This window comes from Onychomys torridus, chromosome 22 (assembly GCF_903995425.1).
Source record: "Onychomys torridus chromosome 22, mOncTor1.1, whole genome shotgun sequence".
NCBI lineage: Eukaryota > Metazoa > Chordata > Mammalia > Rodentia > Cricetidae > Onychomys > Onychomys torridus.
The window spans coordinates 13,733,104-13,805,192 of record NC_050464.1 but is presented as its reverse complement, the minus strand read 5'-3'; the positions used below and the strand labels follow the sequence as shown (position 1 = coordinate 13,805,192).

General features: G+C 37.7%; 1 protein-coding gene and 1 pseudogene across 1 annotated transcript; both read left to right on the top strand.

Moving 5' to 3' along the window:
• The first annotated feature begins 14,111 nt into the window (after positions 1–14,111).
• On the top strand, positions 14,112–59,440 carry LOC118572619 (cytochrome P450 3A13-like). The gene is made up of 13 exons (XM_036172345.1): positions 14,112–14,182; positions 15,769–15,862; positions 16,252–16,307; positions 24,412–24,511; positions 33,964–34,077; positions 34,371–34,459; positions 35,061–35,209; positions 47,102–47,229; positions 48,464–48,530; positions 50,934–51,094; positions 53,116–53,342; positions 54,699–54,861; positions 59,345–59,440. Exons 1-13 carry the CDS (start codon positions 14,112–14,114, stop codon positions 59,438–59,440), a joined length of 1,515 nt encoding a protein of 504 aa, XP_036028238.1.
• LOC118572561 lies at positions 30,430–31,030 on the top strand (annotated as a pseudogene).
• Positions 59,441–72,089: the final 12,649 nt, after the last annotated feature.

Here is a 72,089-nt window from a genome sequence, read left to right as displayed (position 1 = left end):
GGTCCCAAGAAGCAGGAGAAAGTGATTCTCCCTCAGGCAAAAATATGGGGGTAATAAGCCAACGTTTGGAAGTTTTGGAAATGAACTTTATGATCTTTCTCTCTTGGAAAAAAAAAAAAAACTTGGTAAAATCTATCTCTGAAAAGCCTTAATCTTTCTCTCTCAAAGTAAAAGCTCTCTAAAAAATTAATCTCTCTCTCTCTCTCTCTCTCTCTCTCTCTCCCTAAAAAGCCTTTCAGAACTTTCTCTCTGAGCTTCTCTTTCTATAAAGGACAAAAATAAGAATCCCCTGGAGATATTAGTAAGGGATTTCACCTGTGGCTCACTCTAAGGGAAAACAATAAACCTCTTAGTACCTCTCTAAGTTCTTTCATTCTTTCAAGACATAAAAATCCTCTCCGCAGTGAGGGAGCCAGGGCTTGAGTTCCCCAAAACCTCTCTCCTAAGCTCTGTCTCTTCAAGCTACTAAATGACAGTGGTCAGAGTCCCCTGAGATAATTCTTGGGAGAGTGCAGGCTTTGAGCTGTGAAGAGCCAAGAGAGATCCCTCCCTGAGAGGAGGGGCTGCTGGTAGAGGAAAAGCAAAAAGGCTGGTCAAGGCATCAGGGGCTTTGTTTCTGAGTGAGCTTCTATCAGAATGTACAGGTCCCTTCTAATAACCCTAACACAAAGATCCCCTAAAGGGATATAAACCCTCTCTGTTAAGCATTGTAGCTTCACTTCTAACCAACAACTGAGAAGCAACTAGCCAGTACCTCCAAGTTTGAGTGTATTCTGGGGAAACTAGGATTCCTGCAGTTGTTAAGGCTTCCTCCAGCTTGGAGCAGAGGCAGACAGATCCTTCCATGATGGGAGGGTCTTGTGCAGAGAGTAATAAAGCAGAATTGCATCTGCTCTGCCAAGTCAGGAACATTGTCTGGAGAAAGAGCCCAGCCAGGGCAGAATGGAGAACTATCCAGGAGTAAAGCTCTTCTCTATCAGAGAAAGCACCTTTCTGGGAAAGCTTTCCGACTCCTGGTGAAATGAGGGTGTGAAGCCCTAAAGGGTTATTGCCTCTGGCAATAAACTCTGTCCAAGAGCACACAGACAAGGAACCTCAACTCCCTGGGGAACTAGGCCAAGTAAATGAAAGGCCCGATTAGGATAAATATACCTGTCCTATTGTGAGTTTAGGGATAATAAAAATCCCCCTTGATTAAAAAAAAAAAAAGCCAAAACTTGATTCTCAAGACAGAAATGGAGAAGAGACAAATTCCTTACTGAGAGGTGCAAGACCTGGAGAAAGCTGCTAGAATTTGAGGCAGATTGGGGAGGGGGCAGGGGCTATGTCCTGAAGCAGCTAGCAGAAAAACAGAGCCACAGCCTGAGGTATCTGAATCTCTGTATCTGGGAGTGGGGGCAAGGAACAAGCAAAATGAGATAAAGAGCTATCAGTGAGAGACTCTCTGAAGGAGCTGTGGGAAAGCTCTGTTTTAAATGCTTTTGTTTTTCACTGATTGGCTAAGGAAAATTTACAATGACCAGAAGAAATTTTGGTATCAGGAGTGCACACCTCAGTGCCTGCTAAGGAGGCAGGTGTGATTCTGATCTGGGTCCAGTATAAGATGAAAGTGAAATACCTTTTAAGTCCAGCTCAGGGAGAACAGAAATCTTCAAATGTCTCATAGTTGAAAGCGCAAAACGCTTGGTTCAAATCTCCCATGCTGAAGGTAGAAACATAACTTTTTAATACAAAAACAATACAGTAGTAGGGAACCAGAAGTCGACTCTCAGACTCAAAAAGAACTCTGGGAAAAGATAGCTTGTAACAGTGTGCTGATATAAGAGAAATGCATTCAGGAAAGGTCGTTTTTCCACTAAAGATGGTGATATTGCCTGGGAAAAATATTTTTCAGTTCAAAATGATGCTCCTTGAAAACTTAAAATACAGTTTTTAATAGATTAGGAAGGAGCAAAATAGTCTAAGAGTTTGTTGAATGTCAGCTCCAATGAAAAATTGAAAGGATATGAAGCTCAGAGCTTTGTGGTTTTTTGGGTCCTTTGAGAAAATACCTTATTTTCCCTAATAGCTGTGCAGGGGGGTTGTTACAGTAGTTTGGATGATGAGAAGTTACTTATAAAAGCAATCAAGCCACTTTAAAATTCTTAAGAAAGCAAAGGAAAGAAGTCTATACACTGAACATTGTTTTAGATGTGCAGAAACTTATGGGCAAATAAAAAGGTTCTTTGCCTATTGAACAAACAGCCTATAATGAATGATTCCTTTGTAACTCTAATAGGAAGATATGGAAACAGACACTCAAAAATACATAACTGCGTTATAGATGGGGATCAAACTTCAAAAAGCTAGCTGTCTTACAAAATAAAGTTGCTTCATTGGAAAGTTCCCTATAAGAAAGCAATGCTAAGCCTTTTCCAAGACCACAGGCAGACTCTGCAGTCTCCACACCTGGCCCCCACACCCATTTGCCCAAGACCCCATCAACTTCCTGAGACTCAGAGACAAGCCACCAGCTCCAATCAGCCACAGAACTCCCATCTGGACCAGAGGTGAGTGCCTGGGGTTATAGTCAGAGCAGCAACCGCAGCTAGGTCCCACCCCTGGGCACCATCCTGGGAGGACCTGCCCAACTTGGCCCCAGTTTCTGGCCAATCAGTGGGTCCTGTGGGAAGGCTCCCCTTTTCTGAGACCACAAGCAGACCCTGCAGTCTCCACACCCTGCCCCCACACCCATTTGCCCTAGACCCCAGGCACTTCCTGAGACTCAGAGGCCAGCCCCCAGCTCTGACCCACCCCGGAAATACCATCTGGACCAGAGACACCCTCCAGTGGACACTACAACCTCAACGCCTTGCCCCCACACCCATCTGCTGTAGACCCCAGCAACTTCCGGAAAATTAGAGACCAGTGTCCAGCATTCCGTCCTGCCCCAGAACTCCCATCTGGACAAGAGGAGCTCATATCTGGACAAGATAAGGAGACCCCAGGGACTTCCTGAGACTCAGAGTCCAGCCCCCCAGCTCCTATCCAGCCAGCACTCTCATCTGGACCAGAGCTCGCATCTGGCCCAGACCTTCCATCTGGACCAGAGAGAGGCTCCCTAAATCTGTCAGCTCTGTCTGGACCAAGTACACTGATAAGATGAAGGACAAACCCACAAGGAGATTGGCAGAACCAAGGCAGAAGTACATACAACAAAATAAAGAGCAATACAGCATCACCAGAACCTAGCCTTTCTACAACAGCTAGACATGAACATCACAGAATGGAAGAAGAAGGAGACAACAACCTTATGAGTAACATCATGAAGAGGCTATAGCCTTATATAGACGAAATCAAAAATAAAGTAGAGGAACAGACAAACAAAAAATGGGAAGAACGCTATAAAAAAACTAGAGGAAAGGACAATTAAAGCAGAAGAAAACAATAAGACCTTGAAAGAAAATCATGAAAAAGCAAGGGAAAGAGTCCAAGACCTGAAGAGGGAAATAGAAAAAATGAAGAAGACACTAGCAGAATGAATGCTGGAAATAGAAAATCTGAGTAAACAAACAGGAACTTCAGAGGGAAGTATAACCAACAGAATGCAAGAGATGGAAGAGAGGAACTCTGGTGTTGAAGATACAGTAGAAAAAATAGATTCATCAGTCAAAGAAAACACTAAAACCAACAAAGTCATGACCCAAAATGTCCAAGAAATTTGGGACACTGTGAAAGGAGAAGAATACCAACTCAAAGGCACAGAAAATATATTTAACAAGATCATAGAAGAAAACTTTTCCACCTTAAAGAACAAAATGCCTATGAATATACAAGAAGCCTATAGAACAGCAAACAGACTAGAACCCCAAAAAAGTCCCCTTGTCACATAATAATTAAACAACTACACATACAGAATAAAGAAAGAATATTAAGGGCAGCAAAGGAAAAAGGCCAAGTGACTTATAAAGGCAAACCAATCAGAATAAGACCCGATTTCTCAATGGAGACTTTGAAAGCCAGAAGGACCTGGACAAATATAATGCAGACACTAAGAGATCATGGATGCCAGCCTAGACTAATATACCCAGCAAAATTTCAGTCATGATGGAGGAGTGAACAAGACCTTCCAAGACAAAACCAGATTTCAACAATACTTATCCACAAACCCAGCCCTACAGAAAGCACTAGAAGGAAAATTCCAACCTAAGGAAGGCAGATACACCCATGAAAACACAGGCAATAGATAATACCACAGCAGTAAACCCTAACGAAGAGAAGTACACAACCACTACCACCAAAAAATAAAAATAACAACAAGATTAAACACTCACTGGTTGTTAATATCCCTTAATATGAATGGACTAAATTCATCTGTAAAAAGAAACAGATTAACAGAATGGATATGAAAACAGGACCCATTTTCTGCTGCATACAAGAAATACACCTCAAATTCAAAGACAGACAACTCCTAAGAATAAAAGACTGGGAAAAGACTTTCCAATCAAATGGTCTTAAGAAGCAAGCTGGTGTCGCCATCCTAATATCCAGCAAAATAGACTTCAAACTAAAATCAATCAAAAGAGATGATGAAGGACATTATATACTCATTGCAGGAAAGATCCACCAAGATGAAGTCTCAATTCTGAACATTTATGCCCAAACACAAGTGCATACACATATGTAAAAGAAACATTACTAAAGCTTAAATCACATATAAAATCCCACATGTTAATAGTGGGAGACTTCAACACCCCACTTTCACATCTGGACAGATCACCCAAAGTGAAACTTAACAGAGACATAATGGTCTTAACTGATGTTATGGCTCAAATGGACTTAATCGATATCTACAGAACATTCCACCCCAAAAAAAGAGAATATACCTTCTTCTCAGCACCCCATGGAACCTTCTCTAAAATTGACCACATACTTGGCCACAAAGCAATTCTCAACAGATACAAAACAATTGCAGTAACCTCCTGTGTTCTATCGGACAACCATGGTTTAAAGTTAGATTTCAACAACAGAAAAAAACTACAGAAATCCTAAAATCTCATGGTAACTGAATAATGCTCAACTGAATCACCAATGGGTTAAGGAAGAAATAAAGAAAGAAACTAAAGACTTCCCAGAGATCAATGAAAATGAATACACCACATACCCAAACTTATGGGACACTATGAAAGCAGTGCTAAGTGGGAAATTCATAGCACTAAATCATTAAATGCCCACATAAAGAAGCAGGAGAAATCTCATGCTACTGACTTGACAGCAAACCTGAAAGCCCTTGAACAAGAAGAAGCAAAGTCCCCAGGAGGAACAGACACCAGGAAATTATCAAATTGAGAGGTGAAATCAATAAAATAGAAATAAAGACAACAATACAAAGGATTAATGAAACAAACAGCTGGTTCTTTGAGAAGATCAACAAGATAGACAAGCGCTTATCCAAACTAACCAAAAGACAGAGAGAGATCATCCAAATTAACAAAATCAGAAATGAAAAGGAGGACATAACAACAGACAATGAGGAAATCCAGAGAAACATCAGGTCATACTTCAAAATCCTCTGCTCCACAAAACTGGAAAATCTAAAAGAAATGGATAATTTTCTGGATAGGTGTGACATACCTAACTTAAATCAAGACCAGATAAAACATTTAAATAGTCCAATAACCCCTAAGGAAATAGAATCAGTCATTAAAAGTCTCCCAACCAACAAAAGCCCAGGGCCAGATGGTTTCAGCAAAAAATAATACCAGATCTTCAAAGAAGACTTAATACCAATACTCTTTAAATTGTTCCACACAATAGAAGCAGAATGCATATTACCAAACTCCTTCTATGTGGCTACAATTACCCTGATTCCTAAACCAAACAAAGATGCAACAAAGAAAGAGAACTACAGACCGATCTCCCTCATGAACATTGATGCAAAAGTACTCAATAAAATAGTGGCAAACAGACTCCAAGAACACATCAAAACCATTATCCACCATGATCAAGTAGGCTTCATTCCTGGGATGCAAGGGTGGTTCAACATATGAAAGTCTGTCAATGTAATACACCATATAAACAAACTCAAAGAAAAAAACCACATGAATATCTCACTAGATGCAGAAAAGACATTGGACAAAATTCAACACCCCTTCATGATAAAGGTCTTGGAGCATTCAGGAATACAGGAACATACCTAAACATAATAAAGGCAATCTACAGCAAGCCAACAGCCAACATCAAATTAAATGGAGAGAAACTGAAAGCAATACCACTAAAATCAGGAACAAGGCGAGGCTGTCCCCTCTCCCCATACTTATCCAATGTAGTACTTGAAGTTCTAGCCAGAGTTATAAGACAACATATGGAGATAAAGGGATACAAATTGGAAAGGAAGAAGTCAAGATTTCCCTATTCGCAGATGACATGATAGTATATATGAGTGACCACAATAATTCAACCAAGGAACTGATAGAGCTAATAAAAACCTTTAGCAACATAGCAGGACACAAGATCAATTCAAAAAAATCAGTAGCCCTCCTATATACAATAGACAAACAGGCTGAGAAGGAAATCAGAGCTACATTACCCTTTACAATAGCCACAAATGATATAAAATACCTTGGGCTTACTCTAACTAAGCATGTGAAGGACCTATATGACAAGAACTTTAAGTTCCTGAAGAAAGAAATTGAAGAAGATGTCAGAAAATGGAAAGATCTCCCATGCTCATGGATAGGCAGGATTAACTTAGTAAAAATGGCTATCTTACCAAGAGCAATCTACAGATTCAACGAAATCCCCATCAAATTACCAACACAATTCTTCACATATCTGGAAAGAATAATGCTCAACTTCATATGGAAAAACAAAAAACCCAGGATAGCCAAAAGAACACTTTACAATAAAACAACCCTGGACGCATCAAGATCCCCGACCTCAAGCTCTACTAAAGAACTACCATAATAAAAACAGCTTGGTACTAGCATAAAAACCGACATGTGGACCAGTGGAATCCAATTGAAGACCCTGACATTAGCCTGCACTCCTTCGAACATATAATTTTTGACAAAGAACCCAAAAATGTGCAATGGAGAAAACAAATCATCTTCAACAAATGGTGCTGGCATAACTGGATGCCAATGTGTAGAAAACTGCAAATAGACCCATATCTGTCACCGTGCACTAAACTTATGTCCAAGTGGATCAAAGACCTCAACATAAATCCAGTTGCTCTGAACCTGATAGAAGAGAAAGTAGGAAGTAGTCTTGAACGCATTGGCACCGGAGATCACTTTCTAAATATAACACCAGTAGCACAGAGACTTAAAGAAACCATCAATCAATGAGACCTGTTGAAACTGTGAAGCTTTTGTAGAGCAAGGGACATGGTCAACAAGACAAAGTGACAGCCTACAGAATGGGAAAAGGTCTTCACCAAATCCACATCTGACAGAGGGCTGATATCCAGAATATATAAAGAACTCAAGAAATTAGACACCAAAATGCCCAACAGTCCAATTAAGAAATAGGCTATAGAACTAAACAGAGAATTCTCCACAGAGGAAGTTCAAATGGCTGAAAGACATTTAAGGAATTGCTCAACATCCCTAATTATCCAGGAAATGCAAATCAAAACTACTCTGAGATATTACCTTAAACCTGTCAGAGTGGCTAAGATCAAAACAGAGAAGAGAGCTTATGCTAGAGAGGACGTAGAGCAAGGGGAACTGTCCTTCACTGCTGGTGGGAATGCAAGCTTGTACAGCCACTTTGGAAATCAATATGGTGCTTCTTTAGAATATAGGGAAACCATGCCCCCCAAGACCCAGCTATAGCACTCTTGGGCATATACACAAGGAATGCTCAATCATACCACAAGGGCATTTGCTCAGCTATGTTCATATCAGCATTGATTGTAATAGCCAGAACCTGGAAACAACCTATATGCCCTTCAACTGAAGAATGGATTAAGAAAATATGGTACATATACACAATGGAGTACTACTTAGCAGAGAAAAACAATGACGTCATGGGGTTTGCAGGCAAATGGATGGATCTAGAAAAAAAAATCACCCTGAGTGAGGTAACCCAGTCTCAGAAGGACAAACATGGTATGTACTCACTCATAGGAGGATACTAGATGTAAAACAAAGATGACTAGACTGCCACACAACTCCAGTGAGCCTACCTAGAAAATGGGACCCTAGGAAAGACATAGGGATCACCCAATGACAGAGAAATGGATGAGATCTACATGAACAAACTGGACGACATTGGGAGTAATGAAGGGCAAGGTTTGAGGGAAAGAATGCTTAGGGGAACAGGAGATCCCAGCTGGGTCAAGAACAGAAAGGAAGTTCAAGGAATAACAGACCATGATAAATGATGACCACATGAGAACAGGAATAGGCAGAGTGCTGGTGAGGTCCCCTGAAATCCACAATGATACATCCTCTCTAAACTGCTGGCAATGATCGAGAGAAAGCCTGATCTGACCTATTCTGGTGATCAGATGGACAAACACCCTAACAGTTGAGCTGGATCTCTCATCCAATAACTGATAGAAGTAGATGCAGAGATCCTCAGCCAGGCCCCAGGTGGAGCTCGAGGTGTCCAATTTTTGAGAAAGAGGAGGGATTGTAAGAGTGTGAATTGTTGAGCCCAAGATTGGAACAAGCACAGGGACAAATAGCCAAACGAATGGAAGCAGATGAATTGTTAACCAAAGGCTGTGGATCCCCCAGCTGGATCAGGCCCTCTGGATAAGTGAGACAATTGAATAGGTTGAACTGTTTGGAAGGCATCCAGGCTGTGGGACTGGGACCTGTCCTTAGTGCATGAGCTGGCTGTTTGGAACCTCTGGCTTACACAGGGACACTTTGCTCAGCCTGGATGGAGGGTCTGGACCTGCCTGTACTGAATCCAGCAGGTTTAAATGAATCCCCAGGGGAGTCTTGGTCCTGGAGGAGATGGGAATGGAGGGGAGGGCATGGGGGGAAGATGGGGGTGGGGCACGGGATGGGGGAGGACAGGGGAACCCATGGCTGATGTGTACAATTAAAACACAAATATAATAACAATAATAATAAATTAAAAATTTTAAGAAAAGCAATGCTAAATTAGAATGTTTGCTTAGTGAATGATTGGATGTTTGTGAGAACTGTCTGAGTTAAGTAAATCATGGTCAGAGCATATCCCAGCTGCTAACAATAGTATTGAGAATCTAATGAAGGATATGCTTCATGAAAGAACATCTATGGTCTTGACTCCTTTGAATAGTAGCAGTTTTGATGAACAAATACTCTCGCTAAGAAATATTGGGCTAATAAGTTTCTATCAGAAACATCAGCAATGTTAAAGATCTTATTGCAAATACAGATTTTAAAAAATTAAGAATAGGGTAAATTGTCTCAGAGTTTGGTGATGAGTGTGGAACATTCCTCTGAATGTCAGTTCCAATGATACTCCTCTAGAGGAACTGGAGTGATAAGCAGCTAAATCAATTTTGCTGATGTTGAGGTTCCACTTTGCAGCGTGCGGATAATAGGAGTATATGGAGACCTCCAGACTGCTGAGGAGTTTGAAATGAAGTCACAGCAATGTTTTTGTTACACAGAGAAAGCTGCTGAAAGCTGTAGGTGTGGAACCCCACTCCAACTTAGACAATTACCTTCTGTTGGAAAATTGTCTGTTGAGTTGCCAGCTAAGCAGTTGAGAAACAAAATATTCATTATAAGGTTTTTTGTTTTCTCTTTTCTTTTTTTGAGTGGGTGGTGGTAGTCTGTGGTAAACTGAGATTGTTTTTAATAGATTTGTTATAAAAGATCTGAAATGCATATCAACAGAATTCACTAAATCCCAGAGTTAAGAGAGAGCCATTAAAGAATCAGACCCTTGTTTCAAAACTCTCAGGAACTTTCAGAATGATCTCAAAACTGACAATAAACTCTAAACTTTACTATAAACTCTGAACTTTAGAAATTATTTGCATACTTCCTGTCTTATTAAAAAGAGCCTTTCCAATTGTTCTAATGATAAGATAAGAGCAAAAAGTAGAAAATTATTCTCTGTCTTATTAGAATATGTTAAATCTCTTCTAGGTGTTAAGAATTCTTTGGGTGTTCGATGTGTAATAGTTCTATAGAATTTCCTTATATCTAAGGTAGTTCTATAATAAACTTGTAAGTAAAAACATGTGGTAAATGACCATGATGTAAGTTTAAATAAGAAGTATTTGTTAAGATAGTCCTATAGAATGTATATAAGAAATATATTTGCTAAGGTATTTCTATACAGTTTCCTTATAAATAAGTGTATGTTAATATGTTATATGTGAGTTTGTAAAAACGTGTAAATGTTGATTGTGAGTCTATGCTTAATGTATATGCACAGAGGGTAGTGTCCCAGCAGACTTCAAGCTAGCAGTCTGAGTCATTTCAAAAGCTCCAGAAGCTGCTAAGAAACTAAGAATGATGGATGCCAGAACCAACACAACCACCGCAGCCAGGCATCTGCAGCTGAAACCCATGGAACATCAATACAACAGAGCTAGCAGCAGAAATCGTGCAGTTTAAAATGTTACTGTAACTAAAAATGTCTCTGGCTTGAGAATGAAAGTGGCAGAGACGCTTGTGTGAACTAAAATTGTTAACTGCACAAAGGTTTTTATTGTAAAATGTTTCTTCGTATTTGGAACTGAAAGTCTAGTACCAGAATTTATTTGAACTTTTTGAACTTAAAAAAAAATGAGATAAAACTACAAAAAGGTTTTGGTTATAGATTTCTTCATATTGGAAAGGCTGGTACCAGAATTTATTATTTGAATTTTGGGACTTAAGAAATGAAATGAACAACAGTGATTTCATTGCAATGGGACAATTTTGAATTTACGTATGGTGATGAACTAGGAACTGTTTAAATGAAGAAATCTATTTTTTTCTAGCTAAGCTCAAGATGCACTTTTGTGTATGCATATATGCTTTAATATCTGTGGTGATTCATTAATTGTTTTGTGTTTAAAAGTGTAACTCTTTTATGTAACTGTTTATGTAAAAATGGAATTACTTATGGAAATGGTTTTGTGTTACAAATGGAACTGTTTAAATGAAGAAATTGTGATTTTTCTAACTACATTCAAGATTTTGTTTAAAAAATTATAAAGAAAAGGGGGAGTTTGAGTGAATTAAGGTTATGAATGCATGTTTAGGAATTATAATGGTTTATAGTAATGGTTATGTTATTATGTTAACCTATTAATGTTAACACACCCTGGTTTGGTGAAGTTAAGGAAATATTCAAGTTTGATGTGAATATATCAGAAGATTTTTCTAAGTTAGCAAGAAATTCAAATAGTTCTGTTAAGAGTTGTTTTAAGTAGTAAGATTGAGAGAATTGTAGCTATGTATAGCAATATTTATGTTAACCTGTTAATTATGGAGCTAAGGGATTCTTTAGGTTTGCAATTGCATTAAAAGTTTTTGGTTTAGAAAGGGCTAGATGCAGCTAAGACTGCTGTAGTCAGCTTAGACCATTTCAAAAAAGAAATGCCATCTTTGTCTTCCTTTACTCCTATACTAGAAGGTGTGACAGCCATGGAGAGCTCTTAATGAGGAGTTGTTTTTTATACATTCAAAGAAAGGGGGACCTGTTTCCTAGTGGCTTTACCCAGCAGGTCTGCATAGCGGGGATGATTAGACCATGGGCCTGAGTGCAAGTTTCTGAGATAATTTGTACTTTGCTGTGCTGTGGGGAGGTCTTTTTCTTCACCTCCTGGCATTCTTTTATATACCCTAGGTCAGAGACAGTCACAGCCTGCTGGAATAGGTTCCAGGCCCTCTTAAGGCTAGCCTGTATTTTCTATCTTTATCTTCCCCCCCTTGATTCCTTCTAACTAATATTTCCTGCTTCTCCTACTCAAGAGCACTCTGGAGAAATGTGAGAGTGGTGGGTAGTCCCTTCACAAGCACCACCCCCTAATGACCAGACATCCAAACATATGACCCTGTGGGGACCATTCCTACTCACAAGTTATTAACTTCTTATGTGGTATTACTGATGTACTAACTCTGAATGTTATTTCTGGAATGATCTGCCTTGTGTAATTGCATAAAGCCCTTTGCTTTTCTTTATTTTAAGGAGGGTCTCCCTCTGTAAGATTGTATGTTTTTTCTTGTAGCTATATTTATGTCACTATAAAACATGTTTCTTAACCTGGCACGAGTAAATACTATGTGGAAAGGAACTAACATATTTCATGGGTAGCATAAATATGATGGAGAAAGAGATGTTTAAACTATAACAAGCCAGCCTGTAGCAAAGGAGAAAGTAGAAAAGATGTAGTGTTGGATTCTTCTAAGTGTCTCACAAGATATTATGTAAAGGAAAACTTTTTGGAAATAGAAATCTTGTTCTCATGTTTAATTATTTGATAATAAAGTACTTACTTGAAGATTAAAAAAAAAAACTCACTTGTGGGACCTCTCCAATCAAGATTGTAGTGTAGGTCACAGTAGACAGTATCACCCTCTATAGAGTGATACATGTCACATCATATTTCTATGGCAGGTATTCTCTGAGTGTGCATGTAGGATCAGTGAACCCATCCATTAGGTCATCCACATAGAGCATAACATTTAGTGGACCATTAGAAAGTCATTTGTGAACTAAAAATTCTCTTCAACTCAACTGAACCAACCAATTATGATGTCTAATCTGATACAGTCTATGTATTGATACAATATTATATCATTTACATTCTTATTGTCTCTTGCCTTCAGAGAGATTGAACTTTTTCTGGACCTGACAGCTAAGTTAATAATGTACCTTGAGATCACTTAAGATTTACACTGATACTCTACTATATATTCACCAATTGTTTAACCTGCCTTTAAGACAAAAATGTTACAACCAGCTTCACTTACCTTCAATTTCCCATGTAATCAGCCTTTACAAACTAAGCTAATGCACAATTTTAATCTTATATTATATATCCTCCCATGGCCCTGATTCAATAATGCACATGTGTGTTGTAATCATTTGCTGAAAGCAGCCCACAGGTTGGAAGCAAACCTATAAATAAATATCGACCATTAATGTTGCAAATAACATACAGATATAGCTTGGTATGCTTGCCATTTGGGGGGTGGTACTCTGAGTGTTTCAGTTTTAGTTAGGGTCAGTAAATTATATCCTCCTCTCCACAAAACTCTGCTGAAGATTTCTATAAAGAATCCCTCATCCATTACCCATGCCATGCTTTCTTTGAGTCCAATAAATACAGAGCTAAGTCCTTTGTTAGGGATACATACACAAGCAGTAGGTACACACAGATTCACAGGTACAAATGACCAACATACCATCACATACTACAGACAGAGGGTAGGCACAGGGGAAGAAGTGAAGAATTTAAGCTTGGGCTTGTGACACTAATACATTTTGGGACCTATGGGTATATATTTAACGCACCTCACTGACACTGGGAGTACAAAAATAATAGTGAGAAATGCCCATTAATAATGACAGTGTATAAGGGAAATATATACAAAAAGCATGAACAGTGCAAAAATGACAATAAAAGAAATGCATGGGAAGCCAGTTTATCTAGGGATGACATGATTTATTTATTTTTGTCAATTTTTTTATTAAATACAATGTTTCATCTTCTAGAGTATAGACAGGGTTCCACAAAGACAAACATGCATGTGTAAATATTTATAAATGAAGCTTATGTGCAAATATTTAATGTGTTTTGCAATATAGACAGCCACATAAAAATAAAGGAAATTTAATGTCAATCACATTATTGCATTTCTGACAAACATCTATGACTTCTGGTACTACCAGAACATTGGTTTAGTTATTTATTAATTTCCTAGAACTAGAAAGAAGTCCAAATGTAGGTTAACATGAACTATTATGAACTGTCAACAGAGGATGTCACTCTTATTCTCCATACCCATAGAAGATCTCCAGTTGGTCTTTCTACTGGCAGTAGTGACTGCCCCACGCCCTTTTCTAGAATACAAATACTGCAGATTGTCTTCAGAGATTCACTCCTGGACTCAGAAAGAGAACTCATGTCTTCACCAACTAGGAAAAGTCAGAAAGAAATATCTTGAAGGAAAAGAGCGATGGACCTGATTCCAAACATTTCCACAGAAGCATGGGCACTGCTGACTACCATCCTGGTGCTCCTCTTTCTGTGAGTAATTGGTTGAAAGCCTCTCCTTTATGGCCTTAGAGTTGGGATGATTCTCAGGGCCCCTTTCCCTGTGAGAAAACCAAAAGATATTATCCAATAGAAATTCATAATTCAAAACCTGAACACATTTCTGCTGTAACTTAAATAATTTAATTCACTGTGATTTTCAGCCAAGTGTTTTTTCAATAATGTTAAAAATCCAACATTAGGAGACAATCTGGAGCAGGCTAAAAATGATTACAGTCCACTGTTTCTCTTGTTGTTTTTCTCTCATTAGTTTGTCTCACTGGGATAGGCAGAATATTGAACCCACAATGAGGGAAACAAAATCTGAGATAATAATGATTACTTAGACTCAGGCCTGTCTGTCCAGAAAATATTATCACATAGATTGTTGGGTTACTGACAGTAAACTAAGTTCCTGTGACTGATCATCTAAGTACAGAAAGCTGCCTTTGTGCCATCTAGGATCTAGGAAGAAACAAAACGGAGAAATGATATTTTATGTAGTTCATTGCCTCATGAGTTCATTTGGATAATACATGGAGATGTTAGAGTTTTCTGAGAATGATGGAAAAATATTCTTTGACCTCAGTAGGGCACAAGTGACAGATCAATGTAGCCATTCCTCCGAAGTCCACCCTAGAGAGACATGAGTTTAGGTAATTATCACAGGAGTGCATTTGAACGGTTACTTGCAGGGGAATGAATGACTCAAAAGCAACTGCAGCATCAAAACCCCACACCTGATCTGATGACTCACAACATCACTATCTTAAATATATACATTCCCCCATGAATATTTTGCATGATATGTATGTATATCACATACATGCCTGATGTCCATGTAAGTTAAAAGACGGCATTGAATTCTCAGGGGAATGGAGTTATAAACTCTTGTTAGTTCATTTGTTTGCTAAGTACTTCGATCATCTGCAAGGGCAGAAAATACTCTTACCTGCTGAGCCATCTCCCCAACCCTAAAGCTGCATCTAGGAAGCTCTGAACAGTTTTCAATCTGAGGGACAGGAAAAGGTCAGAGAGACTTGTCAGGAAGTTCTGCTGGTGGGCTATCTTCCGCCTCTAACCAACTTCACTGTTCACTGCTTACATAAGGTTGAGGCAGGGTCGGTAGACCTTGCATTGCAGATTAATCAGACTGATGATGTTTCTTTACTTCCTAAGTCATGTGAGTCCATTAACAATACTCAAACTCAAGATTATAAAGTTTTATTATATATTAACTCTATGACTGGGACAATCAAGTATCAACCTAAATGTTTTTAGTAAGATGGTATATGAAGCAAATTATTTCTTTGAATTTTTTCTGCTATAGTCTGATACCTCACTGAAAAAAATTTTGTTAAGTCTCAATTTTTGCATCCAAGAAAAAATATATATACTCAAATATACATGTGTATCTACTCACATATTACATATTGACACAATAAAATACATGGGTTAGTATGTATTTGTGTGTATACATATGCATATATAAATATGTATATTTTAATATGGCATTTGGTTATGTGTGTATTTATGTGTGTGTGTTTGAATAAGACCTGATTTTCTCCTCCATGTTATAGGTATGGGACCTCTTCTCATGGACATTTTAAGAAGCTAGGAATTCCTGGTCCCTATCCTCTGCCTTTTGTTGGGACAATGCTTAACTATAGGAGGGTGAGTGCTATTGGGTTCTCTACTTTGCTTCTTGTGATGGTGTCAATTAAATATCATTAAATCCCATATTAGTTCATCCTTTCAATAGGACATTGGGATTAGTTGTAAGGCTTTCAGTTTGAAGAATTGTTCTTTTTTTTTTTTCACACTGAGATCATTACCTGTTACCTTGGGTTTTACTAACATATGTTTGTAACCTCAGGGTTGTGGCAGGTCAGGTATGACTTCAGGTTTGTGTCAGGTCAGGTGAGGACCCGAGCTGTTAGCAATAGGACATTAGGCTGAAATGCTGGTGTGTAGTCTTTGGGAGCATCAAAGACCTCATTTCCCATGTAGTGGTCAATAAAGGTAGATAAATAATGACTTTTCATTTTCTTTTCTTATCTCAGGGCATATCAAAATACGATATAGAATGCCAAAGAAAGTATGGGGATTTTATGTGGGGGTGAGTATTCTGCAAATGACCCATATGTACATTTGCTACAATGTGACACCAAACTGCATGGGAGAACTTTGTCAGTCCAGAGTTTATTTGGACACATTTGCCTGGTTTAAAGTGTTTGAAAGCCTGTCCTGCCAAGAGTTCCATCAATATATTTTTGCCCTCAGTTGATTTAAGATGAGAGAGTATTGCACATAATGATTTGTCTTTGTCCTTTGTTCTGGAGATACCTAACCTTATTTTTACCCAGTGTCTTATTTTTATTTTTTTTTTGTTTTTCTTTTATTATGTGTTTTAATTTTGTACATTAGCCATGGGTTCTCCTGTCTTCCCCCATCCTACCCCACACCCATCTATCCCCAGCACCTCCCCTCCATTCCCATGTCCTCCAGGACCAAGACAGCCCTGGGGATTCATTTAAACCTGGTGGATTCAGTACAGGCAGGATCTGTCCCCTCCTTCCAGGCTGGGAATGTGTCCCTGTGTAAGCCCAAGTTTCCAAAAACCCAGCTCATGCACTAAGGACACATCCTGGTCCCACAGCCTGGGTGCCTCCCAAACAGATCAAGCTATTCCTTTGTCTCACTTATTCAGAGGGCCTCATCTAGCTAGGGGCTCCTCAGCCATTGGTTCATAATTCATGTGCTTTCTTTCAATTGGCTATTTGTCCCTGTACTTTTTGCAAACTTGGATTCAACTATTCATGCTCTTCCAGTCCCTCCTCTTTCTCGACCCTTGGACATCTTGAGCTCCACCTGGGGCCTGGCTGAGGATCTCTGCATCCATTTCCATGAGTAATTGGATGAGAGTTCCAAGATGACTGATAGGGTGTATAGTCATCTGATCACCACACTAGGTCAGATCAAGCTTTCTCTCGACCATTGCCAGCAGTCTACAGAGGATATCCCATTGTGGATTTCAGGGGACCTCTCCAGCACTCTGCCTATCCCACTTCTCATGTGATCTTCATTTATCATGGTCTGTTATTCCTCATTCTCCCTTTCTGTTCTGGATCCAGCTGGGATCTCCTGCCACCCTAAGCCTTCTTTCCCTCAAATCTTGCCCTTCATTACTCCCACTGTTGTCCAGGTTGTTCATGTAGATCTCTGTCCTTGGGTGATCCTTGTGTCTTTCCTAGGGTCCCATTCTCTAGGTAGCCTCCCTGGAGTTGTGCAGCAGTCTAGTCATCTTTGTTTTACATCTAGTATCCTCCTATGAATGAGTACATACCATGTTTGTCCTTCTGAGTCTGGGTAACCTCACTCAGGATGATTTTTATCTAGATCCATCCATTTGCCTGCAAACCTCATGATGTCATTGTTTTTCTCTGCTGAGTAGGACTCCATTGTGTATATGTACCATATTTTCTTTATCCATTCTTCAGTTGAAGGGCATCTAGGTTGTTTCCAGGTTCTGGCTATTACAAACAATGCTAATATGAACATAGCTGAGCAAATGTCCTTGTGGTATGATTGAGAATTCCTTGTATATATGTCCAAGAGTGCTATAGCTGGGTCGTGGGGGACATGGATTCCCAATTTTCTAAGTAAGCGCTATATTGATTTCCAAAGTGGCTGTACAAGCTTGCATTACCACCAGCAGTGGAGGAGAGTTCCTCTTGCTCCACATCCTCTCCAGCATAAATATCTTTCAGCCATTTGAACTTCCTCTGTGGAGAATTCTCTGTTTAGTTCTATATCCCATTTCTTAATTGGACTGTTGAGCATTTTGATGTCTAATTTCTTGAGTTCTTTATATATTCTGGATATCAGCACTCTGTCAGATGTGGGGTTGATGAAGACCTTTTCCCACTCTGTAGGCTGTCGCTTGTTTTGTTGACCTTGTCCTTTGCTCTACAAAAGCTTCTCAGTTTCAACAGGTCCCATTGATTGATTGATTCTCTCAGTGTCTGTGCTACTGGTGTTATATTTAGAAAGTGATCTCCAGGGCCAATGTGCTCAAGAGTACTTTCTATTTTCTCTTCTATCAGGTTCAGAGTAACTGGATGTATGTTGAGGTCTTTGAACCACTTGGCCTAAGTTTTGTGCATGGTGACAGATATGGATCTATTTGCAGCCTTCTACACATTGACATCCAGTTATGCTAGCACCATTTGTTGATGATGCTTTCTCTTTTCCATTGTACATTTTTTTGGCTTCTTTATCAAAAATTATATGTTCATATGAGTACAGGTTAATATCAGGGTCTTCCATTTGATTCCATTGGTCTACATGTCAGTTTTTATGCCAGTACCAAGCTGTTTTTATTACAGTAGCTCTATAGTAGAGCTTGAGGTCGGGGATTGTGATGCCTCCAGAAGTTGTTTTATTGTACAGGATTCTTTTGGCTATCCTGGGTTTTTTGTTTTTCCATGTGAAGTTGAGTATTATTCTTTCCAGATATGTGAAGAATTGTGTTGATAATTTGATGGGGATTGCACTGAAGCTGTAGAGTGCTTTTGGTAAGATTGCCGTTTTTACTATGTTAACCCTGCCTATCCACGAGCATGGGAGATATTTCCATTTTCTGACATCTTCAAATTCTTTTTTCAGTGACTTAAAGTTCTTGTCATATAGGTCCTTCACGTGCTTACTTAGAGTAACCCCAAGGTATTTCATATCATTTGTTGCTATTGTAATGGGTGATGTATCTCTGATTACCTTCTCAGCCTGTTTGTCTATTGTATATAGGAGGGCTACTGATTTTTTTGAGTTGATCTTGTATCCTGCTATGTTGCTGAAGGTTTTTATTAGCTATATCAGTTCCTTGGTTGAATTTTTGGGGTCACTCATGTATACTATCATGTCATCTGCAAATAGGGAGAGCTTGAATTCTTCCTTTCCAATTTGTATCCCTTTAACCTCTTTATGTTGTCTTATAACTCTGGCTAGAACTTCAAGTAATATATTGAATAAGTATGGGGAGAGGGGACAGCCTTGCCTTGTTCCTGAGATTAGTGGTATTGCTTTGAGTTTCTCTCCATTTAATTTGATGTTGGCTGTTGGCTTGCTGTAGATTGCCTTTATTATGTTTAGGTATGTTCCCTGTATTCCTGATGGCTCCAAGACCTTTATCATGAAGGGGTGTTGGATTTTGTCAAATGCCTTTTCTGCATCTAGTGAGATGATCATGTGTTTTTTTTTTTTAATTTGTCTTTGAGTTTGTTTATATGATGTATTACAGTTAAGGAATTTCATATGTTGAACCACCCTTGCATCCCTGGAATGAAGCCTACTTGAGCATGGTGGATAATTATTTTGATGTGTTCTTGGAGTCCGTTCGCCAGAATTTTATTGAGTATTTTTGCATCAATGTTCATGAGGGAGATTGGTCTGTAGTTCTCTTTCATTGTTTCATCCTTGTTTAGTTTAGGTATCAGGGTAATTGTAGCCTCATAGAAGGAGTTTGGTAGTATACTTTCTGCTTCTATTGTTTGGAACAATTTAAAGAGTATTGGTATTAAGTCTTCTTTGAAGATCTGGTAGAATTCTGCAGTGAAACCATCTGGTCCAGGGCTTTTATTTTATTTTATTTTATTTTATTTTTTTTGGTTGGGAGACTTTTAATGACTGATTCTATTTCCTTAGGGGTTATTGGATATTTACTTGGTTTATCTGGTCTTGACTTAACTTAGGTATGTGGTACCTATCCAGAAAATTATCCATTTGTTTTAGATTTTCCAGTTTTGTGGAGTAAAGGTTTTTGAAGTATGACCTGATGATTCTCTGGATTTCCTCATTGTCTGTTGTTTGGTCCCCCTCTTCATTTCTGATTTTATTAATTTGGATGCTCTCTCTCTCTGTCTTTTGGTTTGTTTGGATAAGGGCTTGTCTATCTTGTTGATTTTCTCAAAGAACCAACTCCTTGTTTCATTAATCCTTTGTATTGTTCTCTTTATTTCTATTTTCTTAATTTCAGCTCTCAATTTGATAATTTCTTGTTGTCTGTTCCTCCTGGGAGACTTTGCTTCTTCTTGTTCAAGGGCTTTCAGGTTTGCTGTCAAGTCACTAGCATGAGATTTTTCCAGCTTCTTTGTGTGGGCATTCAGTGCTATGAGTTTCCCTCTTAGCACTGCTTTCATAGTATCCCATAAGTTTGGGTATGTGGTGTATTCATTTTCATTGATCTCTAGGAAGTCTTTAATTTCTTTCTTTATTTCTTCCTTAACCCATTGGTGATTCAGTTGAGCATTATTCAGTTTTCATGAGATTGCAGGATTTTTGTAGTTTTTTCTATTGTTGAAATCTAACTTTAAAACATGGTGGTCTGATAGAACACAGGAGGTTATTCCAATTGTTTTGTATCTGTTGAGATTTGCTTTGTGGCTAAGTATGTGGTCGATTTTTGAGAAGGTTCCATGGGGTGCTGAGAAGAAGGTATATTCTTTTTTGTTTGGGTGGAATGTTCTGTAAATATCAATTAAATCCATTTGAGCCATAACATCTGTTAAGTCCATTATGTCTATGTTAAATTTCAATTTGGCTAATCTGTCCAGAGGTGAAAGTGGGGTGTTGAAGTCTCCTACTATTAATGTGTGGGGTTTTATATGTGATTTGAGCTTTAGTAATGTTTCTTTTACATATGTGGGTGCCCTTGTGTTTGGGGCAAAAATGTACAGAATTGAGACATCATCTTGGTGGTTCTTTCCTGCTATGTGTATGTAATAATCTTCATCATCTCTTTTGATTGATTTTAGTTTGAAGTCTATTTTGCTGGATATTAGGATGGTTACACCAGCTTGCTTCTTAAGACCATTTGATTGGAAAGTCTTTTCCCAGACTTTTATTCTTTAGAGGTGTCTGTCATTGAGTTTGAGGTGTGTTTCTTGTATGCAGCAGAAAGATGGGTCCTGTTTTGGAATCCATTCTGTTAGTCTATGTCTTTTTATAGGTGAATTACGTCCATTGTTATTAAGGTATATTAATGACAAGTGATTGTTTATTCCTGTTTTTATTTTTATTTTTTGGTGGTAGTGTGTGTGTACTACTCTTCTTTGGAGTTTACTGCTGTGGTGTTATATATTGCTTGTGTTTTCATGGGTGTATCTGCATTCCTTAGGTTGGAATTTTCCTTCTAGTGCTTTCTGTAGGGCTGAGTTTGTGGATTAGTATTGTTTAATTCTGGTTTTGTCTTGGAAGGTCTTCTTCACTAAATCTATTATGATTGAAAGTTTTGCTGGGTATATTAGTCTAGGCTGGCATCCATGGTCTCTTAGTGTCTGCATTATATCTGTCCAGGTCCTTCTGGCTTTCAAAGTCTCCATGGAGAGATCCAGTGTTATTCTGATGCGTTTGCCTTTATAAGTCACTTGGCTTTTTAACTTTGCTGCCCTTAATATTCTTTCTTTTTTTCTGTACATTTAGTTGTTTAATTATTATGTGGCGAGGGGACTTTTTTGGGGCATCTATTCTGTTTGGTGTTCTATAGGCTTCTTGTATCTTCATAGGCTGTTCCTTCTTTAAGGTGGGAAAGTTTTCTTCTATGATCTTGTTAAAAATATTTTCTGTGCCTTTGAGTTGGTATTCTTCTCCTTCCTCTATCCCTATTATTGGTAGGTTTGATCTTTTCATGGTGGCCCAAATTTCTTGGACATTTCGGGACATGACTTTGTTGGTTTTAGTGTTTACTTTGACTGATGAATCTATTTCTTCTACTGTATCTTCAACACCAGAGATCCTCTCTTCCATCTGTTGCATTCTGTTGGTTATACTTGCATCTGAAATTCCTGTTTCTTTACTCAGATTTTCTATTTCCAGCATTCCTTCTGCTAGTGTCTTCTTCATTTGTTCTATTTCCCTCTTCAGGTCTTGGACTGTCTCCCTTGCTTCTTCATGATTTTCTTTCAGGACTTATTGTTTTCTTCTGCTTTAATTGTCCTTTCCTCTAGTTTTTTTATAGCATTCTTCCCATTTTTTGTTTGTCTGTTCCTCTACTTTATTTTTGATTTCTTCTATATAAGGCTCTAGCCTCTTCATAATGTTACTTATAAGGTTGTTTTCTTCTTCTTCTTCTTCCATTCCGTGATGTTCTGATCTAGCTGTTGGAGAAGGACTAGGTTCTGGTGATGCTGTATTGCTCCTTATTTTGTTGTATGTACTTCTGCCTTGATGTCTGCCCATCTCCTCTTGGGTTCCTTCTTGGTCTTATCAGTGTACTTGGTCCAGAGAGAGCTGACAGATTTAGGGAGCCCACATGGAAGCTCTGGGCCACATGGGAGTGCTGGTCCAGATGAGAGTGCTGGCTGGATAGGAGCTAGGGAGGGTGTTGGACTCTGAGTCTTGGGAAGCCCTGGGGTCTCCTTATTTTGTCCAGATGGGAGCTCCTCTTGTCCAGATGGGAGTTCCTCTGGTCTGTGGTCCAGATGGGAGATCCAGGGCAGGATGGAAGCTGGGGACTGGTCTCTGATTCTCAGGAAGTGGCTGAGGTCTCTGGCAGATGGGTGTGGGGACAGGGTTTGGAGACTGCAGTGTCTGCCTGCAGTCTTCGAAAAGGAGAGCCTTCCCGCAGATTGGCCAGAAACTGGGGCCAAGTTGGTCAGGTCCTTTTGGGATGGCCTGTGTCCAGTGGTGGGAGCCAGGGGCAGTTGCCTCTCTGGCTATAACCCCAGGCACTCACCTCTGGACCAGATGGGAGTTCTGGGGCCTACAGGAACTGGGGGGGTTGGTCTCTGAGTCCCAGGAAGTGGCTGGGGTCTCAGGCAGATGGGTGTGGGGGCAGGGTGTGGAGACTGCAGGGTCTGCCTGCAGCCTTGGAAAAGGGGAGCCCTCCCTTAGGGCCGTCAATTGGCTGGAAACTGGGCTACCCAGTGTCTTACAAGGGTTTGTGTCTCTATTCTTCCTTGAGACTTTTAAAAGTTATAAGAAATACATTAATTCAGACATATGTATCATTTCTACTCATTCAGTAGAGTGTCTCCTGCCCATACTGATTTACAATTAGATAAAATCAAAAGTAATTTTATAAAAATATTTCCAGTAAATACGGACTTTTCAAAGAAAGGCTATTGGGAAAATAGGCATATTTACAGTTATTATTTTTGATTAATTTAATGTGTCAATAAAGTATATTTTCTTATTTTATTACTTCCTTTTTGTTTGAGGTTATAATATAATTGCATCCTTTCTCCTTTCCCTTTCCTCCTTCAAATGCATCCTCTGGTTTTCATTAATTGTTGTTACATATCTATATGTATATATAAGTGCATTTAACTTTGTAACTATGACCTAATCAGTCTGTATAGTGTTATTTGTACATATGTTTTCAGGGCTGACTGGAATTGGGTAACCAGTGTTTGTGCTCTTCCCTAGGGAAGATCATTTCTCTCATTCTCAGTAATTCTTACCTGCCTGTACTTCTTTCTGTGGGTTGCAGGCATCCCAGACCTTCCTCCAAGTTTAATTTTTGAGACCAGGTCTCACTACATTCAATGTTGGTCTGGAAGATGCTATCAATGCATACTGGCTTAGAAGTCACTGTCTTTCATATCTGCCCCCTGACTACTGATCTTAGAGTTCTGCATTTTCATACTTTGTTGAATTATCTTTTACTTTTTAATTTTTGTTACATTTTATACAAGGCATTGACTATTTAATAAGAATGTGTATAGTTCTTTTCTCTCAGCACATACTACTCACTTTGATGAAAAAGTGTTGGATATGTTACATCAGGCTGTTGACTTCTAGACTTGTTCAATTAATTATTTTGTGTGATGGTTGAGGCAATTAGGGATTTGTCTAGAGCCTGGCAAGAAGTGACATCACTATGCTGTGTGCTACAAGCAAGTAGGAAGAGGTCCTGCCTCTTCATCTGTTCTCATCCATCCTCAGAAACCACTGTACTAATTACAAGGGTCTTTTTGCTTCCATAACCATGTGACCTAAGGCCATGGGCATGTTGTGATACATTTCTAATGGCCCCAATTAAAAGTTCCTATAAACATTATTCCTTGTGAATTGTTAATGTTTTGGCCTTAGGGACAATAGAGTAGCAGTGAATAATCACTTACTATTCTTAGAGAAGGACAAGTTTCAGTTCACAGAAGCATGTATTATAGAACCAGAGGTAAAAACAGAATCAAAATGTAATTATCTCTGTTTTTTCAATACAGGATATATAATGGAATGCTCCCTGTGCTTGTTATCACAAAACCAGATATGATCAAGAATGTGCTAGTGAAAGAATTTAATTTGGTCTTCACAAATAGACATGTAGGTATTCCTTTTAAAAAATGTGAGGAATGTATACATCAAACAAGTAATATAGACATATTTATGTGCATACCTGTATTCAGCAACAATTATTAAAACAACCAGGCATGTATAAAAAAGAAAAGAAAAGGGTATATGAAAGTGTTTGGAAGGTAGACGTTGCCACTACATTATAATCTCAAAAATAAAAAGTCAAAATGTGAATATTTGTTTAATTTTTTTTCTGATCCCACATGGTCTAGCAGTTAGGATTCCTGGTTTTCGCTCAAGGAGCCTAGGTCCCACCCCCAGTATAGGAACACCTGTATCTTCCAAAAAATTAGCTGGACTATGTTGTAGTACACCTTTAATCCTAGCATTCAGGAGGAAGTGGCAGGTGGGTCTCTGTGACAGTGAGCTGAGCCTGGTCTATAAATCAAGTTCCAAGACAGCCAGGGCTACACAGAGGAAGCCTGTCTTGAAAAGCAAAACCAACAACAAAAGACAGTATTATGAGAGGCTGAAGATGCTGCTTAGTTGTAGCTTAACCTGACCTGGAGTTCAATCTCTACCACTACAAAATGAACAAACTTTTTTTTAAAATGAAATTGTTATGGATTCACTGTAATTTGCCAACAATGTACAAGGCATGCAATGTTTTCATGCTGTTTTGTTAAGGTGGGGACATCAGCCTTTCACAAGGAGAAATTCTCAGCACTCACAGATAAACAAAACACTTCTTTCATTGGTTCATAACCATTGTTTAATAGATCACAATTTGCTGTCTAAAGTAGGTATTCATGGGGTCAATTCTCAAGGGGTAAGAGCAGACATGACCCTGGTCACAGGGAATGGACATGCAGGGTCACAACACAGAAGTCAGTAGTTCATTTGAGCAGCTCTGCTGTCACAGGGCAGGACAGGTTGTTACTGTCTCCTTATAATCTTGTTGCCCATAGTCCCTAAGGAAGCTTGGTAATCATAATTAAAGTTAAAGTTGGTGTTTTCCATTTTCCTTCAGTTTTTTCTAGGCTGTTTATTTATTTTATTTGGCAGTGTGTTTAAACTTTTTTATTAAGTGTCAGGGCTTGAGTTCAAACTGAGTTTGGTCTGATGACAGAGGTAAGATAATTTACCCACATTTATATACCTCCTTGTATAAACAGTTTTCAATGGTACTTTTAAAATTTTTCAGTTAAGGTTGTTTCCAGGTTCTAGCTATTAAAAACAATGCTGATATGAACATAGCTGAGCAAATGCCCTTGTGGTATGATTGAGCATTCTTTGGGTGTATGCCCAAGAGTGCTACAGCTGGGTCTTGGGGGAGATGGATTCCCAATATTCTAAGTAAGCGCCATATTGATTTCCAAAGTGGCTGTACAAGCTTGCATTCCCACCATCAATGGAGGAGAGTTCTTCTTGCTCCACATCCTCTCCAGCATAAGTTGTCTTCTGTGTTTTTGATCTTTGCCATTCTGACAGGTGTAAGGTGGTATCTCAGAGTCATTTTGATTTGCATTTCCCAGATAATTAGGGATGTTGAGCAATTCCTTAAATGTCTTTCAGCCATTTGAACTTCCTCTGTGGAGAATTCTCTGTTTAGTTCTATAGCCCATTTCTAATTGGACTGTTAGGCATTTTGATTTCTAATTTATTGAGTTCTTTTTATATTCTGGATATCAGCCCTCTGTCAGATGTGGGGTTGGTGAAGAACTTTTCCCATTCTGTATGCTGTCACTTTGTCTTGTTGACCATGTCCTTTGCTCTACAAAAGCTTCTCAGTTTCAACAGGTCCCATTGTTTGATTGTTTCTCTCATTGTCTGTGCTACTGGTGTTATACTTAGAAAGTGATCTCCAGTGCCAATTCATTCAAGACTACTTCCTACTTTCTCTTCTATCAGGTTCAGAGTAACTGGATTTATGTTGATCCACTTGGACTTAAATTTTGTTCATGGTGACATATATGGATCTATTTGCAGCCTTCTACATGTTGACATTCAGTTATGCCAGCACCATTTGTTGAAGATGCTTTCTTTTTTCCATTGTATATTTTTGGCTTCTTTGTCAAAAATTATATGTTCATAGGTGTGTGGGTTAATGTCAGGTCTTCAATTCGATTCCATTCTTCTACATGTTCTTTTTTAGGCCAGTGCCAAGCTGTTTTTATTATGGTAGCTCTATAGTAGAGCTTGAGGTTCGGGATAATTTTTTTTTTTTAGTTATAATACAAATTTTTTATTTTTTTACTCCTACTTACTCTCCCCTGTTCCCTCCCCAAATCTCTTTAGATAATATGAAATACTGAATCCCTGTGTCATTCAACCATCCATAGTGTTATTCATCATTCCCACTTCCTCCCCTTCTGTATTTTCCTACTTCTTTCTCCAGTTTAAAGTCCCTCCTCATTTTCCCCAATTTCTACTTCATATTTTATCTGTCCTACTATTTCCCTCTTAGGTGTCCCCCTTGTCATAGCCCCATTTCAGTTTCCTCCTTTCTGTGATTGCTCTATTGTATACACACATATGTAGATAGAGGGCTAGGAACCAAAGATATAAAGAACATGGCGTATTTGTCTTTGTGGGTCCGACTTATCTCACTAAATATAATATTTTCCAGTTCTACTCATTTACTGTATGGTTTTAATTTTCTTCACAGCTAAATGGTAATCCATTGTACACATATACCTCATTTTCAATATCTATTCACTATCTATTAGTTGAAGGATATTTAGGTTGTTTTCATTTCCTGGTAATTGTGAACAGAGCATCAATGAACATATCTGTGCCTGCATCTGTAGAGTAGAATGTTGTCTTCTTTGAAGAATTGCCAAGAAGTGGTAAAAGCTAGGTTATATGGTAGATTTATTTTTAATTTATTAGAGAATTATGCACAATGATTTTCAGGTTGCACCAGTTTGCAATCACACAGTAGATTGTGATTCTATTTTCCTACATCCTCACTAGCACTTGTTGTTGGTTATCTTGATTTTATCCATTTTGAGATTGGTTATATGAATACTCAAAGTTGTTCTAACTTTTGTTTATCTAATTTATACGTGTAATGAAAATCAGTAGATATTTTTTAGACTTCTTAAAGCCTTATTTTGAGAATTTTTTTCAACTCTATTACCCATCTTCCTTGAGATAGAGTCTCTCTGCATAGCCCTGGTTGTCCTAGAATGCACTATGTAAACCAAGCTGTTCTTCAAATCACAGAGATCCACCTCCCTTTAACTCTGTAGTACTGGTATTAAAGGTGTGAGACACTATGCCCTTCTCTCATATCTCATTTTTAAATTGAGTCATTTGTGTTCTTAAGTCTTTAGGGTTTTTTTTTTTTTTGGCAGGGTACCTTATAGATTCTAATATTAAGCCATTATCAGATGTAAAGATGGCAAAGATTCTCTCTTTGTAGTGTTTGCTTCACGCAATTGACCTCCTCCTCTGCTCCATAAAGCTTTTTTTTTTTTAATTTTGTGAGGCAATATTTGTCAATTGTTGTTGACCTTAATTTCTAGACAAATAGAGTCCTGTTCATAAAATCATTTCCTATACATATAATCTTTACGGTCCTGCTTCAGTTTTCTTATGGCAGATCTAGCATTTCAGATTTTACACTGATATCTTTGATGTATTTGTAATTAGTTTTCAATAAGATGATTTATATGGGTCTAATTTATTCTTTTCCATGTGGCCATCCTGTTTTCACAGCACATTTGTTAAAGATGCTGTATATTCTCCAGAGTATATTTTTGGATCTTTGTCAAATCAGGTAGCTAAAGACATGTGTATTCATGTTTGAGTCTTTTGTTTCCTCCCTTGATCTATATATCTTTTTGCACCAGTAAGATACATTGTTTATTAATGCTACTGTAGAACATATTTTGAAATCCAGAATGATAATTATTTCTGCACTTTTCTTATTATTAAGGATTGCTCTGGTGATCCAAATCTTTTTTAATTCCATGTGGATTTTAGGAATTATAGTTTTCTGAAGAATGTCATTGTGAATTTCTTAGAGTTGCCTTGAGTCTATATATTGCTTTAGCCAGAATAATCATTTTCACAATGTCATTTCTACTAGTACAGAATCAAAGGATGTCTTCCTGTCTTGTAGTGTCTCAATCTCTTTCTTCTGAGATTTAAAACTTTAACTGTAGAGTTCTTTCTCCTCCTTGAATATGTTCATCACAAGGTCTATTACATTCTTTGAAGGTATTGTAAGTGGATATGTGTCCATCATCTTCTTCTGAATTTGCTAGTGAACATGTAGGCTACTGATTTTTGTAAGTTGATTTTGTATCCTGACTCTTTATTGAAACTGTTCTTCATTTCAACATGTTTTCTAGTAGAATGTATATTTATATATGTATAAATATATGTGTACATACATTTGACAAATAAGAATAATGTGACTTTTTCTTTTTGTATAATTTCCTTTTCTTGTTATTTTGTTCTAGCTAGTGCTTCAAGGATTATATTGAAAAAGAGTGGGGATATTGCACAGCCCTGTCTCACTCTTGATTTTAATTTATTTTAATGGTATTGCTTGAGTATTTCTCCATTAAGGATAATGTTGGCTGTGGGTTTGTAATACAGAGCATTTATTATTTTGATGTGCATTATATATTTTATTTGAGTTTTTTTCATTCCTACTCTCTGTAGAACTTGTATAATGAAGGCATGCTGATTTGTTTTCAAACACTGTCTCAAAAGTATCTCCTCAGCCAATATTGGAACTCCATATGTAGTACAGGTTGATGTTGACCTCTCAGATATCAACTTGCCTCTACACAGCATCACTGTGCTGAACATTTTAACCATTTATTGGTTTGTATGTTTGTTTATTATTTATTTATTTATTTTTATACTAATTATTTTTAATTTTAAAATTAGATGTGGGCATGTGCATCAGAATGTGGGTGTGGGTTGTGCATCAGTATTTGGGGTGTGCACATGAATAATGATAGTAATTCTTATTTATGCCTTCATTATTTCATATATGTTTGTATTATAACTTTTATTGTGATATTATTACAATAAGTACAATACATAATAACATATGGACATATAATACACAACATCTGTATACACATATTTCTTATATGCACCTCATATTACCTAATCTTGTCTCTCTCCCATTCTTACTCTTTCTCTTCCTCTTCTAAATTATATTTCCCTCTTGTTTTTGTTGGCTTAATAATCCAAATGTTTTATTATATTTAATAAACATTTAAATGCAGGTTGTAATTACAGCTGAATGATTACCTGTATTTATTTGTAAATGTAAAATAAATTCCATTTTACATTCAGGTACACATTACAATTTGTTGGTTACATTATTCACATCACCTTTTTTATAACTAGCAAGTTATATTAAATATAAAATGGAATTTAACCAAATTAAAGTGAAATGCTAAAGAGTAAGCAACATTAAATGTGGACATTATACAAAAGAAAAATGATTTAAAAATGTATTTATGTCAATTCAGTCAATTCAATGAATTGATACTCTAATCCTAAAATTCCAGAATTTTAACAGCTAGGAGTACAAAGAGTTGACATATAGTTCAATATTACAAAAAAAAAAAGAGAGAGAAAAGAAAGAATACTGAAGGAAACAAATTTTCATCCTTTGATTACTATTTTTACCTTACTACATTAACCTAACAACTGAACTTCATCTAACCTAACCTACTTTTGTCTAACTGAGCCTACAGGCTTACATATTCCAACTACTACCTTTCTTTGCAAGACAATATAATGCATAGAAAATCCTTGATCGTCTGCCTTCAGAAAATTCATTGATTGTCCACATCTCAGAAAAATTTGGTGCCAGAATTTGGTTTGAACTAATGAAGAAAATGTTCTTACTGGTCCTTAATCTCAGAGTGGTGAATCCCTGCATCTAGCAGGCTTTCTAGGGGGAAAAATCCATGGGTGACAGAAGATTTATTTACTTTCAGTTCCAAGATTTAAATTCAAGTCTCAGACCCAGGATGGGCAATGCAACTGCCAATAATACTTGCATTGTTGATGATTCAAGTATAATCTGAATGGTGCTATCTATAGTGTTGTGTTCATCCTGGGTCTAATAACCAACCAACTGTGCCTCTCTGTTTGTCTTCTGCTTCCACATGAAAATGAGAAGTGAGACTGCTATTTTCATCACCAATCTGGCCCTCTCTGATTTGCTTTTTGCTGTACCCTACCTTCAAAATTTTTACAACTTTAATCGCCACTGGCCTTTTGGTGACACCCTCTGTAAGATCTCAGGGACCACATTCCTCACCAATGTCTATGGAATCATGCTCTTCCTCACCTGTATTAGTGTGGATCATTTCCTAGCCATTGTCTATCCCTTCCAATCTCATACGATTAGAACCAGGAAGAATTCTGCTATTGTGTGTGCTAGAGTCTGGATCCTAGTCCTCAGTGGTAGTATTTCAGCCTCTTTGTTCTCAACCACTAATGTCAACCACCACCTGCTTTGAGGGCTTCTCCAAACATGTTTGGAAGACATTCCCTCTGTTTTAATGTCTTTAAAAAATTAGGTGACACTAGTGAATCTGTTAAATGTTGATTACAAGAGAAAATATATTGGAAAATTATTTGCAGGAACTTAGAGACCACATCACTCACTACACTGATAAAGTACATGGTTGTTCCCTCTCCGGTTGCCACTACCTACCTATAAGTCCTAAGGGAGACACAGAACCTCATGAACCCTTCCCTTTTCTATGTTGGAAACTTGATGGGTGTTATCTTGTGAATGGACTTGGGCCAATAATCACAATTCTGAAACTGCAAAGATATTTCATGCCCAGAAGTGAACTTTCTATATGTTTCTACCCTTCCTGTTGTTCTTAAATGTATAAGAAACTTTATTTATGTTTGTTAAAATATGTATATATGTTTGTGAATATGAATAAAATGTCCATGAAATCATAAGAAGGTGTTGGATTCCCTGGTTCTAGAGTCACAGGCATTTGCCCTACCTGACAGGACTTCTGGAAACTGAACTCAGGTCCTTGTGAAGAGCAGCATATGTTTTTAACTAGTGAGCCTATTCTGCAGGCCAGACTTTATATTTGTTCTGCTCTTCTCTCTTTTTTAATCACCTCTGAGCCTTTGAGTGGGTGATTTAGATGTCACATTTAGGATTGATCATTCTGAAGTCACCTTTGTTTACATTGTCTAGTTATAAATTGCTGTATTAAACTTTGGCCATGATAAAATGAAACTTCTAAGACAAACACTGAAAGCAGTAATCTGAGTATATAAACATAAGAATCTAGAGGGCAATTCCATTAGCATCAAATTCAGTGTTGTAGCAACAACAGTTGTTTCTACACTAGGGCCAATGATATGATTTTATCAGTTTTACAATACTGCGTATGTAAAGATGGCTCAGGCATCAAGAAAACTAACTGCTATTATAGAAGACCAGGATTCAATTCCCAGTAGTCACATGGTACCTGAAACTCAACTCTAAGTCCAGTCTCATTGGATCTTATGCCCTCTACTTGGCTCTGCAGACACTGCACATTTTTAGTACAGATGTGTTCCACTTATACATGGAAAAAATGCTCTTGCAACTATTATTAACTCCGCAGATGTGGTGGGTGACATCACAAACCTCTTTCCTGTCTGTGCTGGAGTTGTAAAATAGGATTGATCTTCCAGAGGTCAAGTGGGAATAACCCTGTCAACTGTGAGTCCTTGTGAGTCATACCCATGTAATACTCAGAGTCAAGAACTGCATGGCACTCCTCTGGTTCTAAGAGTCTATTAACGATGTCTTCCACAATGTTTCCTAAACCTTGGATGTGATGCTTGTAGGCATTCTGTCACTTTCAGTTTCCTTAATTTTTTGTGTACCGTCTTTATTTGTTCCATGTAGTTAATAACATAACTGTGTGGAAATATATTCACTTCCAATGAAATCAGAGTGCCTTTTAGTTTATCATTTGCCTCTCATTGCAGTATCTAGATACCAGGTTAGGATGTAGTAAAAGGTAAGAACTGGTCTTTTAAAATCATTTCTTAATGGGAAAATCAGTGTTTCTTAACAAACAGAGGTGATGGATGAAGGTTTTGTTTGATGTAGTTTTTATCATATGTGTGAGGTTTCCCCTCTCATTATTGACATGTATTTATGTCATCAAGAACTATTGAAATATTCCAAGTTAGGATCAAATATATGAGCATATGATGGTAGAAATTTTACAAGGGGAAAAGAGAATTATAGTGCTCCTTTGCTTATATTTCAGGATAAAAAATCAAGGAGAGATATTTGCATGATATTCAATTAATGCTTCAGTCAATAATTCCCATTTCTTTGGTATTTGTGATAATTTAATAATTAATGTTTCATGTCATTTCTCTTCAAAATATCTCAACCTGGAGATACTTGTAAGAGCAAAACTGGTCTAAGGAAAATTTGCTAATATAGACCTCCTATATGTATCCTATTGTTCTGGTTGCATTTTGGCAACATGAAACAAATCTAGGCATAGTTAGGACGAGAAACCCCAGCTGAGAAATGCCTCCATCAGTTTACGTGTAGAAAGGCATGAGGCATTTTCTTCCTTAGTGACTGTGCTCGACTCACTGTAGTTGCTGCCACCCCTGGGCAGTTAATCCGAGGTTGTATTTGAAAGCAGACTGAACAAACCGTGGTGAGGAAGCCAGAAGGGGCATTCCTCCAAAGCTTCTGCTTCAGTTCCTGCCTTCAGGTTCCTGCCTTGAGTTAATGTCTTGACTTTTCTCAGTGACAGACTATTGTCTAAGAGTTGTAAGATTACTAAATGCTCTCCATAAGGAGTTGCTTTTTTCCATGCTCTTCATCACATCAATAGAAACCTAACTAAGAAACCAAATTTTTCTGCACAGACATGGAAAATACTTTTAGTCTTCTCCCTGTCTTTTCACAGAAAAAGACATTTTTTTTTTCCTACAGAGAGAATCACTTTAAAATGAAGATTGTAATATAACAACTTATTCCCACACAGGTGGTGTATGTATCCTTACTTTAACTTTGAACCACTTTACATATATATATATATATATATATATATATATATATATATGTGTGTGTGTGTGTGTGTGTGTGTGTGTGTGTGTGTGTGTGCGCCTGAATGTGTGTATGTATACTGCATGTGTGCAAGTACTCACAGAGAGCAAGAGAGGGTATTAAATACCCAGAACTCTATTTATGGGCACTTCTGAACCAAATAATGTAGCTGCTGAGAAATGAACCAGAGTCCTTGCAAGAGGAGCAAGCGGTATTGACCACTGTGCCAGTTCTTCAGCCCTAGTTTGAGGAACTGTTTTTGAGGGACTAGCCTGAAACCTGCCACCAAGAAGAGGGTTAGTAACTGTTAAAGAATGTTGTCTATTTTATGCAGGTTTTGTAACTGTTAAGATAACCAATCTAATTCAGAACAAAATTTTTCTTGGTATTGTAGCTTTTTGGTCCACTTGGATTTATGAAAAAAAGTATAGCAAATGCTGAGAATAAAGATTGGAAAAGAATCCGGTCCTTGATGACACCAGCCTTTAGCAGTGGAAAACTAAAGGAGGTAAGTTTATGCAGAGCATTTTATTGTAAATGGAGTAGATTTTATCAGAGGAGTGGTAGAAATAATGTCATACTCTTCAAAGAGATGTTCCTGTGAGCTTTATATTGCTAAGAAAGGTCTTTCTTTTGTTTCATTGTTGTGTTTTTGTTTTGTTTTGTTTTGTTTTGTTGTTATTTTGTATTATGTAGTCATTTTAAAAATATGATGATCTTTATACAATTTCAAAAGACTTGTTAGTTTAGGAACTCAAATATTGCCATTTAACAGGAAATTATGTTGTGTTTTGTGCATAGATGTTCCACATCATTCAAGAATATGGAGATGTGCTGGTGAAAAACATGAGTCCAGAAGTAGAGAAGGGCAAGAATGTTACCATGAACAAGTGAGCAGTGATGCATGCATTGTCTAGGGACTCTGCTCCATATGGAGTCCTCCCTCTGCCTGATAAGTAGATAAATTATTCCAGAGCAAGAGTAAGGGAGAGGCATAAGTTACCCTGCTGTGAACCACTCAGTAAGGAGCAACTCCCAAAAATACCTGTGAGATTCTCTGCCTGGTGTAACTGAGACAAAATTAGGTTACTGGTTATCATCTTGTATATTCTAGAATAGTTTAGAATGAAAGAAGAAAATTTAGAAATGGCTCAGATGAGAGGATTAAGAAATGTGTGAGGAAGATATATGTGCCACATAAGAGGTCACTGGTTTGACAAGCATATTTTAGCTGTAACTTTCAACTATCTAAATCTTCAGGTTTTGCTGAGTGTCTTAGAAAAATATCACCAAGAAACAAATTCCTTCTACCTTTTTCATCCAACAGAAGAGGGAGAAAGTTCTGGAAATACTGTGGGTCGTAAAGTCATGTTGATTTCTGAAGATACCACAGTAGTAAACTCAGGCTTTGTTGATTATACTGAAGACTAATGGTCATATAGCTCAGAGGTTGTGTAAGTAACACATTAACTCACCTGCTTCTCTCCTCAGGGTCTTTGGGGCCTATAGCATGGATGTGATCACTAGTACCTTATTTGGGGTGAAGGTGGATTCCCTCAACAACTCCCAGGATCCCTTTGTGAAAAACACCAGAAAGCTTTTTATATTTGACTACTTTAATCCATTGGCTTTCTTTGAAGGTATATAGCCTATTTTTCAACTATATTAAGATCTTAGACTTATTTTTATTATCATACAAAATAAAGAGGCTCCTCATAGCATCTTGCTTTCACTCCACTATTATCTGATTAATTCATCCCCCTTTGAATTTTCATATCACGTGTTGTTATCCATCATTGACATATACTTTTGAATGTTTTGATAGGTATGAAATGATGTGTAATTTCTTTCTTTGAGCCATTAATTTCATGATTTATATATATACATACATATTTACACTTACATATTAAATCATTCCTCCATCTCTTGAATGAAACTTGAATCAAAGTTAAATTGATGTTATCTACTTCCAATGTTTCTCTGTTCATTTTATTAAGCATAATATTTTTATTTTAAGCGTGTGTATAGAGTCACTCACTATTATATTGCAGAATTTATTCTCCATTTAATTTGATGTTGGCTGTTGTTGGCTTGCTGTAGATTACCTTTATTATGTTTAGGTATGTTTCCTGTACTCCTGATCGCTCCAAGACATTTATCATGAAGGGGTGTTGGATTTTGTCAAATGCCTTTTCTGCATCTAGTGAGATGATCATGTGGTTTTTTTCTTTCAGTTTGTTTATATGGTGTATTACATTGATGGACTTTCATATGACATTATATCTACTAGCATTTTTATGAAACTGAGTGCACATATTGAAGCATATACATGTAGAGTTGCAAAACCTTGTGGATGGATAGTTTCTATAAAGTGTACAATCTTCTACATCCTTGTGACTAGCTTTAGTTTGATATAGGAATAATGATGTAAGCTTGTTTTATTTGTTGATATTTGGTGGTTGGGAACATTTCTTGGGTCAGGAAAAAGCATTATGATTGATAAGAAAATATGTTAGTCTGTGAACTATTTACTTATTCATTTATTAAAACACAGGTCACAGGTTCCACATTAGTATTACTAGCTGGTCTAGAACTGGCTATATAGATGAGGCTTGTCTGAATCTCACAGTGATCTGCTTGCCTCTGGCTTTTGAGTGCTGAGATTAAAGGATGTATCTGCAGTCTTAGTCTGTGTCCTTAGATAAAGGAATACAGACTGTTAATATTCAGACTTCTTATTGAAAGTCACACTTTGATTCCTGACATGTTATTGATTTTTCTACTGTCTGGCTTTTTTTTTTTTCTTTCTTCTTTTTTTTTTTTTTGATTTTGGTTTTGGTTTTTGGTTTTTCGAGACAGGGTTTCTCTGTGTAGTTTTGCACCTTTCCTGGAACTCACTTTGGAGACAAGACTGGCCTTGAACTCACAGAGATCCGCCTGCCTCTGCCTCCCAAGTGCTGGGATTAAAGGCGTACACCACCACCGCCTGGCTCTGGCATTGTTTTGACACTCTATTCTTAACGTTTCTCAGTATTGTGATTTCCTCTAGCCTGTTGGCTATGGTTGTTTTTTTTCCGTTGGTCAAACTGACCTTTACATTGTGTAATGTAATCACACTTTATTGTAAGAAATTCTTTAGCATGATATAGCAGGGATAGTTTCTTTCTCTCATTTTATTGTAATAAATACCCAGATTTTAATAGTTTACTAGATATTGCTATAAATCATGAAAAACGTCTTTTTAAGACATCCTGGAATTTTTGTTTTCCGTTGAAAATACAAAAGACATGCTCATTGACCTGTGCTTACATGTAACATCATCCTTCCTTTCAAAACTGCCAGTAGATTTTATTTATTCTGCATATTCACTGTGTTATCTTCAGTGTGAATTGGGAAGTATTTTCTCTGGTTTCATATCTGTGTTATACTATTTTCTATTTTGGATCATGATGAACATTTCTTTCCTTAAGTCTGGGAACCTCTGTTCTTTGATTTTATTGATAATATTTTCTTTATCCTCTCCTTTTTTATTTATTATATTTGTGTTTGAATTTTACATATCAGCCATGGGTTCTGCTATCCTCCCCCTCCCACCCCTATCATGTCATTTGCAAATAAGGAAAGCTTGACTTCTTCCTTTCCAATTTGTATCCCCTTAATCTCCATATGTAGTCTTATTGCTCTGGCTAGAACTTCCAGTACTATATTGAATAAGTATGGGCAGGAGGGGACAGCCTTGCCCTGTTCATGATTTTAGTGGTATTGCTTTGAGTTTCTCAACATTTAATTTGATGTTGGCTGTTGTTGGCTTGCTGTAGATAGCCTTTATTATATTTAGGTATGTTCCCTTTACTCCTGATCACTCCAAGACATTTATCATGAAGGGGTGTTGGATTTTGTCAAATGCCTTTTCTGCATCTAGTGAGATGATCATGTGGTTTTTTTTCTTTCAGTTTGTTTATATGGTGTATTGCATTGATGGACTTTTGCATGTTGCACTACCCTTGCATCCCTGGGAAGAAGCCTACTTGATCATGTTGGATAATTGGTTTTTTTTTTTCAAGGTTCTTTTTTTAAATTTTTTTCTTTATTATTATGTGTTTTAAATTTTATACATCAGCCATGGGTTCCCCTGTCCTCCCCCTTCACGCCCCCAATCCCACCTTTCCCCCAGCCCCTCCCCTCCATTCCCATATCCTTCAGGATCAAGGCACCCCTGGGGATTCATTTAAACCTGGTGGATTCAGTACAGGCAGGTCCTGTCACCTCCTTCCAGACTGAGCAAAGTGCCCCTGTGTAAGCCCAAGATTTCAAACAGCCAGATCATGCACTAAGGACAGATCCTGGTCCCACAGACTGGATGCCTCCCAAGCAGATCAAGCTATTCAATTGTCTCACTTATCCAGAAGGCCTGCTCCAGCTGGGGGCTCCACAGCCTTTGGTTCATAATTCATAGGGGAGCAGGAATCCCAGCTGGATCAAGAACAGAAAGGGAGAACGAGGAATAACAGACCATGATAAATGAAGACCACATCAGAACAGGAATAGGCAGAATGCTCGAGAGTTCCCCAGAAATCCACAATGATATATCATCTGTAGTCTGCTGGCAATGGTCGAGAGAAAGTCTGATCTGACCTAGTCTGGTGATCAGATGACTAAATACCCTAACAGTCATCTTGGAACTCTCATCCAATAACTGATGGAAGTGGATGCAGAGATCCTCAGCCAGGCCCCAGATTGAGCTCCAGGTGTCCAACTGTCAAGAAAGAGGAGGGTCTGCAAGAGCGTGAATTGTTGAATCCAAGATTGCAAAAGCACAAGGACAAATAGCCAAATGAATGGATAATTGTTTTGATGTGTTCTTGGAGTCTGTTTGCCAATATTTTATTGAGTATTTTTGCATCAATGTTCATGAGGGAGATTGGTCTGTAGTTCTCCTTCTTTGTCGCATCTTTGTTTGGTTTAGGAATCAGGGTAATTGTAGCCTCATAGAAGGAGTGTGGTAATATACCTGCTGCTTCTATTGTGTGGAACAATTTAAAGAGTATTGGTATTAAGTCTTCTTTGAAGATCTAGTAGAATTCTGCAGTGAAACCATCTGGTCCTGGGCTCTTTTTGGTTGAAAAATTTTACTGAATGATTCTATTTCCTTAGGGGTTATTGGAATATTTAAGTGGTTTATCTGATCTTGATTGAACTTAGGAATGTGGTACCTATCCAGAAAATTATCCTTTCCTTTAAATTTTCCAGTTTTTTTGGAGTAGAGATTTTTGAAGTATGACCTGATGATTCTCTGGATTTCCTCATTGTCTGTTGTTATGTCTCCCTCCTCATTTCTGATTTTGTTAATTTGGATGCTCTCTCTCTCTCTCTCTCTCTGTCTTTTAGTTAGTATGGAAAAGGGCTTGTCTATCTTGTTGATCTTCTCAAAGAACCAAATCTTTGTTTCATTAATCCTTTGTATTGTTCTCTTTATTTCTATTTTATGGATTTCAGCTCTCAATTTGATAATTTCTTGGCATCCATTCCTCCTGGGAGACACTGCTTTTTCCTGTTGAAGAGTTTTCAGGTGTACTGTCAAGTCACTAGTGTGAGAATTCTCCAACTTCTTTATGTGGGCATTCAGTGCTATGAATTTCCCTCTTAGAACTGCTTTCATATTGTCCCATATGTTTGGGTATGTGGTGTATTCATTTTCATTGATCTCTAGGAAGTCTTTAATTTCTTTATTTCTTCTGTAACACATTGGTGATTCAGTTGACCATATTCAGTTTCCATGAGATTTTAGGTTTTCTGTAGTTTTTTGTTGTTGTTGTTGAAATCTAACCTTAACTCATGGTGGTCCAATAGAACACAGAAGGTCATTCCAATTGTTTTGTATATGTTGAGATTTGCTTTGTAGTCAAGTATGTGGTCGATTTTAGAGAATGTTACATGGGGTGCTGAGAAGAAGGTATATTCTTTTTTGTTCAGAATGTTCTGTAGATATCGATTAAGTACATTTGAGGCATAACATCAGTTAAGTCCACTATGTCTCTGTTAAGTTTCATTTTGGCAAATCTGTCCTGAGGTAAAAGTGTTATGTTGAAGTCTCCCACTATTAATGGGTGGGGTTTTCTATGTGACTGAAGCTTTAGTAATGTTTCTTTTACATATGTGGGTGCCCTTGCGTTTGAGGCATAAATGCTCAGAATTGAAACTTCATCTTGGTGTATCTTTCCTGCAATGAGTATGTAATATCCTTCATGATTTCTTTTGATTGATTTTAGTTTGAAGTCTATTTTGGTGGATATTAGGATGGCTACAGCAGTTTGCTTCTTAAGACCATTTGATTAGAAAATCTTTTCCCAGACTTTTAATCTTAGGAGGTGTCTATCTTTGAATTTGAGGTATGTTTCTTGTATGTAGCAGAAAGATGGGTCCTGTTTTGGAATCCATTCTGTTAGTCTGTGTCTTTTTATAGGTGCATTAAGTCCACTGATATTAAAGGATATTAATGACCAGTGACTGCTCGTTCCTGTTATTATTTTTATTTTTTTGTGGTAGTGTGCATGTACTTCTCTTCTTTGGGATTTACTGCTGTGGTGTTATCTATTGCCTGTGTTTTCGAAGGTGAATCTGACTTCTTTAGCTTGGAATTGTCCTTCTAGTGCTTTCTGTAGGACTGGGTTTGTGGATAAGTATTGTTTAAATCTGGTTTTGTCTTGAAAGGTCTTGTTCACTTCATCTATGATGGAGAAATCAGGTGTTATTCTGATGGGTTTGCCTTTATAAGTCCCTTGGCCTTTTTCCTTTGCTGCACTTAATATTCTTTCTTTATTCTGTATGTTTAGTTGTTTAATTATTATGTGGTGAGGGGACTTTTTTTGAGCATCTAGTCTGTTTGGTGTTCTATAGGCTTCATAGGCAGTTCCTTCTTTAAGGTGGGAAAGTTTTCTTCTATGATCTTGTTTAATATATTTTCTGTGCCTTTGAGTTGGTATTCTTCTCCTTCTTCTATCCCTATTTTTCGTATGTTTGGTCTTTTCATGGTGTCCCAAAATTCTTGGACATTTCGGGGCATGACTTTCTTGGCTTTAGTGTTTTCTTTGACTGATGAATCTATGTCTTCTACCGTATCTTCAACACTAGAGATGCTCTCTTCCATCTCTTGCATTCTGTTGGTTATACTTGCATCTGAAGGTCCTGTTTGTTTACTTAGATTTTCTATTTCTAGCATCCCTTCTGCTAGTGTCTTCTTCATTTTTTCTATTTCCTTCTTCAGGTCTTGGACTGTTTCCCTTGATTTTTCATGCAGAAACTTGAGAATAATTTCTATGCCTTTGACATGGAATTCTTGTAATTGTTCTATGATGAAAGTCATAGACTTTTTATTATCTCCCCAAAACTTACATGTTCCATTATACTGTTTAACAAATTGATCACAAATCATGACTGAATAATCTTACCATTTTACTTTGTCTCCATGCCTACAACTACTGTTGTCAATATGATCCACTCTATCTCGGAGTCTTTCCCCTGAAATTTGTATTTGACTTAATTATTGGGGGCCCACAGAAGTTTCCTAGTGAGACCTGAGCTTTCTATTCTCAACAAGGCTGCCTTAGGTGATGGACTGGTCATGAGTGTGGTCACTAGGTGTTTGGAAGTGTCTGCATGTGGTTGTGAAATATGCTTTAATCTAGCAAGGGGGAGGATACAGGCCCCACACCTTGTCATTGTTGTAAAAAAAGACCTTCTGAATAGACCAAAGGGTCCATTAGGTATTAATCCAGACCCTTCCAAACCTGCACTTTGTTTCTGTCTTTCCTCTAGTTGGCAAGTCCTCTGTTTCTACCTAATATGTCTCATTCCTTTCTCCTTAATAGTATCCTGGAAAACACGGAAGAAGGTCCTCACACTTGATGAAACTTTAAATTCTGTCATCATTTCATTTTTTTTTCCTCTGTATATCTATATCTTGATCAAATTCCACCTGAATGCCATTATACAATTTCCTCATTTCTTTCAACATTTGGTGTTTCCTTTGGATTTTAATTCATGAGATAGACACGTGTTCACTGAATTCTTTGAACATATTTTACAATCACTTTGATCACTTTTTTAAATTGCAAATGCATCTATGGATTAGACTTATTGTTAACGAGTTCCTTTCTCCTAAACCAATCCATTTCTATTAATCTATGTATTGCCAGGAGCCATGGCTGTGCCTGTGTTCCATTACAATCTTGCTGCACCAGTGGTCTGAAGCATCTTTGCTCACTTTGTCTTTCTTCTCCCTGTATCTTCGTTTGGATTTCTCACCTACTCTAACTTATCTTGACATAGTCTAAAGCATCATTTTTATATACTGATGGTAGAAACACATATACACAGCATACACAAAGACCATCCTACAACACTTCTTCTCTTCTGTCTAATCAAAATAGAAGATTTTTATTTTAACATAGAAAATTTATATATAACAAAACAGCTAACAAGCAAGAATTACAGAATTACAGTTACAATATCTAGTCTATTTGTACTTGGCAATATTAAAGAAAATACTCTATCATCTATCCTATATTTGTGAGAATAAAGTTTCTTGCCCAAATGGCTGGACTTTTCCACATTGTAAGCAAACTTCATAATGAGTTTCTTCAATGCCCATCATCCTTTTTGAAGTAATTGATGCTGCCAGGAGCAGACGTGTCTCACTTTCAGAAAACTCTAAATTCTTAAAACATTTTAAATGCCATATGCTGTAGGTCTTTGAAGTGTGTGCAGATTATCTATCATATTGAATAAACCTTTGTATACTTCAAATGCTTAAGTAACATGACTATAAGCTTCACAATTATAGAAAACTATTAATTTCTGTTTCTTAACTATACATTACATTTTTAAATGAGCTGCATAAACATAACACCCTGAACAAAAGAATTATACATACAGTAAAACAAAATTAATGTTAAGTTTTTAATCAATAAACTAAAATCCATACTGATGAAAAATATGTATGATTGACAGTTGATTTTTTGGATTAAGGTAGATTTAATAATCTACCCTTTCCCCATCATTTCTATATCATACCCCATTTTTTAGAGATTGACTATCATTACCATTTATAATCAACACTATTAAAATAAAAACAAACAAAAATAAAATAAACTATTTTTTGGGAGAATTTGGGCATAGCTTTTCATACTACTTCCTGCTGAATGGGGGCACTATCAAAATTATGGGGATCCTCAGAAACTTTAGAATTATGGTGAAATCTTTCGGTAGCAGATTGTGAGACAGCATCATATCAGCCAAGTGCCTTGAAGGTGCTATGGATGTTGGATCATATGGAGAACTCTCAGCGTGTCTTCTTTAATGTAACCATATTAACCTTGAATGAACCCAGTTTCTCTTCTTCTTTGGAAACAAAATCAGAACCTGTTTTTTCCAAAGTAACATATCTTCTGTTATACCTTGGAATCAAGTTATTTCTAACATATATATGTGGGTATACATATGCATATACACACGCATTGGTGTCATCTAGCAACCTTGAAATCATATGTCTCATATCAGTTTAAAAATACCAAATGGTCAAGAGAAAGCCCAAACTGACCTAGTCTGGTGATCAGATGGCCAAACACTGTAACAGTCGTGCCAGAAATTTCATCCAATGACTGAAGGAAGCAGATGCAAAGAGCCATGGCCAGGCCCCAGGTGGAGCTCCAGGAGTCCAATTGGCAAAAAAGAGGAGGGATTCTTTGAGCAAGAATTGTTGAGACCAATATTAGAAAAAGCACAGGGATTAAAGATGTGTGCTACCATGGCCCGGACATTTTTCTACACTTTTTCTTTTTTTCCTCTCAATCCTATGTATAGTTTTAAACACACTGTAACCAGTCTAGAGATTTTGTCCATCTGAATTTGTTTTATTATATATCTTTAATACTTTTCTGACCAAGAGAGTTCTTAAACTGCTGAATTAGGACTGAAACAGCAGCCCTGGCTGCTGTTTTTGCCTTTTTCGTCATGGCACAGATACCAACCAGTCATTCTTACCTCCCCAATTAAGAGAAGCTGTATGAAGTAGCAGGGAGCAACTGGGAGAAGCCTCTTAGTATCAGGGCCAGTAATGAGACCTGAACTAGGAAGCTGTTATTGGCTCCATTTTAGAATTCTTTTTTTTTTTAGTGCCCAGGTTTTATGTGGAATATCTTGCGCCATTTTTGAGTACCAATTGTAGAAGTCTTGCCTGAGAAACCTCCATTTTTATAAAATAAATGCTCAGAGGCTTAATATTAATTACAAACTGTTTGGCTGTATGGTCTATGGGTCAGGCAAAGTGCTAATGAGTTATTTTATCTTTTTAAACATAATTTTAATTTATTTTACATACCAAGAATCCCCCTCTTCTCTTCTCCTGCCCCTTCCAGCCTCCTCCTCCCAACCTACCCCCCATCCCCTCCTACAATAAGTTATGTATGGCCTCCCATGGGGAGGTACATTTAGTGGAGACAGGTCTAAGGCCCTCCCTTCTTCTCATGGCTGTGGGAGGTATCCTATCATAGAAGTGGGCTCCAAAAGGCCAGCTCATAAACCAGGGATGGATTCTGATCCCACTGACAGGGGATCCCTTAAACAGATCATGCTACACAACTGCCTTCCTATGCAGAAGGCCTAGTCCTGTCCTATGCAGGCTTTACAGCTGTTGATCTAAATTTCATGAGTTCCCACTAGATTGGTTTGGTTGTCTCTGTAGGTTTCCCCATCATGAACTTGATGCCCCTTGCTTATAGAATCCTTCTTCACTCTCTTTGACTAGAATCCTGGAGCTCATCATGGTGTTTGGCTATAGAAGTTTGCATCTGCTGTAATCATTTACTGGAGAAAGGCTCTATGATGACAGTTAGGGTATCCACCGATCTAATTATTGAGGGTAATACCAATTCAGGCACACTCTACACCATTGCTTAGTAGTCTAAGCTGGGGTCCTCCTTTGGGATTCCTGAGAACTTCCCTAGCACCCACTTTCTCTCTATCCCCTTGATGTCTCTCTCCATTTCGTTACTCTCCCACTCCATCTCTGTTCCAGCTTGATCATCAATTTTACCTTATGTTCTCCTCCCACATCCCCTAGGGCTGGGAGCCTGACCACAAGATACTTCCCTGCTGGCTGGCAACTGGGGCATCACTAGGTGGGGATTTCAAGGGGCTGGTTGTGTCCCAACACCTAGGTCTTATAGGCAGGATTTGGGAGTCACTCACCTCTTGGTCCATTGAGAGCTGGTGGATTCTGTGTTTCAGGAAGCCACTGGGGTTTCAGAGGTGTGGGTAGGTTTGAAGTAGGGCATGAGACTTGTAGATTTCATGACTCAATGGAAGGTTTAGTGGGGGAGACTATTCCCAGGAGTCTTCTCTGCTGGCCAACACCTGGGCAGCAATGAGTAGGAGTTCCCAGGGACTGATTGTGTCCTGGGGCCATATCCTCAAGGTTAGACTCTGGGTGGGATAAGAGTCACTCACTTCTTGTTCCAATGAGAACTGGCAGATTCTTGTCTCAAGAAGCCAATGTTGTCACTGGGCTCCAAGCTCTTTTTCCAGTGATTCTCTGGTAGCTGATCAGGGTTTGCAACAATGGTTATCACCAATCAGCAAACTCTCTATGAAAATAGAGTAGCAGTTGATTTAAAAACAGTCATTAGTCATTCTTTAGGTGCCAACTATTTTAGGGGAAATAAAACAAATTCCATTCTTTCTACACTGACATGTTAGCTATTGTGGGTATAAGTATGAATAAGGGAGACAATGGAAAATAAGTTATGGTAGGACTACTGATTAATAGATTGTTGCTAAATGGGACAGAGTAGAGCAGCAAAAATATCATAGTATAGTAAAAAAAAAAATGGTGGATGTAGGAAGATTTTGGAGTTTGGGTTAAATATAAAGTAGAAAAAAGAGGATAGATTGTGCAGCCACATCATGTAGAGCAGGCCCATCATTCAAGAAACTGAGCCACAGAGGTACTTTAAGCAAAGAAATTCTGTTACTAAGATGGAAGAAGGAATATATGAAAACATTTCTAAAAATATGAAATTATAAAAGATTTAAAATTTATAAACAGGGATGCCTTCCTACATTATCCTTTGATATCCTATAAATAAGGTCTAGCTATAGGGGGAAATGACAATGAAGTTTAGGTATTTAATAATACAACTAAATGTCCATAATATTGGGTTATCTCATTACATGGAGACCCTCTGTATTGTTCTCCCCAACTTCATGTCGAGTTTGAGCATCAAGTTCATCCTGGACCATTCTTCATGATTGTGATAGGGGTAGATGGACCAGTGTGCAGGAGTTGGATCATGATGATTTATATCTGGACAATTTTGTAAATAATGATTTCTTGATATTCATTGGCCTTGTTTTTGCATTAGATATGAGAACAACGAAGAAAAGGGACATGACTTTATCAAGAGGCTTGAGGAATATTTTATTCCCTGCTGTAGATCATTAGAAGAGGGAAGATTTCAATTCTTGCCCTACCCAGCATTCAACCAAGATGCTACCTCAAGCCAGAGGCTAGGGATGATGCCTGGCATGCATAAATAAGGCTATGCCTTTCATCACCAGCACTGCAGTTTTTCTTAATTTTTAAACACATTCTGTCTGGTAATCAAGTCGGCTTTCAAACGTGTGTTTCTCTGACTCAGCCTCCACGGCACACGTTTACAATTTATTTTCATGTATATTTTGTGTATTTTTGTTGTACCATGAAAGACATATATGACCCTGCTTTTTGGTTCTAGTCACTGGGTAGAAGTAATGATAGCATGAACAATCTATCATTGCATTTTTCTAAGCATGACGGAAAAGACTTACTCCCTCATTTTCAATGTTAGCCCTTAGTTTCCATTGACAGTTCTCATAAAGTTAGAGAAATCACTGCTGTTCCCAATTTTCTGGGAATTAAGTGGGAAAGATATTGTGTTTTCCCTGAATTTTCTCAAAAATACTTGATCTCTGCATGCTTGTATGATTTGGATTTATTCTGTGTTGTAGATCGTGGGTTAGCATACAACAGAATTCTTTTCATGTTTCAGCATTCAGATGAGAAGAGTTTTGCTGATGAAATCACTTTGGAAGCTTTAAATTACATTTCTACACAGGTTTACTTTTCAAGGTTTATTAGGATTTTAATAATGGGCAGTAGAAGTTTCCAGACCCAATTCTACACTTTCCTCTAGTTTTCTAAATTTTGGTAATTATCTGTGTAAAACTGGTCAGAATTATCTGTTAAACATATCACAAAATTCCACACTGAAACTTTCTGGAGATGAACTCTTTATTTTATATTTTTATTTAGAATTCAATTATTTTGGGTGTGATAAACTTTCTATATTTTATAGTTATACTCATTTCTACCACAATTATTCCTGTTGTTTTGATATTTCACTTAAATTATTGAAATTTTCCCATTGGTGAATAAAATAACTGTCAGAAGCTTCCAATTGTGTTTTCATCATGTTTTTTTTTCCTTTTCTCTACAGCACTGTTTCCATTCCTTTCCAGATTATATAAAAAAGTAAACATCTGCATCTTTCCAAATGATGCTATATCATTTTTTAAAAAATTTATAGAAAAGACCAAAGAAGATCGGCTTGGAAATGCCAAAGAGGTAAATATGACACAATTTATTGTAATTCTAAGTCAATGATATCAAAAGATAAACATTTCTTATAGAAAGCCCTGTTAATGATAGTTAATGAATTTGGTCTTTACAATTTGAGTTGTATTGTGCCTGGAACTCAGCAGTATCTGTGAACATTGAGACTGTCACTTACATAATCCTGTTTTACCTACTAGAGTTTATAAGTAGACTAAGGATATGGATGTTGGCAGAAAAAAAAATTGCTGACAGAAGGCTGTCAGGGAATCAGTATTATGTCTGAGGAGGTGCCACTGCTGATTTGCTAGTATTCTGATGGTTGGAGCATTTATAGGTGTGGCTGTTTGAAAGAAAATGGTTCCCAAAGGGAGTGTCACTATTAGATGTGGTTTTGTAGAAATAGGTATTGCCATGTTGGGGGAAGTGTGGCACTATGGAGGCAGGCTTTGAGGTTTCATATATGCTCAAGCCATACCCAGTGTTCAAATCACTTCTAGGTGCTTGTCAAGATGTAAGAACTCTCAACTATCACTCTAGCACCATGTTGCCCATAGGCTGCTTTGTTTGTGCCATGACAATAATGGACTAAATCTCTGATTTTAAGCAATCCACCAGAGTTAAAGGTTTTCCTTTATAAGAGTTGCAATAGTCACGGTGTCTCTTCACAGCAACAGAGACCTTAAGACCTACCGACAATTACATAAAACCTAGCAATGATTTCCAGAAACAACAGTTGATGAATATGAAATATTGATAAATAATATGTCAAGGAAATGAGATATTGATGGGTAGGATTTATTTCTAGACAAGTGCCTAAGAAAGGAGAAGAAACTGAACAACCATCCAGACACAAATCTGTCCTCAGCTGCTACAGATGCTTAGAATGAGGAAAGACATGAAACATTTTGTTAGACTTACTTTTTTTAACTTTCATGACAAGTTTTCTCTGAGTAGCCCTGACTGTCCTGGAACTCATTTGTAGACCAGGCTGGACTCAAATTCAAAGATCCACCTGCTTCCCAAGTGCTGGGATTGAAGGTGTGTGTCACCACCACAATTCTCATGATAAACATTTTGTTCTCCAAAATTTATAGGTCATTGTTTTGTGTTACTAGTGATTCAGGCAACATAGGCTGACTTCTAATGTAAACCATTTCTTCACAAGATAATTTAACTTCTTTGATTCATACTTAATTTTGACCAGCCAAACTACTTTATGCTTTTGAAATTTGTCTCCTTTCAGCATCGAGTGGACTTTCTTCAGCTGATGATGAACTCCCAGAATTCCAAAGACATGGAGTCCTATAAATGTAACTAAAGATAATTTAGACTTTAAAGGGAATGAATAGGGGGAAGGGCTTGTTCTTTTAATGTAATGGGGTCACTCCAACAAAGACAACTTTTTGCTGAATTACAAAAAGACACGGACAGGCTGTTATATGAAGGAGCATAAAGAACTTTCTAAAATCATAGAGTATATGCATACAGAAAATATCAAGGTTATTGAAAATTCCATCTAAGATAGGGAAGCTACACTCATGAAATATCATGAACATGGCTGTCTAACTAAGATTGAATTGGAACAACAGACTACTGACTGTCCAACAGAGATGGAGAAAATCTAATGAGAACCCATTCTTAGATGAAGGGCTCCAGGTAGTTCAGAATAACTGAGGGAGAGATAATTCATCTTCCAAAGGGATGAGTCCCTGATTGTTTATCCAGTCCTAAATGGTCAACCCAGAAACAAGTACAAGTAGATAAAAGTGAATAGACCTTGTCAGGTTGTAATTATGCTTATTTGTCAGTATATGTAATAAAAATGGCTAAAGAAGAGGTCCTAAATTTGAGAGTGAGTGGAGTGGTGGCATGGGAGGTGTAGGAAGGAGGAGAGAAAGAGGGCAATGAAATAATTATATACTGATTCAAAATTTTAAAACATGAATTTCTGTTATGAGCATTGATTTTACACTCCAAGAGTCTTCAGTGATGTGTGGGTTACCTACATCACTCAAATGCTGATTCTCAGGCTCAGGCAGGGCCACTGAATCAGACCATCTGCTTGCAAATCTGAGTCCAGAGCACCCAATCAGGAAGCACAGTGTCCAAATAGCAACTTTCACTGTTGTTTACTCACTGGAAGTGTGTTCACAAACTTAAAGGAATGTGGAAATTTGTTTTTCCTTTCACATTAACATAGTACATTAAAGAAGAAAATCACAGTGTTTATAATATATTTCTTCTGCATTCTTTTTCTCATTGTGACTGGGTTTAATTTGTCAGAGTAAATATTCTTTCCATACATTGGTGCTACAATGTATGCTTTGAATTTTTTAATTAATATATTCCATTATTAATCCCACAATTGAACTCAATACACAATATTTTGTTATTTTCTTTTATTAAACTATTTTTAAATTTTAAATATATTTTGATCATATTATTCTCTTCCCCAAAGGCCTCCTGAATACTCCACCCAGTGAACATTAAGTTCCAAAAACAAACAAAAGCCCAATACAAAAGTAAAAGAAGCCCAATACAAAATGAAAAATTACCCAAAACCAAAAAACAAAATAAAATAATACAAAAACAAACACCAAAGTGAAAGCAAATAAGAGTACACACACACACACACACACACACACACACACACACACACACACACACACACAGTCATAATATGATGGGCAATTTCTCCTGACAATGAGGACTCTCCTGGAATGATTGATATTTTCTATGCCATACCACTTGGAAAAAAACTGATGCTCCCTTTCCCAACACATATACAAGACAGTTCAGTTGTTAACCTTTTCCACAGCAGACAGGTTTTTATTTATTCAGTCAATTTTAAAAAGAAAACAAAGTGTGTCAACATAAAAAAAAAACTAATATATCAAAATTCAGTAAGACAAATTAACAGAAGAAAAAATGTCCAAGAGAAGATACAAGAATCAAAGAACCCACTCATTTGCACACTCAGAGATCCCATATATACACTGAATTGGAAGCCATGATATATACACAGAGGAACTGCTAGAGACCTGTGCAGGCCTTAAGCATTCTTCCTCAGTCTCTGTGAGTTCATATGATATTCCATCATGTTGATTTGGTGGGCCCTATATTCTTGGTATTGTGGGTATTCTCAAATCCACTGACTATTACATTCACCTTGACACCTCTTCTGTAGGATTCTTTGGGCTCTGAGGAGACAGATTTGTTGAAGACAACCAACTTAGGACTGAATGTTCCAAAGGGTCTCACTCTTTGCTTAATATATAGTTGTGGTTCTGGACATTTGTTCCCTTATGCTGCAGGAGGAAGCTTCTCTGGTGATGGCTGAGCAAGGCATTTCTCTACAAGTATAGCAGAACACCATCGGGAGTCATTTTATCTCTACATTTCTTTTTTTTATACTATTATTATTTGCTTTTGCCCTTGGCTACTGGGATATCTAGTCTCAGGTTCTAGATCATCTAAACAGCACCAGGACTTGGTTCCTTTTCGTAGAGTAGATCCTAAGTCAAATCAGTTATTGGTTAGTTACTCCCAGATGTAGGGTGCCACCATGCCCTTGTATATCTTGCAGGCAGTACCCCACTGTAGATAAGTTGCAGTGTATCCTCCTGCACCAAAGATGGTAGAACAAATCAGGTGAAGGCTCTGTGTAGACAGCAGCTTTTATCATTGACATAAAATGTCTACTTTTATTTTAGCTCTTTCTGACCTGGAGATCCTGGCCCAAGCAATCACATTTATTTCTGCTGGCTATGAGACAACAAGCACTGCACTTTCCTTTATTACATATTTACTGGCGATTCACCCCGATGTTCAGAAGAAACTCCAGCATGAGATTGATGCAGTCCTGCCCAATAAGGTGAGTGGATAGTGCTGGAAGCCAAAGGGAAAATGTCAAACCTCAATAAGAAACATTACTTCTACACTTGCTTTTCAAATTATAGTAAATACAGTAAGAATTAATTATTTGAGCAATAGTCACTGAAAATCTAAGACAAAGGAAAAATTATGTGGAGAGAAAAACTAATCTCTATAATTCTGACCCTGTAATATACACTCTCTAATTACAATGAAACGGTGCAAAATCACACGTCAAAATCTCTTTAATTTTTAAGGATAAGCAAGTTCAGTCAAGTATCTTCTTTAAACTTTAATGGGTGTTTTGCCTGCATGTATATCTCTGTACCAGGTGCATATCTGAAACAAGAGGAAGCCAGAAGAGGATCACAGATTCTCTAAATCTAGACTTCTAGGGAATATTTTCACCATGTGGGTATTGGGAACAGAACCTGGGTCCTCTGTAAGAGCAAAAAGTACTCTTAACAACTGAGGCACGCCCCTAGAACTTACACAGTGGATAGCTGTATCCATTACTGAAAATGCTTTGGCATGACTGATATCAATAGGACCTTGCATATCTTGGCTAGACCGGCTGATTCAGTTATCCTTTTTATTACTCCTCTCTCCAGTCACATAATTAGACTCAAACAAAGCACATCATGGTGGCTTCCAACCTAAACTGTTCACCTCAACATTATGCTAGCTATAGTGTCAAACAAAGTAACAGCCACACATCACATATGCTGTCTTCTTATGTATGCCCAAAACTGGATGCAATGTGGTGTGAGGTACCAGAAATCTGGGACTGGCTGGGTTGTCTATGAGGTACATACAAAACAACTTCAGACCTCATACTCACCCCCCTCTTTTTATTTCATTCTGTTATGGTGACAAATGTCATGATCCAAAACAACTTTGTGGAGGAAAGCATTACTTCAGCTTACATTTTCACATGACAGACTATCACAGAGGACAGTCAATGCAGGAACTAAAACAGGAACTAGTAGGCAGCGCTGCCGGTTACTCTACAGAGCACTTCTTCTGACCAAGGTACTCATAGTCACAGAGGCACAATAGGGACTATGGAGGATACTTGCTACTCTCTGGCCCCTCACTGACCTATGATTATCTAATGTCCTCATGCAGCTCAAGGTTATCCAGTCAGGAAAAAATACTTCCTGCAAATTACTGGAACATACTACATCAATGAATAGTCAGGACAACAACTCTCCTAGATATATTTACAAAACAATCTAATCTAGCAATCCCTAATCTGTCAATTTAGACCTCTTTCCCAGGTGACTCTAGCATGTGAGACATTGAAAGTTAAAGATTTATAAGAACAACATATGAAGTAACAAGGGAAAGATTCTTTTAGAAACTGAGCATGGAGCATAATGGACCTCACACTAGAATAGAAATTGTATGCTCAATTAGTCTTAATTTTTAAGCTATTTTACCATAATGAGTTTCAAAGGGAAAATATCCTACTGAAGTCAGTAACTGCAATCTCATATACCATTCCTGTTGAATATGACATTGAACATATTGAAACTAAACATCTATAGTATTATTAAATTTGGTCATAGGATTTAAACTGTGAGTTGTCCTCTGAAAGCATTGATATTGAATTTTAAAATGGAATTTAATGTTCCCCACATTACAATATTCTGGTCTGGACTTGTAGTCTCCTTTTATTAAGGTTTGAAACCCTCAACAGCTAATTTATGTTAAATTATATTGACATAATATGCCATTCATTGTTAGTGAAAAGGAAAACAGTTAAAAGGAAATCTGAAGATTTGGGACCTAAATATAATCTTATGTGAATGTTCTTCTGTTTTCACTTCACCATGTATTTCAGTGGACTTTTAGTATGTCAACACATAGGACTGTGTTGAATAGGACCTATCAATGGTAAATCTACTCATTGATATTGGTAGAATGTGGAGTTTCTAAAAACGTAAGAGTGCTGTATAGATTTACATGAAAGTTAGTTTTAAATATTAAACCAGCAATGTCTTTTTTTAATTTTCCAAGGCACCTGCCACTTATGAAACCCTTGTAGAGATGGAATACCTGGACATGGTGGTGAATGAAACTATGAGATTATATCCAGTTACTAGCAGGGTTAACAGACTCAGTAAGAAAGATGCTGAAATCAATGGTGTGCTCATTCCCAAAGGGACAGTGGTGGTCATACCTATCTTTGTTCTTCACCGAGATCCAAAATACTGGCCAGATCCTGAGGAGTTTCGTCCTGAAAGGTACGAGGACCCTGAAAAGGGAAATATACACAGAACCAGACTTGTTTACTTAGGTTAAGATGTCTTTACTGTAATCACATAAATATGAGTTTATATTATTGCATGTGTATTTGATTTTAGAATATATGTAGTACAATTTGATAATTATTGTAAAAACTACAGACATTTCAATTGACCAAAAAATGACAGTTCTATATTTTGTAATTTTGTTTTAGGGTCTTAGACCTCTCTTAGTCTGGGTTTTTAATGTTATGAAGAGATAATTTTTACCACGGCAACATTTATAAAGTAAAACATTTCTTTGGGGCTGACTTACAGCTCAGAGGTTTAGTCCACTATCATCACAGAGGGAAGCATGGCAACATGCAGACAGACATGTGGCTGGAGAAGTAGCTGAGAGTTACACATCCAGATCAGTGGGCATCAGGGAGAAAAGATTGAGACACTTGGCTTGGCTTGAGATCCTAAGACCTCAAAGCACAGCACCAGTGAACACTTACCACTAAATGCCAGACCTCCCAACAGTGTCAGTCCTTATGAGCCTATAGGGCCCATTTTCATTCAAACTATCATAAAACCTATTTTAAAAATTCAATTCATATTATGACATCTTTGGACATATTTTGAAATGTGTGTAGGAATTAAGAAATTAGAAATACATCAGTTTTCTCCTCTTTTTATAATTGCGGATTACTTTCTGTAACCTATAAATGGTATTTTATGACACATATTGTGTGTGTTTGTGTTTGCGTGTTTGCGTGTGTGTGTGTGTGTGTGTGTGTGTGTGTGTGTGTGTGTGTGTAACAAAGAAAGCACATACAATGACCATAATTAGGAAATCTCTTATATCTTGCTTAGGGTGTTAGGTTTCTATTTCTTTGATGCTGTCCATATTGTCACAAGAAATCTCTGGACACATCCTCAAATATAGGAATCATTTCCCAAGTATAGTAACTCCTTATATTAGACACTGGTGTACATAGAAGTTGCAGAAAGCCTCCTCTTAGATGATTTAAGCTGCATCACAGAGTATGCGTGCTAATATAAGTCATCTTAGTCTTATTTCTTTCTGTTTTGTGAAGGAAACTCCCCCACACTCATCCAATGGGTGACTCCTCCAAAGTCAAGTCATTTACTGATCAGAAAGTTGGTATTTTAATCCTTCTTGAATCTGACTCAGGATATTCTGTGAGTGAAAGTAATCTCATAATGAATAACTCACCCTGACTGCAGTAGTGAACATACTGAAGTGCCCTGTGTGATTCTGGCTGAGGTCTGTGAGTGAAAACTGTAAACATGTGGCTCTTGTGCACTTCATGTTTCATTATTTATGTTCTTGTTCAATTGCGACACCAGGTTCAGCAAGGAGAATAAAGATAGAATCAATCCTTACACATACCTGCCCTTTGGATATGGTCCTAGAAACTGCATTGGCATGAGGTTTGCTCTTATTAACATGAAGCTTGCTATTATCAAAATCCTGCAGAACTTTTCGCTGAGTCCTTGTGAAGAAACAGAGGTGAGGCAGAACATATTCTTTTTGACATATTTTTATTCATAGGCATTTTCATAAACTTGTGGATATATAAATATATATAAAACATATATATGGAGTATATTGATTGATTATTAATTAATGTTTTCTCTGTCAAAAGATCTAAATAAAGACATGCTGGAGCCCTAGGGCCCTTGAGTTCTGGAACAATTAGCTTGTGTCTAAATGCAAATGATAAGATCATCTAGAGTCAATGAAGTCATTGTTTTAATGATTATGTATAGTATCAATGAATTTGAGTATTTTTCTTGTACAAGAATATATGTATTTTTAAAACAAAAGTCTCTTAAGAGCATTTTCATACTTGTTTATAACATATATAGAAAATATTATATGCTTTTTTCTCTTTTCTCATAAAATACATCCTGACTACAGCCTCCTCTCTCCTTCCTCCCATCCTTCCAGTGCCCCATTTCTACCTCCCCTACCTTCCATATCCACTGCTTTTCTACTTTCCAAGAGAAAAGAGCAGGCCTCCTAGGGATATCAACCAAACATAGCAATACAAGATGACATGAGAGTAGGCATAACAAGATGACATGAAGTAGCCATGAAAGCTCATATCCAGGCTGGTGAGAGAACCTGGTAAGAGGGAAAGTGTCCTATGAGCAGGCAAAAGAGTCAGAGACACTCCTACTCCCACTATTAGAAGTCCTACAAAACCTCCAAGGTAAACAACCACAGCATGTATGCAAATGGACCGGCAGGGACCCCTGCAGACTCCGTGATTGCTGCTTCAGTCTCAGAGCTCCTATGTGCACTGTGTAGTTGATTCTGTGGAACTTGTTGGTAGCTTCAACCCCTCTGGCTCCTAAAATCATGGAAGAGATTTTTTTAATTATTATATTTGTGCTTTAATTTTACACATCAGCCATGGGTTCCCCGGTCCTATCCCCTCCCACCCCCAACCCACCTTCCCCCAATGCACTCCCCTCTATTCCCATCTCCTCCAGGGCCAAGACTCCCATGGGGATTCATTTAAACCTGGTGGATTCAGTACAGACAGGTCCAGTCCCCTCCTTCTAGACTGAGCAATGTGTCCCTGTGTAAGCCCAAGGTTCCAAACAGCCAGCTCATGCACTAAGGACAGGTCCTGGTCCCACAGCATGGATGCCTCCCAAACAGTTCAAGCTATTCAATTGTCTCACTTATCCAGAGGGCCTGTTCCAGTTGGCAGCTCCACAGTTTTTGGTTCATAATTCATGTGATTCCATTTGTTTGGCTATTTGTCTCTGTGCTGTTTTCCAATCTTGGGCTCAACAATTCATGCTCTTACAGTCCCTCCTCTTTCTCAACAATTGGACTCCTGGAGCTCCACCTGGGGCCTGGCTGAGGATCTCTGTATCAAGAACAGAAAGGGAGAACAAGGGAGAACAGACCATGATAAATGAAGACCACATGAGAACAGGAATAGGCAGAGTGCTGGAGAGGTCCCCTTAAATCCACAATGATACATCCTCTGTAGACTGCTGGCAATGGTAGAGAGAAAACCTGATCTGACCTAGTCTGATGATCAGATGGCAAAACACCCTACCAGTCGAGCTGGAACTCTCATCCAATAATTGATGGAAGTGGAAGAGGTTTTTAAAGTGTGTTTAGTTTAACTATGTATATGTATAAGCTTTGTCTCCAAGAGATATAATGGTCATCTTAGGATCCCTGTGTCATCTCACAATGTCAAAAATCATTCACCCACCAGAGGGTCTTTAAACATTCCACAGTGATTTCCATTTATAACCAAAGACAAAAATCACTGCATTAAATCATTAGTCATGGATATGATGGACTCTTTTGTTTGGTAATTTTTCATACGTGTCCTCACGCTTTAGGAATTCTGTTCTATACCAGCAGGCATCTATTTATATTCTTATAAATTAATGTGTTTCTTCCCTTCTTTATTTATCATTATATTTTATCCTTCAAGTTCATAACAATCAAGTACTCCACAAGCCAAATACCTTCACTAGATTTTCTCCATGCACTTTATTCCTGTCTTCTAGATATTGTACCCTCACTGCCATTGCCCACCCCCAACCCTCAAACCCATGAATGACCCTCCTGTAGATCCTGCTGTTATTTTCTCTTTATTCATTAAAGCATCCCCTAATTTTATTCTTTCCAAAAGTTAAAATGGTGCCTTGGAGGAGCTTGAAAATATTAAATCTTTCAATAAATACATTAAACATTTTAAATATTCTAAATATTAAAACCAGACAAAAATTTAATAGATGCCTTTCTTTATGTATATTTTTATACGCTGTTATTAATTCTTGGTGAAATACCACACATTTGTATCACATTCACCCATCACCACAATTTATCACAGACCCATCCCCATCTCACTTTCCACTCAATATTTTCTCTCTCCATGTTTCTCTCAAATTTTTAAGTCAATCATGTCCAGTTTCTGTTAGATGACTGTTCTTTTGTATGTGACCTGACCTGGAATAAGATTAATTTAAATGATGTAAAGCCTTTCTAAAGAAAACAGGCTACCTTTCACAGCAACTATGAAACATCAAACCTTCTCAGCTATGGGTGGGACTATGATTCTATCCACACAAACACACACACACACACACACACACACACACACACACACACACACACCATTTAGCCTGATTTAGCACATGTCATATGTCTTGTACTTACTTTCACATCTTTGTAACTATATATGCATCTGCCCTGTTCTTTCTGGAAAATACTGTCTCCTTGAAATCAATGACCACATTTAGTCTTAATAATCCTCAGCCTCCTTATGGGTGTATGTTTAATATTAGGTGTTACTCTTAGAAACATGTTAGAAAGGTCTCATCTGAAAATTTTAAGAATAAGTTGTCACGGGCTGTGGTGGCACACGCCTTTAATCCCAGCACTCAGGAGGCAGAGCCAGGAAGATATCTGTGAGTTTGAGACCAGCCTAGGCTACCAAGTAAGTTCCAGGAAAGGTGTAAGGCTACACAGAGAAACCAGGTCTCAAAAAAATAAAAGAAAAGAAAAGAAGAAGTAATTAACTTAAATGGTGCAATACCCAACAAGTTTAATTTCATGACTTTTGTACTAAATATTACTCAAATATGAGTATGTTTTCCTCAAGAGAGAAGAATATTATATGGTCACTTTTCACATTATAGCTTTAGATCAGCTGTCTTCCTACTCCACACATGAATACAGTTGAGTGACTTTTTTTGATGATAAGCAACCTTCAGGCATCTGGCAATCTTTGACACACTCTAGCTATCTACCAGACGGCCTTTCTCAAACTACAGGGCTACCTGTTTGCTCATTGTTCTGCTGATATAGGATTATTACTCTGTTGTATTGCACTCTCTTCAATAAACTGACAAGAATGTCATTAAAGAATATTAGTCAAAATTAGTATAAATCCCCTTTGCACCATCTTGGAATTTCAGCAGAGATACATAGGATTAATGCCATAGTGGCACCCAAAGTCCCTCCATCTATCACAAGCCCACATATATCAGATAGGAAAATAAATACATTGTTCCAAAATCATAGTATGACAATAGTATTTACAATGTACCAAACCTACTTGTGGTTTTCTTTCCTGTTTCACTAAATGGAAATAAACTTAATATAACCTTTTAAAATGTGCTTGCCATGTGTCCAGAAATGTGGTTTACAAAGTTCAATCTTCCAATTTTCAGTTAAACTTTAGCAGAATAAGGAAGACAGCTATCACAATTTTGTCTCAGACCTTTTACAGATTTGGTGCTCAATATATTTGTTGAAGTATGAATAGATTAGATATTCTGTTTTCATATTTCATAGAAGCAATTCAAGTTGTTTGGTGTCTGTCTTAGTTGGGGTTTCTTGATTATGAAGAGACAACATGAACATTGTAACCCCTATAAAGATAAACATTATTATTTAGGTAACAACTTACAGTTTTTGAGGTTTAGTCCATTATCTTCATGGCAGGGAGCACATTGGCCTGCAGGCAGACATGATTCTGAGGAATGTTTTATCTTATTCAAAGGCAACAGGGAGTGGCCTGAGACACTGGGTTTAGGTTGAACACATGAGAACACAGGCCTAAATCCATAGTGACATACTTCCTCTAAGACCACACCTACTTCCTACACCTATATCCTCTAAAATCATACCTACTCCTAATAGTGCCACCATTTGGGGGGACCATTTTCTTTCAAACTACTGTAGTGTTGAAAGTCATTTATTCACCAATAAATATAGATTAATTTATTTCTAGAAGGCAGTTTGTATTGTTCAAGACTGTACAGAACATGCTATGTAGCTCAGTAAGCTGTAATTTTGTGTTCCTCCTCTCTCTTACTTCTGAATGCTAGGGTCACAGTCATGTGACAACAAATGAAAAAGCTACTGTTCTTAATATATTGGTTCTACCAGACTTCTGTAAAATTGATGATTCATTTAACTTACTAGTCTCTTTATTCAACTATTTCAGGTTCCCTTGAAATTAGGTAAGAAAATGACTCATACTCCAGAAAAGCCTATTGTCCTGAAGATTATATCAAGAAATGGAGCCATAAATGAAGGTTGATTCTATCTCAAGTTCTGTTATGTGCTTCAAAATGAACATTCAATGTACATGGATTTTAATTTACTCCTGATAAAATCTAGATTAATATGTATTTAATCTACCACATTTCATGACAGTCTTTAATTGGTTTCATTGCCTTGATAGGGTCTCAATTACTATGTATAGAAGGAAAATGATTATTTAGCCATCTTTATGCTCTCACATATCAAAATGTATCTATTTTTCCCAAGAAAGAACAATATGTTTCAATTCAATGCTGATAAAATATTTCTCATTAATTTTATCAACATTGTTTCCAACATAGAATCTTTAGTTCCCTATTGTGGCTGGGCATTCCACTGACAATTATTCTTTGCACTTTGATGAGTGATAAGATTCTGTGTTAACCACTACCCACTTCACACAGAAATTTCTTTGATTAGAGCAGAGGGCTACATTAATTTACTGGTAAATAATACAAAATTAGCAGGCAGTTTGATTTTAAGACCATTTATCAGAATAATATGTTCCTTCTTGTACCTGTGAACTCCACAACCATGGGTTCTTGGCCAGAGATACATACTAAGCATGTGTTTCCTCCATTGAAATGGAGTTAAATGCAAGCAGAAAGTGTTGCCTAACCTTAATATTCATCCCACTATTCCACATGCATTGTTCTATATTGTCATTTTGGTCATTATAGGAGTTCATGGGATTCACTGCTGGGTAAAAAAGACTGTTATTTCCTTTCCCCAAAAGAATGCTACCAACAACCTTAAAATACAATAAAATATTGTCATCAAGGAGAAAGTTTCCTGGTCAGTACAATGTTGATATGGTCTATAACAAATGTGTTTACTCTCTTCTGCAAAATGATTTTATCCTCATATTCTGCTTAGTAACCAAGAACAATGGCAGTCTCCTGTATTTTGGGGTATTTTCAGGACAACTCTGATGAACAATCTAGGTGTAGATATCCTACATTTGGTAATGGGCTATATTTTTATACACCTTTGGCCACTGAAAGGAGCACAATTCATTTTGTAGGCCTTGTTTTCATATGTACATGTAAAGATTATAAAATGATACCTTTCCATCTGGATTTGTTTCAATTGCTGACAAACTGTATCCAGTGCCTTGCAAAGGTACAAACCCAATAGTAAAACAGACGAAAAAGATGACTGATCCTTGAAACAGGATAGTCAGGCAAGAGACTGCTGCACTCTGCATGTGGTGAGAAAGGGTGTACTCACAAACTCTATGCATTTGAGAATTTCATGTTCAGCATTTGCCGGCTCTGGGGTCTCCCTTTTTCTCATAGCAAATTGGCCACCAGGCTATGGGGATAAATAGAGCTGAAGTGGTGAGCAGGATTTCGATAGCTAGAGTAAAATGACAAGGACCTCTGAGAGTCACCTGCATTGAGACATCTAAATTGTATTCCAGAGAGTGAGGGGAACTATAAAGGATGGGGACAGCAGCTGAGACATCACCAGGTAGGTGTTCATAGTGTGCTTTGTTTGAATTGACTGTGGCAGCTCCCTGGCAAAGAAAGAAGAGAAGAAGAAGAAGAAGAAGAAGAAGAAGAAGAAGAAGAAGAAGAAGGGAAGAAAAGAAGGGAAGAAGAAGGAAAGAAAGAAAAATGGGAGGAAAAGGGAGAGAGGAAGGAAGGAGAAAAAACAAATAATTTAGTTTTGAGGAGTGATACTGCATCAGGTACACGATTAGCAACATAAAACAAAAAAAAAATGAGATTTAAGTGGTACAATTTAAAAAGTCATAAATTTCCATTTACCTACTTTTGTAGAAATACTTTGTTTCCATGGTAGTATAAGATTGTTGCACCCAGCCCAAGTGTATCAGTTCCTTTCCTACTTTCTGTCACAAGATGATTCTTAAGACAATTTATAAAAGATGTGATTAATTGGAATTATGATTTCAGAGAGCTGGTGTCATAATGGTAGAGCAATATCATTGTTTCAGCCACCAACCTCCATATGACTCTCTGAAATGTCTTCCTAGCTTTTACAAGGATAGGCCTTTAAATCATGGTTTTAGCATTCAACCTTTCTTATATTATAAAACCCCATTGTCATTCATATTCCTCTAAAAACAACATGGGCAGGCTTGTCACAGCAATAGCCCACTCCCTGATAGCACTTTCCTTCTTAGTTATTTTTTATTATGGATTGAAAATACCATAACCAAGATAGTACCTTAAAGATAGGATTTAGTTGGTTAAGAGAGTTAACCTATGGAAACTAGATACACACATGAAAATACAGGCAATAGATCATAACACACCAACAAACAACAAAGAAGAAAAACACACAACACTACCAACAAAAAATAACAGGAATTAACAATCATTGTTCATTAATATCCATTAATACTTGTGGTATCAATTCACCTATAAAAAGACACAGGCTGCCAGAATGTATATGAAAACAGAATCCATCCTTCGGCTGAATACAAGATACACAACTCAACTTTAAAGACAGACACTATCTCAAAGTAAAGGAATGGGGAAAGGTTTTCCAATCAAATGGACCTAAGAAGCAAGCTGGTATAACTATTCTAATATATTAACAAAAACACTTCAAAATAAAATCAATCTCTAGAGATCAGGAAGGACGTTGTACACTTCTCTCAGGGAAACCCACCAAGATGCAGTATCAATTCTGATCATTTATGCCCCAAATTCAAGGACACATACACGTTTGTAAAAAAAAAAAAATATTACTAAAGCATAAATCACACATCAAACCCCACACACTAGTAGTGGGAGATTTCAACACCCCACTCTCAACACTGGATAAATCTGCAAGACTGAAACTTAACAGAGAAATAAGGGACCTAACAGAAGTTATGAATCATATGGACTTAATAGATTTCTACAGAACATTCCACCCTAACACAAAAGATTATACCTTCTTCTCAGTACCCCATGGGACCTTCTCTAAAATCAAGCACATAATCAGTTACAAAGCAAGTCTCAACACATACAAAAATTTGAAATAACCTCCTGTGTTTTATCAAGTCACCATGGCTTAAAGTTATATTTCAACAAAAACAAAATTTACAGACACCCTACATCTTATGAAAAGTGAACAATGACCAAATGAATCACCAATAGATCAAGGAAGGAATACAGGAAGAAATTAAAAATTTCCTGGAATTCAATAGAAATGAAAGTACAATATATACAAACCTATGGGACACTATGAAAGCAGTGTTAAGAAGAAAATTAATAGCACTAAATACCCACATAAAGAAGATGGAGAAATCTCACTCTAGTGACTTAACAAAACACCTGAAAGCTCTAGAACAAAAAGAAGCAAACTCACACTGGAGTATCTATGCCAGGAAATAATAAAATTGAGGGCTCAAATCAATGAAATAGAAACAAAGAGAACAATACAAAGAATCAATAAAACAAAGAGTTGGTTCAATGAGAAAATCACCAATGTAGACAAGCCCTTATCCAAATTAATAAAAAGACAGAAAGAGAGCATCCAAGTCAACAAAATCAGAAATGAAAAGGGAAACATAACAACTGACAATGAGGAAATTCAGCGAATCATCAGGACATACTTAAAAAACCTGTACTCCACAAAATTGGAAATTCTGAAAGAAATGGATAATTTTCTGGATAGGTAACACATACCAAAGTTAAGTTAAAACCAGATAAACTATTTAAATAGGCCAATAACCCCTAAGGAAATAGAAACAGTCATTAAAAGTCTCCCAACCAAAAAAAGTACAGGGCCAGATGATTTAAGCACAGAATTCTTCCAGAATTACATAGAAGAGCTAATTCCAATACTCTTCAAATTGTTCCATCCAATAGATACAAAAGGAATATTGCCAAACTTTTTTAGGAGGCTACAGTTACCCTGATAGCCAAACCACACAAAGATATAACAAAGAAAGGAAATTGAAGACCAGTCTCCCTCGTGAACATTAATGTAAAAATACTCAATGAAATATCGGCAAACTGAATACAAGTACACATCAAAAATTATCCACCATGATCAAATAGGCTTTATCCCAGGGATGCAAGGATGATTCCACATACAAAAATCTGTCAATGTAATACACCTTATAAACAAAGTGAAAGGGAAAAAAAAAACACATGATCATCTCATTAGATGCCTTTGACATCTAAAAAAAGCCTTTGACAAAATTCAACACCCCTTCATTTTAAAGGTCCTAGAGGGATCAAGTAAACAAGGACCATACCTAAGCATAATAAAGGGAATTTACAACAAGCCAACAGCCAACATCAAATTAAATGGGAAGGAACACAATGTGATTCTGCTGAAATCAAGAAGACAAGGCTGTCTGTAGTGGATAGTCATCCCAGCATTGGCCGGGAAGTTCCAACCCCCAATTGAGGCTTTGGTAATGGTCGCGCCCACAAGGTAGGGCAGAGAAGGAAACGGAAGACGGAGGATCAGAAGGGGAGGCACGCTTCGTTCCAGGACGCGGGACGCTGGAGGGAGATGGAGCAGAGTTCTCCAGAGAACACCGCCGGATTGCACTATACCTTTGCCAGACCCTGCAACCTACCCCTTCATTGTAAGTTACCCCACAAAATAAACCTCCCTTTTAACTACGTGGAGTGGCCTAAATAATTTCACCAATATCTGGCGCCCAACGTGGGCCAAATCCCAAAGGCCTAGGCAGCTCCTTCCCTCAGCATCCTTCCCAGCTGGCGGGCACCTAAACCGGCCAATGCTGGGATGACTATCCACTACATCAAGCAGTTATAGTTACAACTTAGTATATATACATATATAATATCTTAGATAGAATATATTATGTATTAGACTCAGGTTCTTTAGGATAGGACACCTTTTGGAATGATCTTTGTAACATGCCACCTACCCACGCTCTAGACTTCCCTGGATTTTACTATGTGTCTTTTGCTTGATATTGTTTGCACTTATTGTAATTCCAACTTATCTAAGTCATTATCCCTCCTTATTCCTGGACAATATTTGATAACCATCTCTTTGTATATAGTCTTGTATTAGGTTAGAACTTTCTTATTTAGACAAAAGGGGGAGATGTAGTGGATAGCCATCCCAGCATTGGCCGGGAAGTTCCAACCCCCATTGAGGCTTCGGTAATGGTCGCACCCACAAGGCAGGGCGGAGAAGGAAATGGAAGACGGAGGATCGGAAGGTTAGGCACGCTTGGTTCCAGGACCCAGGACGCTGGAGGGAGACGGAGCAGAGTTCTCCAGAGAACACCGCCGGACTGCACTATACCTTTGCCAGACCCTGCAACCTACCCCTTCATTGTAAGTTACCCCACAAAATAAACCTCCCTTTTATCTACGTGGAGTGGCCTAAATAATTTCACCAATAGCTGTCCACTCTCCCCATATTTAATCAATATACTATTTGAAGTTCTAGCTAGAGCAGTAAGAAACAAAAGGAGATCAAATGGGATAAAAATTGGAAAGGAAGAAATCAAACTTCCACCATTTGTGGATGATATGATAATGTCCATGTACATAAGTGACCCCAAAAATTCTACCAGGGAACTTCTATAGCTGATAAATTCATTGAGTAATGTAGCAGGACACAAGATTAGCTCATTTAAGTCAGGAGCCCTCCTATATACAAATGATAAAAGGGTTGAGAAATAAATAGAAAATATATTGGGGTACCACTCACTAAGCAAGTGAAAGACCTTTATTACAAGAAATTTAAGTCTCTGAAGGAAGCAATTGAAAAAGATATCAGACAATGAAAACAATCTCCCATTCTCATGGATAAGAATGAATACTATGGTAAATGTGGCAATCTTACCAAAAGCATTCTACAGATTCGATGCAATCCCCACCAAAATCCCAACACAATTTTTCACAAGCCTGGAAAGAACATTACTAAACTTCATTTGGAAAAACAAAAAACCCAGGATAGCTAAAACAATTCTGCACATTAAAACAACCTCTGGAGGTATCACCATACCTGACATCAAGCTCTACTATAGAGATATAGAAATAAAAACAGCTTGGTACTGGCATAAAAACCTACATGTGCACAAATAGAATAGAATGAAGAACCTGACATTAATCTGCACACGTATGGACACCGAAGTTTTGACAAAGAAGCCAAACTGTACAATGGGGAAAAGAATCTTTAATAAATGGTACTGGCATAACTGGATGTCAACAACTAGAAGATTGCAAATAGTAGCGTATCTGTCACGATGTGAAAAACTTAAGTCCAAGTAGATAAAAAACCTCAACATAAATCTAGTTACTCTGAACCTGATAGAAAAGAAAGCAGGAAGTAGTATTAAACACATAGGTACTAGAGTTCACTTCTTAAATATAACACCAGTAGCACAGACACTGAGAACAACAATTAATAAAAGGGACCTCTTGAAACTGAGAAGCGTTTGTAGGGCAAAGGACATAGTCAATAAGACAAAACGACAGCCTACAGAATGGGAAAAGATCTTCACCAACTCCACATCTGACAGGGGGCTGATCTCCAGAATATATAAAGAACTCAAGAAACTAGACATCAAAATACCTAACAGTCCAATTAATAAATGGGCTATAGAGCTAAACAGATAATTTTCAACAGAAAAATCTAAAATGGCTGAGAGGCATTTAAGGAATTGCTCAACATCCTTAGTCATCAGGGAAATGCAAATCAAAACAATTCCAAGATACCATCTTACACCTGTCAGAATTGCTATGATCAAAAACTCTGACAAAAGGTTATGTTGGAGAGGATGTGGAGCACACATGACCACTGTTGGTGGAAATGCAAACTCATATAACCACTTTGGAAATCACTATGGTGGTTTCTCAGAAAACTGGGAATCAATTTACCTTAAGAGCCAGCTATGATACTCTTGGGCATATACCCAAGGAATGCTTGCTCAATCATACCACAAAGACACATGATCAACAATGTTCATATCAGCATTATTTGTAATAGCCACAACCTAGAAAAAACCTAGAGACCCCTCAACAGAAGAATGGATAAAGAAAATATGGGACATATACACAATGGAGTACTACTCGGCAGAGAAATACAATGATATCATGAGGCTTGCATGAATGGAACTAACTAATATCATCCTGAGTGAGGTAATCCAGAATCAGAAGGACAAACATGGTATGTACTCACTCATAAGTGGATACTAGATATGAAGCAAAGGATAACCAGACTACAACCCACAGCTACAGTGAGGTTAGCTAATAAAGAGGACCCTAGGAAAGGCACATGGATTGCCCAACATGGAGAAATGGGTGAGATCTACATGAGCAAACTGAAGGTTATGGGGAGTAATGGAGGGCAAGGGGCAGGTGATGAGAGCTTAGAGGAATGGAAGAGAGTGGGAGAGGAAGGAAAGAGATACCATGATAAATGAAGACACCATGGGAACAGGAAGAAGCAGAGTGCTAGGGAGGGTCCTAGGAATCCACAAGAATGACTCAAACATAGACTATTGGCAATGGTCAAGAGGGAACCTAAGCTGGCCTTCTCTGGTGATTGGATGGCTGAATACCTTAACTGTCATAATAGATCCCTCATCTAGTGACGATGGAAACAGATGCAGAGATCCATGGCCACTTCCTAGGCAGAACTCCAGGAGTCCATTTGATGAGAGAGAGAGGAGGGATTCCATGAGAAGGGTATACCAAGACCATGACTAGAAAATTATAGAAACAACCAGCCAAACAACTGGAAATGCATGGCCTGTGAATCAATAGCTGAGGACCCCCCCCCATGGGACTGGACTTGAACCCATGGATAAATGATACAGTTATTTAGCTTGAACTTTATAGGTGGCTCCCAGGCAGTTGGATCAGGATCTGTCCCTTGTGCATGAGCAGGCATTTTGGAGCCTAGTGCCTATGGTGAGACACTTTGCCCAGGCATGGAGCAGAGTCGGGGGGCTTGGTCCTGACTCAACTGAATGTACCAGGCTCTGCTGAGTCCATATGGGAGATCTTGCCTTGGAAGAGGTGGGAATGAGGGGTGGGTTTGGGGGGAAGAGTGGGAGGCATGAGGAAGGAGGACAGGAGAATCTGGTTGGTATGTAATATGAATAGACAATCTCTTTAAAAAAAAGAAATAAGATATAGTATAAATTGAGTTGGTAAGAACTCAAGTAAAATCCTTTGTGTTATAGGTACCATACTGACATTTCTCCACAGATAGCCCTTACCAAGGTATTGTACAAATCCTAAATGGTTTTATAATAAAAATACAGAGCCAGAGATTGGGGTAAATCCTGAAATATCAGAGAGAGATGGGAACAAGCCACTAGAGAAACTTCTCTCCACTACCAAATCCTTAGTTCCAAAGACAGGCAAGAATGAATGCCTCTGAGTCCTCACTGAAAGGCAGTCCTTGTTCCTCTCCTCATGCCTTATATGCCTTTCTCTACCCAGCTATTTTACTTCCTTACTAGTGATGGGATTAATGACCTATGTGCTTCCTACATATTGGTACCAAGGCATGAGATCTTAAGTGCTGGAATTAAAGGCCTGTGACTCCCCAGTACTGGTATTAATGATGTGTGCCACTGTTGCCTGTTTCTGTTTCTCTTCTAGAATGTATTAATTTCATGTACTCTAGTGTGGTCTTGAACTCACAGTTATCCAGACTCTGCCTCCTGAGTGCTAAGATTAAATGTGTGTGCCACCACTGCCTGGGCTCTATGTTTGATCTAGTGGATGGCTATATCCTCTGATCCTCAGGCAAGCCTTATTTGATACACAATATATTACCACACAAATGCCTGAAAAAGTATGGATATTTGTTTATTGTATAGATAGTGAATTCTCTATTTCCTTGCACTCATCAAAGAACACCTTAATTTTGGTGATGATTAAAAATGACATCTTGTGAACTGAGGTGATGTATAATATTGAAACTTGTGGTCCTCTCTTTCCTCTGCTCCTTGAAGTTGACTAAGTTGATTAAACCTCATGAACTTCAAAACTATTTCATTATTTCCAGTCATTCTTTAGTTTTTTCTTGTTTGTTGTGGTATATATAATTCATCTGTTCAAGTTGCTTGACTGCATGTAGAAGAATTCAAATAGATTCATGTTAAATACCCTAAAAAACTCCACTTAATGTAGACCAAAGGCCTCAACATAAGGCCAAACACAGTGAATCTGATAAAAGAGAAAGTGTAGAATACATATGAACTAATTGGCACTGAGAGTATTTTCTAATTGATGCATTAATAGCACAACCACTAAGATCAATGATTAATAAATAGGATCTCGTGAAGCTCAAAATATTCTGTATGGCAAAGAACACCAGTATCTATACAGAGAGACACTATACCTTGGGAAATATCTTTATCAATTATGTATCTGGTAGTAGGTTAGTATCTAGTATAAATGTAGAACTTAAAAGAAATGAAAATTAAGAAAGTGAACAAGGCAATTTTAAAATTGGATATAGAGGTAAGCAGAATTTTCTCAAAAGATGAACCATAAAAAGCCCAGAAACATCTGATGAAATGTATGACATCTTTCAACATCAGAAAATGTAAATAAACTATTTTGAGATTTCATGTTACACCAGTCACAATGACAAAAATCAATAAAATAAATAGCAGTTCATGCTATTGAGGATGCAGGGGAAAAGGTACAGTTTTTAGTGCTAATTGGAGTGCAGATTTGATTGACTATGGAAATCACTCCCTGAGGAAGCTGCTAATTGATATACTCTAAGATCCAGGAATACTACCAGTGAGCTTATAACAAAAGAAGTCTGTATCATACTATAGAGATAATTGCTCATCAATTTTCATTGCTAACCCTTTCAAAATAGCAGAAATTAGAAATACCCTAGATGTTCGTCAACTGGTGAGTGGATAGTGAAATTACGGTATTTTTACAAAGTGAATTATTCTTCAGCAGTTAAGAAAAATAATATTAACAGGTAAATATATGGAACTAAAAAAAATCAATATGGCACTTCCTTAGAAAATTGGGAATCCATCTCCTCCAACACCCAGCTATAGCACTCTTGGGCATATACCCAAGGAATGCTCAACCATACCACAAGGGCATTTGCTCAGCTATGTTCATATCAACATTGTTTGCAATAGCCAGAACCTGGAACCAACCTAGATACCCTTCAACTGAAGAATGGATAAGTAAAATATGGTACATATACACAATGGACTACTACTCAGCAGAGAAAAACAATGACATCATGAGGTATGTAGGCAAATGGATGGATCTAGAAAAAAATCATCCTGAGTGAGGTAACCCAGACTCAGAAAGACAAACATGGTATATACTCACTCATAGTAGGATACTAGATGTAAAAGAAAGATGACTAGAATGCTACACTACTCCTGGGAGGCTACTCAAAAAACTGGACCCTAAGAAAGACCCAGGGATCACCCAAGGACAGAGAAATGGATGAGATCTACAAGAACAACCTGGATGACAGTGGGAGTAATGAAGGCCAAGGTTCAAGGGAAAGAGGGCTTAGGGGAGCAGGATATCCCAGCTGGATCAAGAACAGAAAGGGGGAACAAGGAATAACAGACCATGATAAATGAAGACCAAATGAGAACAGGAATAGGCAGAGTGCTAGAGAGGTCCACAGAAATGCACACTGTAGACTACTGGCAATGGTCAAGAGAAAGCTTAAACTGACCTAGTCTGCTGATCAGTTGGCCAAACACCCTAACTGTTGTGCTGGAACTCTCATCCAATAACTGATGGAAGTGGATGCAGAGATACTCAACCAGGCCCCAGGTGGAGCTCCAGGACTCCAACTGTCGAGAAAGAGGAGGGACTGTAAGAGTGTGAATTGTTGAGATCAAGATTGGAAAAAGCACAGGGACAAATAGCCAAACTAATGGAAACATATGAATTATGAAGCAAAAGCTGTGGGGCCCCCAACTGGATCAGGCCTTCTGGATAAGTGAATCAATTGAATAACTTGAACTGTTGGGAGGCACCCAGGCAGTGGGACCCGGACCTGTCCTTAGTGCATGAGCTGGCTGTTTAGAGCCTGGGTTATATGTGGGGACACTTTGCTCAGCCTGGAAGGAGGGGACTGGACCTGCCTGTGCTGAATCTACCAGATTGAGCTGAATCCCCAAGGAAGTCTTGGCCCTAGAAGAGATGGGATTGGAGAGGAGGGCCTGAGGGGAGGCAGTGACAGGGGTGGATGGGGAGGACAGGAGAACCCATGGCTGATATGTAAAATTAAAACACAAATATAATTTTAAAAAATCACCCTAAGTGAAGAAACACAGACCATGTAAACAAATACTTTTGTCTTATATGAGGATATCAGCTGTTAAATCTTAGAAATGAGTGTTAAAATCTGAATAGCCTCAGAGGTTAGGTGCTTACTAAGATAGCAGGGTAGAAGAAAGGATCTCCTGAAGGAAAGAGAAATATAGCATATTGTTATGGAGAGATAGAGAGCAGACTAGAATATGAAAATTAAATAGTGAGAAGGATGGAAAGTAGGGGGAAAGGGGGAAATGCAACATAGCCATTTGAAAACCTATTCCTTTAAAAGCTTTTTGAAATATTTAAATATGTGACATAAATTTAAAAAGAGGCACAAAATAAGGAGAAAATGCCCCAACAAGACATTTTATGCCATCAAGTAAAACCATTGATTACTATACCTCACTGAGTCATTGGCCATAAGGGTTTCATTGAGAATGTCTAAGCATCACAAGATATTGCCAAGGCTATTGCTTAATTTCCACATTCCAAAGGTGAGGTGCTAGCAGAATACAATAATTATGTAGAAGACCAAACTCAGACACATACAGGTTCCGTGATTGTCTCTTTGGTTTCTCTGAGGCCCTATGATCCCTATGTTTTGATATAAAGGGCCATGTTTGTGGTAGTATTTTATCTATGATAAAATGTGATGGAATTTTATTTGTGCTTTAATAAATAAAATTTGCCTGGAGATCAGAGGGAAAAGGCCAGCCATTATATGTAATCAAAAAAGTCAGGCATCAGTAGCATACATCCTTAATCCTATTACTTAGCAGGCAGGATCTCTGTGTGTTGTAGGCCACACTGGAAACAGAGCCAAGTGTGGTGGTACATGCCTATATTCTAATACTAGTTAACCATGGATGCCTGGAGGTCTGTACAAACAGACGGAAAGTGATAAAGCTATGTAGGAAGAGGAAGTGATGTAGCTGGACAGAGCAAATTAGATGGCAGAACAACAAAGGCATATGTGTGTTGGTAGACAGGAAGTAACTCGTATTTGGAAGCTGCAGAGTTGCTGAGCTAAAATTGGCTATTGGCTTTCCCTATTTCTCGTGTCTTTCTAAGTCTTTGACCCCTATATTTGGCTCCGTGTTTTTATTTAATAAGATTTAGAAATTCATCTACAATTTTCACTCTAATGTGGCAAGAATTCATTTTTAAAAAATTCTTATGGATTTAGAGAGCCCCTGCCTCAGGACTGGTGGCATGGCTGAGCCTGGAGCATGTGACCAGACTATTTTTGTCTTTCTTGATCATGGTGAGTAGTGGGCACTGTCTGTATTCTCATCTCAGACTGCCACCACAATAGTTAGCTGCTTCAAAATTCCCCCAGAGTTCTACTGTTGTACACTATTGACAGGTTTGGTAACTCAATTAATGTATCTTAAAGGGTGAGATTAGTTA

Excerpts from the sequence above, each read along its gene's own strand:
- LOC118572619 (XM_036172345.1), top strand. The coding sequence starts at position 14,112 with ATGGACCTGATTCCAAACATTTCCACAGAAGCATGGGCACTGCTGACT. Across the intron at positions 15,863-16,251 it reads CAATGCTTAACTATAGGAGG|GGCATATCAAAATACGATAT; the intron begins GTGAGTGCTATT and ends TTCTTATCTCAG. Across the intron at positions 53,343-54,698 it reads GAGGAGTTTCGTCCTGAAAG|GTTCAGCAAGGAGAATAAAG; the intron begins GTACGAGGACCC and ends TTGCGACACCAG.